This window comes from Saccopteryx bilineata, chromosome 5 (genome assembly GCF_036850765.1).
Source record: "Saccopteryx bilineata isolate mSacBil1 chromosome 5, mSacBil1_pri_phased_curated, whole genome shotgun sequence".
NCBI classification, from domain to species: Eukaryota; Metazoa; Chordata; class Mammalia; order Chiroptera; family Emballonuridae; genus Saccopteryx; species Saccopteryx bilineata.
In genome coordinates this window covers 222,876,587-222,948,675 of record NC_089494.1, presented here as the reverse complement: position 1 = coordinate 222,948,675, position 72,089 = coordinate 222,876,587, and positions in this window count along the sequence as shown.

Genomic DNA, 72,089 nt, shown 5'->3' with positions numbered 1-72,089 from the left:
AGACAGACTCCCATATGCGCCCGACTGGGATACACCCGGCATGCCCACCAGGGGCGACGCTCTGCCCACCAGGGGGCGATGCTCTTCCCCTCCAGGGCGTCGCTCCGCCGTGACCAGAGCCACTCTAGTGCCTGGGGAAGAGGCCAAGGAGCCATCCCCAGGGCCCGAGCCATCTTTGCTCCAATGGAGCCTTGGCTGTGGGAAGGGAAGAGAGAGACAGAGAGGAAGGGGGGGGGAGTGGAGAACCAAATGGGTGCTTTTCCTATGTGCCCTGGCTGGGAATCGAACCCAGGTCCCCCGCAAGCCAGGCCGACGCTCTACCGGTGAGCCAACCGGCCAGGTCCCATATATGGCCTTTATCATGTTGAGATATTTTCCTTCTATACCCATTTTGTTGAGAGTCTTAAACATAAAATTGTGTTGTATTTTATCAAAAGCCTTTTCTGCGTATATTGAGAAGATCATGTGTTTTTTGTTCTTTGTTGTGTTGATATGGTGTATTACGTTAACCGTTTTGCGTATGTTGAACCATCCTTGAGATTCTGGGATGAATCCCACTTGATTATGATGTACTATTTTTTTAATATGTTGTTGTATTTGAATTGCTAGTATTTTGTTTAGTATTTTAGCATCTGTATTCATTAGAGATATTGGTCTGTAGTTTTCTTTTTTTGTGCCATCCTTGCATGGTTTTGATATGAGGGTTATGTTGGCCTCATAAAATGTGTTTGGAAGTATTGCTTCTTCTTCAATGTTTTGGAAGACTTTCAGTAGAATAGGAACCAAGTCTACTTTGAATGTTGGATAAAATTCGCTGGTATAGCCGTCAGGGCCTGGACTTTTATTTTTGGGGAGGTTTTTAATGGTTTTGTCTATTTCTTCTCTACTAATAGGTCTGTTTAGGCTTTCTGCTTCTTCTTGACTCAGTCTAGGAAGGTTGTATTGTTCTAGGAATTTATCCATTTCTTCTAGGTTGTTGAATTAAGTGGCATAAAGTTTTTCATAGTATTCTACAATAATTCTTTGTATATCTATGGTGTCCGTGGTGATTTCTCCTCTTTCATTTTGAATTTTGCTTATATGAGTTCTTTCTCTTTTTTCCTTGGTAAGTCTTGCCAAGGGTTTGTCAATTTTGTTGATCTTTTCAAAGAACCAGCTCCTTGTTCTATTAATTTTTTCTATAGTTTTTCTGTTCTCTATTTCATTTATTTCTGCTCTGATTTTTATTATCTCCTTTCTTCGGCTGGTTTTGGGTTTTCTTTGTTCTTCTTTTTCTAGTTCCTTAAGGTGTGAAGTTAAGTGGTTCACTTGGGCTCTCTCTTGATTGTTCATATATGCCTGAAGCGATATGAACTTCCCTCTTATCACTGCTTTTGCTGCATCCCATAGATTCTGATATGTCATATTGTCATTTTCATTAGTCTGTATATATCTTTTGATCTCTGCACTTATTTCTTCTTTGACCCATTCATTTTTTAAAAGTATGTTGTTTAGTTTCCGCATTTTTGTGGGATTTTTTTCCTCTTTTTTGCAGTTGAATTCTAGTTTCAAGGCTTTATGATCAGAAAATATGCTTGGTACAACTTCAATTTTTCTGAATTTGCTGATGTTGTTTTTGTGGCCCAACATATGGTCAATTCTTGAGAATGATCCATGTACACTGGAGAAAAATGTATACTCAGTCACTTTGGGATGAAATGTCCTGTAGATGTCTATCATATCCAGGTGCTCTAGTGTTTTGTTTAAGGCCACTATGTCTTTGTTGATTCTCCGTTTGGATGACCGATCTAGAGCCGTCAGCGGTGTATTGAGGTCTCCAATTATGATTGTATTTTTGTCAGTTTTTGTTTTAAGGTCAATAAGTAGCTGTCATATATTTTGGTGCTCTTTGGTTTGGTGCATATATATTAAGAATTGTTATGTCTTCTTGATTCAGTGTCCCCTTAGCCATTATGAAATGGCCATTTTTGTCTCTGAGTACTTTTGCTGTCTTGTAGTCAGCATTATCAGATATGAGTATTGCTACGCCTGCTTTTTTTTTTGGATGTTATTTGCTTGGAGTATTGTTTTCCAGCCTTTCACTTTGAATTTGTTTTTATCCTTGTTACTTAGATGAGTTTCCTGTAGGCAGCATACAGTTGGATTTTCTTTTTTAATCCATTCTGCTTCTCTGTGCCTTTTTATTGGTGAGTTTAATCTGTTTACATTTAGTGTAATTATTGACAATTGTGAGTGCCCTATTGCCATTTTATATATTGCTTTCTGTTAATTTTGTGTCTTGTTTGATCCTTCTCTTTCGTATTTCTATCTTTTGTTTTTATTTGGTTGTATTCCATACATCTTTCCTCTGTTGCTATCTTTTTTATCTCATGTGCTTCTGTGGTGGTTTTTTCAATGGTGGTTACCTTTACGTAATGAAAAGGGTTCCTACCCTATTCATTGTAGTGCACTATTTTGTGAGTACTTTTGCACTCCATCGTCCTTTGCTACTGTTAATCTCCAACCTCTCCCCCCCCCATTCTTTTTGTTGTTGTCACAGTTTAAATTTGGTTTTATTGTGTTCTTCTTGGAGCTTTTACTTGTGGCTTTGTTTTTTTTGTTGTTGTTGTTGTTGTTGTTCTTTGTATCTGATTGGAGAACCCCCTTCAGTAATTCCTGGAGTGGGGGTTTTCTGATGATAAATTCCCTCATCTTTTCTGTATATGTGAATGTTTTTATTTCTCCTTCATATTTAAAGGATAGCTTTGATGGGTATAGTATTTGTGGATGAAATTTTCTCTCTTTCAGGACTTTAAATATTGGGGTCCACTCTCTTCTAGCTTGTAGAGTTTCTGCTGAGTAATCTGATGATAATCTAATGGGCCTTCCTTTATATGTTGTATTCTTCCTTTCCCTGGCTGCCTTGAGAATTTTTTCTTTGCTGTTGGTTTGTGCCAATTACATTATGATGTGCCTTGGAGTAGATTTGTTGGGGTTAAGAACACTCAGAGTTCTGTTTGCTTCTTGAATTTGAGGCTTTAGTTCTTTCCACAGGCTTGTTAAGTTCTCATCTATTATTTATTTGAGTATGTTCTCTATTCCATTTTCTCTCTCTTCTCCCTCTGATATACCTATTATTGTTATGTTATTCTTTTTGATTGAGTTCGATAATTCTTGTAGGGTTATCTCATTTCTTTTAATTTTTGAGTCTCTTTCTTCTTTTCTCTGTTTTGCCTCAAGTTGCTTGTGTTCTATTCCACTAATTCTCTCTTCTTTCTGGCCTGTTCTATTAGCTAAGCTTGTTACCTCATTTTTCAGCTCGTGAATTGAGTTTTTCGTCTCTGTTTGATTTGTTTTTATAGTTTCAATTTCCTTGGAAATATATTCTTTGTGTTGGTTCAGTTGTTTTCTGAGCTCCCTAAATTGCCTTTCTGTGTTTTCTTGTATATCTCCGAGGATTTTTAGGATTTCTATCTTAAATTCTGTCATTTAACTCCAAGGTTTCCAATATATTAAATTTTTTTTCCATAGATTTTTCCTCATCTAGCTGTATTACCTCTCTTTCTTTTGTATCCATGATATTTGATTTTATCTTCCTTAATGGCATCTGAGGGTGGTTTTGTTGATAGTATTAATGAGATTTAATAATGAATAAAAAGTTAAAAAAATAAAAAATCGAAAAGAGTTGTTTTTTTAAAATTAATAATGATATAAAGAAAAATAAAATAAAATTAAAATTAAAAAAAGGAAATTATTTCCCCTCCTCCTTTTTTCCTCTCCTCTCCTCTCCCCTCTTTCTTGAGAAAATCTTGTGGTGAACTGTGAATTATATTGTACTAAATAGAACAAACAATGCCTGTACTGGAGGGCCTGAATTGGGGAGAAGTAATAAAGGGGCAAAAAAAAAAGAAAAAGAAAAAAAAAGGGGGGGTATGGACCCACGAAAAGCAAATAAGAAATAAATTTGGGTCAAGAATAAAATGATTTGCTTTTAGGTGTTGGTTGACTAAGAGTTATGATGAGAGGAATAAGAGGGAAACAGGAAAATGGGGGTACAAATTAAAAAATTACTATTGTATTTAGTGGAACAAGAACCAGATAAAATGAAGAGCCAGGGATGGGAGCACTGCTAGTGTGTTAAAAAGGTGAAGTAAAAACCCCCCAAAATGCCACAAACATAAGTTTGAGTCCCAGATAAGATATTGTTCATTATTGAGGATTGAATGAGAGGAGACATAAAGGAGAGAGGAAAAAACTAATAAAGAGGTGGAAAAGACAGAGAGAGAAAGAGAGAAAAAAAAGAGGGAACCACTAAAAGAAGAAAAAGAAAAAAGAGGAGAGAGAGAGAGAGTTAAGGGTTTTGGAGTGCAACCCTCATAGAGAGAAAGGAAGAGGAAAGAAAAGATAATGGGAGATGTAACACTTATGGGTAGTGTAGTTCAAGGAGAGGAGAGAGTAAGAACGGCAGAGAGTTAAATGACCAAATTAGAGGAGGAAAAAAAATATATCAAGAATGAAGATAAGAGAAACAAACGAACAAATATAATAAAATGGGATAGGTTATAAAGTCTGCGTATTATTCTTGATTGTGAGAGGTTATCTTCTTGCTTTTTCTTTTCTCTCTCTCTTCCTGGTCGGTGACTCTGTACCCCGGGTTCTGCCCCTTTGGCACGCTCAGGTAGAGGTTTGCAGTTGATAAGTCTCTATGGCGATGTCATGTATTGTGCTTTAGTCTCGGCAGACGAGGATCATTAACATTTATAGGCTCCGCCAGTGAGAGAGTCTGTGTTCCTGGAGCCTTTCTCCTAGTCTTTCCTTCCTCAATTAGTAGCCTGATAATCCAGCTATAGGGTTGCTGCTGCCTCTGCCTGGATAGTAAGAGGCTCAAAGAGCTGGCCACTCCCCACTCTATTCCCACTCAGCACAGGGCTCTGGGTAAGGCTCAGTCAGTCAGAGCTGCTAGCATAATCAGGCGGGGCTTCTGCCCACTCAAAGACCTCTGGCTCTGCCACTCTGTGGGATAACACGGGCGTGCATTGTCGAGGCACTCGGAGAAATCTCTCGCCCCCTATCTGCTGCGTGCAGACCAGGATATCAGGCCAGCAGTCTCACACTCTGAGTGAAACCCCCACCCGCACAGAAAAGTTCCAGAGTTGGAATTGGCTCTCGCTCCGTCCCCGTGCGCATCTTTTTCAAGGTGCTGGGGTGGCCCGAGATTCTGCTTTTTGCCCACATAAAGGCCCCTGACTCTGATCCTCTGTGGGATAACATGGGCGCACACTGCCGAGGCATTCAGAGGAATCTCTCGCCCACTATCTGTGCACGCAGACCAGGATATCAGGCCAGCCACCTCACTCTCTGAGTGAAACCCCCACCTGCACGGAAAAGTTTCAGCATTGGAATTAGTTCTCGCTCCCTCCCCATGTGCGGCTTTCCCAGGGCGCTGGGGTGGTCTGTAGATTCCACCTTCGGCCCACACAAAGGCCTCTGGCTCTGCCCCTCTGTGGGACAACACAGGTGCCCACTCCTGGGGCTTTAGAAGGAATCTCTAGCCTACTATCTGCACGCATCGACCAGAGGATCAGGGAAAATGGCTGCCCCACTTGTCTTTCTCCGTCTGGGTTTGGCGCGAGTGTTAGTTTGTATTGCCCGGGTTGTCACAGGAACAGTTTTTCCTCAACTTGGATCTCCGTGCCACAGCCTGGTTCGGCCATTTGTGCCACGGCCTGGATCTATTCACCCCCTTTGCCCGCCTCAGTTTCTATATTCTCAGTTTCCATTGAAAGCCGCCCTGTTTAGGTTAGTGAAGAAGGTAGAGCATTTCTTACTCCCTATTTCCTTCGGGGTTTGATTATATATTTAGCCAATTTTTCGCTCCACCATACCTTCGGGTGTATTGCGAAACATCTGGAGGCTCCTAGGATAGGTTTTTCTGTTTCTGGTTGAAGATCTTGTTGAGTTTTGGGGGAGATTTATTGGTATCGCTTCCTATAGTGTCATTACTCTTATGTCATCTCCACTGAGTTTTCTAAAGTTATCTAATGTTATCTATGTGATTTGAACTTTGGAGTTAGAGAAAAAGAAAGACCAACACTGTGTTCTACAACCATGATTTGCACAGTTAAATCAGTGAACAACTAAAATGTCACAACTTCAGGTTGATGCTTCGCATCTCTCTCCCTTCTTGTCTGTCTGTCCATGTCTGTTTTTTTCTCTCTCTCTCTCTCTCAAAATAAAAAATACATAAATAAATAGGCCTGACCTGTGGTGGTGCAGTGGAAAAAGCATCGACCTGGAATGCTGAGGTCGCTCGTTCAAAATCCTGGGCTTGCCAGGTCAAAGCACATATGGGAATTAATGCTTCTTGTCCTCCCCTTTCTCTCTCTCTCTCTCTCTCTCTACTTTTTCTCTAAAAATGAATAAGTAAAATCTAAAATAAAATAAATAAATGTTTTAAAAAAGACTAGAAAAAATAAATAATTTATTGATTGATTTTAGTTAGAGAGGAAAGGACAGAGAGACAAGAACATTGAGCTGTTCCTGTATGTGCCCTGACCAGGGATAGAACGAGCAACTTCTGCACTTCGAGATGATGCTCTAACCAGCTGCACTATCCAGTCAGGGCTGCACAGTTTAATATTAATGCCAAGAAACCTTGAGAACTTGCTTCTAATTTTTGGAATTAACAGTCTTAGCATTAAACTTCAACCAAAACTGCTCTTGTATGGTCAACAAAAGTGTTATTTCAAATAGAATTACCTTTTCATTTCTTGGCAAAAATAATATTCTAAAGCGACCACATGGTTTCTGAACATGTCCAATGGAGAACTGATCTTATGCTATTGATAGCTTTCAGGATCTAACACATATAACTGAACCACTGACATTGAGATTTTACTTCTTTTTTCTGTTTTGGTTTTATTATTTAGGTCTTTCTATTTACCTTTTTATTTACTATCTATGTTTATGTTTTGATTTTTGTAGTTGCAACATTTTTTTAAAAAAAATTAATATTTTTACATTGAATTCTTGTTCAGATGCAGGCACATAATTTCTTTATTTTTTCTGTAGTTTTGAATATATTGGATGATTAGTAATATTTAATGGTGTTCACATAATATGAAAACATCATTAAATTTCTGAATCACTAATGCAGTACTGCCTATGTTTACTAAACAAATATTACAAGGAAGAATTACATGGTAAATCTACTGAAAAATGAAACATATTATATATTTACACCAAAGAGAAGAACAATTCATATAGAGGACTGAAAAAAGGTACAAAGAAAAATAATTTTTATTGAAAGGTGAGAGAGAGACAGGAAGGGAGAGGGGGTGAGAAGCATCAACTCATAGTTGCTTTAACTTACTTGTACAGTGATTGCTTCTCACATGTGCCTTGACCGGGTGAACCAGTGTTCCTTTGCTCAGGACAGTGACTTTGGGCTTTTCATGATAGTGAGCATTTGGTTCAAGCTGGCAAACTTTTGGGAATGTATGAATGATTTCCCAACTCATACTGGTAACTCTGTGATGGTCAGCCCACACTCAGAGGCAGCAATCTTGGGGCTTCGAACCGTTGACTTCAGAGTTCTGGGTCGATACTTTATCCACTGAACCATCATGTTAAAACAAGAAAGAATTTTTTGTAAGTCAGTCTTTTTTGAAAAAATAAGGTGAGAAACATGCAAACATTTTGAAACACACAAAGAAAGATGTTGACATATTAGATAATATAGCTCTTTCACTCTCCTTGGCTCTTTAAATTTGATTTCTACTCTGACTCTATATTTATTTTGAAATTTGTTTTTTAATATTGAAATTTACAGGTTTTTTCTTAGTATGCTTTATAACTAAAATCAAACTTTATTGACATGTATTCAAATAATGTGGTCTGAATATTACCAATTTTTTTGATTACCTCATTTTCTGCCCTATGATGTGGTCAATTTTTCTAAATATTCAATTAGGCTAGGAAAATGTTAATTCCATATTTATTTGGTATTATATTCTATATGTTCCCCATTAGATCAAGCTTATTTATACCCTTTTATTTTCTTCTGTCTTTGAGTTTTGTGAATTTATTTTATCTGCTTAATCTATCAGTTACCAAAAAAATGTAGTTTTAAAATCTCACAAAACGGTAGTTAGTTTTTAAAAAATATTTTTTTGTTAACCAAGTAATATTTACTTTTGTTTTTTGAGACCATATGTTATAGTGTATGTGGTAATTATTATAGCTTCAGAGAAAATTAAACATTTTGTCTTTAACAAGAATGAATTTTCTTCATACAACTTAGGTGTTAAGAGTTATCTTTTGGAATATTGAGAATATTATTACCATCATTTCTATATACTGTATTGTCATCAACTTGTAGGTGATCTATTGTTTTGTTTTGGGTTTCCTTGGTTTGGCTATTATGTTCTTTCTGTGATTGGTCATATATATTCCTTCTAGATAAATTTGTATGTAAAACTTTTTAAAGTCATTCTTGTTTGGGAGATTTTAGAATTCTTGGACCTCAAGTGTGGTGACTTGAACAATCATCAGTTATAATCTCTTTGATTATTGACACTCTCTTCTCTCTCATCCCCTTCTAGATCCCTGATTTGAGCAGTTGATATTCTCATTTCACCTTTCACATCTGCTGTCCAGCTTGTTTTGTCTTGTTTTTGCCTCTGTCTAGGCTCCATTTTGAATGTGGAAGATAATAACACCCAATGGATAACTGAAACCAGGTAACTAAATTCATTTCCTTAAGTTGGGGAGAACTACACTAGATAAGAAAAGTATCAGTGAGAAAAGCAAAGTTTTCAGGTTTTGGAAAGTGTTTGGAGAAAGTTATGTTGACTATAGAGACAGAAAGAGTAGGTTGCCATCTGTTTTGAAGCATGCTCACTAGATTGAATCCCTTATAGATTTGTTGATCCTTAAAGTGTGTGACTGTCATTGGTTAATTATTGGAAGCATAATCATTAAAGCAATTCAACATAGATTGATCTGAGAGGTTTAAAATTAATTCTGAAGTTTACCTGATGCCATGACTATAAGCAATCAGTCCTTTCCTACATAAAAAAGGATATTATAGTAATCATGGATAATTCCTTCTGACTTATCTCCTGTGGTTCACTGATCTCTTCAACCATGTCTAATCTGCTGAGTAATACATACACTGAGTTTGTAATTAACACAATTATATTTTCCATATTCACAAGTTATACTTGCTTTTTTTATAGTTATTTTTTATGGGCTCATAATCTACATTTTTATTTTTTACTTCATATGTATATTATATACAGATATTTTTATTCTATATGAAATAATTTTATTATCTGTTTCTTTTACTAATCTGTTTACTTTCTGATTTTTGACTTATTTATTATTTTGGGGGGGGAATTTTTATCTGAGCTAATACCTTGAAATATGTTTGGAAGTTAAATTTCTGTCAGGGGTTGAGGGGTAACATAATTTTGGAAAGAGGCCTAAAAATGGCCCTGACTCAGATCATTTTAAATTTTTATCAGATTTATCTTTTAATTGCATGAGAAACATTAGAATGAACATATGACAATGAAAGTTTGCAGTTGTAAATTTTCAGACTTCCTTTGCCTTAACGCTATTCCAGGTTTTAGATAGATAATTTGTTATCCTCTTGGGAATAGTAGAGATTTATTTTTTAGACCCCTGTAGTAGATATGTGAACTTCTAAAGTCTCACCATTATGTGGGGGCCCTAAAGCTTTCCCCAGTTTAGAAGACCTTGACTTTATTATAACCCAAGAGTTAAAATTTGAGCTTTAGTAATAGTAGCTTGTAGTTTTAATTAATAAGCTTAATGATTAATGCAAATAAAAAGCTTTGTTCCAGGAGCTGGGGCACATGAATGGGTTTACATGTCTTCACAAAGGCTGCAAGTAATCTATCTTTTGTGCCCCAAGGTTCTGCCTGCCTTCGTGCCCCAGGGACTGAATGCCCACTGACCATGATGCAGATAAAAACTTACTACCAATACTAGAATAATCTGTAGAATAAAACTTTTATCTAATTAACTTTTCCCTGAGTTCTAAACCCCTTACCTATTTTTTTCCCTTTATAAAAAAAAAAGGTTGGTTTGAGATGAGATGTTAAGACAGTTATAGAAATACATAAATTATTGTCTCCTCAGATCCCCAACCATCTGAATAAAGTGCCTAATCCTTATCTCTACTCATTTGGCTTCATGGTGACAAGCCGACAAGGCCGACTTTTCCAATTACATTTCTATAGTGCTTCAGTAGGCTATAGCAGTTGCTCAGAGTTCAGCAGAAATGCTGTGGTTGGTTTTGACATTTTCTACCAGTAAGGAATCATGAGGTTGCTAGTTCAATCCCTGGTCAGGGCACATTCAGGAACAGATCCATATTCCTGTCTCTTATTGGGAAATTATTTATATTTGTAACAGCTTAAGTAATCGGTGTAACGATATCTAAACCTTTTTCTAGATCTATGTCAACTGCTTTGTATTTGGACATATCAATATGGACATAGATCAATGTATGTGGACAAAAAAGAGGGGATTCTATAGAAGGTAACCTGATGGGGTGATATGATTATAACTTTCTAACTAGGCAAGTCATGGCATATAACTTCTTTAGTAAAAGGCTTATCTTTGCCTTAAGCAAGCCCTGTCCATTATTTCTATGTATTTACATACCTTTGAAATACCCCCTTTCAGACTCCTCTTTCTAAAGCATGCACACCTTCAAGAGAACACATAATGTTAACTACCCTGTAATCTGATTTCATCTTTGCTTTCTCCCACCTTCATGTTATCTTCCTTATGTTCCCTCCTTAATCTAAGAAACTGCAGTGTTTTTCTCCTAATCATTTTTCTCAGTGTGTATAGATCTGCTGCTTCATTTTCAGCAGTTATATCTCATTATTGTCTTTTAATAAGTATAGAAATAACATCTAATATTTAGTGACTACCTAATATATTCTAGCTTGGTGCTAATTAATTGCTTTATCTCATTCAATACTCAAAACAAATTTTTGAAGAAGATACTATTCTCAGCATTTTCAACTACTGGTTTGTGGAATGGGGATGGTCCCCCAGAAATGTCATGCCAGTCTGCAAAACAGTTAATCACCGTGATGTTGTATGAAGATTATAAAGTCTATAATCATTGCGTCTATAATCTTTATACAACATTGGGGTGGTTAACTCTTTCACAGACCAGCACAAAATTTCTGGGGGACCAGCACTACTATTATGATTTCTATTTTAATATGAAGAAACTGGAGTTTTAGGGTGTTGAAAACCCTGAAAAATAGTATTCAGAGCTGAAAGTTGAACTAAGTGTTCATCCATTCAATTTCTAATAATTCAGCATAGTAAATTTTTGATTTTTTAAGTGATGATATGCTATTTTAATAGTTAGATCAATAAGGCATCTCCATACACTGACATCAGACTCAAGGACCTGTGTTCTGTATGTTTCAGGATATGATTTACAATGAATCTTTTTGTACCATAGTGGCTCTAACTATAAATAAGGAAGCAAATTTGTGTACATTCTTTCATAGGAAAATTGGGGATTTATTTGTTAATTGGTTTTGAGATGTCAGGATTAAAATTTTAAGTACTATCTTTATTAAGGATAAAAACTAATTAAATTTTTAATCTCAAATAATCTTAGAATCAAAAGCTGTATTTTAAATTTATGTAATGATTAGTTGAAATAAACTGCTTTTTTTTATGGTCACACTCCCCTCTCCTTTCACCTTTCCCCTCCTACGACTTTTTTTCTAATTTCTGTCATATGTCAGTGACAGAAATATTTTGTTATTCTTTTAGTGAAATATCACAAATAAAGTTTCTTATATTTGAATAAATAATGACTCTAGTTTTACCCTCATTGGGGATAGTTGCCTTTGTCATTAAGATGCTTCAGTCAATACTCATAAATTTCTAGCTGCATGAGTGGTCTAAGTTCGAAGGACAAAGCATTTGTATAACATTGTTAAAATAATTTCTAAGCACATTTAAGAAATTACTGTTGATAAAGGGAACTCAAAACAATCTATGTGGTACCAGATAATCCCTGGTCTCTCATTACACTGCTGTTTATTTCACATGGGATTGGATTATGATACTTATTTGGTACTGGCCTTTATCTGCATGAAGAAATTAAAATATATATACTAGGATTTTCCCTTCTCTCAAAGAAATAAACTCATCATGGGAAAACACCCATTCTATAGACTGGAATTATTTTACTTCAGGTATTACGTAGTTACAGAAGTCTAAAAAAATGATGTATTTTTAATGCTCATTTGTAAAATAAGATAATTAATAAAGAATGTATTATAGATTTTACCAAAAAGGAGTACACACTATATATGCATATATGCACATGTATCTGTTTCATTGTAGCAAAAAAGGAGCTATTAAACAATAGTTTTATTTCTATGCTTCTGATAAAAATGTAGTTCCAAAATCAAAACATATAAACAAACATTTATGAAAGACTATGACAGGTTATCTATATTTGGTAATATAGAAACAAACCAAAAACATCCCAAAAACTCTGCTTCCAGTGTTATCTAATTTGGGAAAGTGTGAAATAAATATATAAATTCTTATATATTGAGCTTGAGATTTTAAGAATCTGTAGGAGTTTACATACTACTCTGTACTAGTCCTGACTTAAAGTCTCTCCCTTAAAAATTTGTTCCTCCAGTAGACTCCTAGAAATTATATCTGGGTGTCCTTCTATATTGTAGGCTACCTCAGCTCTAGAAGGTGTGTCTCTTCCTATGTTGCTTACTTAACATGTTTTCTCAATGCTTTATATTCACCAATATTTCAAAAATTTATTTACAGGATTTGTATGAATGAGCTTTGGTTGTGTTTATGTCCTATTCCTGGAAGCCAATTGCTCTCAGATTCTCATTTATACTCAGAATATAGATGTATAAGTAGTACTGGCTATGAATCTGCCCACCTGATTATTTTACAAATATCCATTTCAACATATTTAAAGAAAAAGACCCAAATATATTTATTGTTAGAAGTAAAATGTTTCAGTCAACTCTTAGCCTTATTTTTTTCATTGGCATTTACTATCATCTACCTTCCTCACTATGGAAGAAAACTGAGATCTGCTGTTTTCATCACTCCTATTCTCCATGTCCAGTTGATCATCATTTGATTGATTAAATACCTTTCATATTTCTGAATATATATCCTCTTCTTCATTCCCACATCCACTGATATATCTCAGAACTTTGGCATTTCCACCTTATACCATTGCAACTCATTGTCTTTATCTCTTTTGTTGGAGTCTCTTTTCTTACCCAACATATAACTCTCTCAGTGTTTTTGCTGATGTGATGTTTCTAATATACAGATCTGTTTATGTTATCCCCCTGTGTAAAATTTTTCAGTGATACTTCATCACCTAAGAACTTTTCATGATTTTTTTCCGGTAGCCTATAGTTTACACCATGGTTTCTACTTTATGGCAACACTTTAGTGTTTCTTGATTGCATCTATTTGCACCATTGTGCTATGTGTGCTTTCCTTTGTGATTCTTACTTGTGACTTATATATATTCCCAGAACCCCTGAAAATTATCACTTATTTTTTATTTCTCAGATCAAGCTTATATTTCCCTGTTAGTTTATCTCAATATTTTTGGTTAGACTTTAGTTTCCAATTGAACTTTAGATATGATGGGATTATAGAATTTATCTGTTTGCATGTCTTTCACTACTATACAGGGAGCACTGAAAATATGCTCTTTCTTCTTTCTCTTTTTTATGCTAAATGTATGGTAAAAGTATCTGGCACAATCTATTTGATATTTATTCAGTGAATTAACTTATTAAGCAATTGATGATACAACAGGTGACTATATTACATAGTATATAGAATACAGGATAATACCAGCAAATGTTACAGGTAAATGACAAACTTGAATGGGAACTGACACAAACCCCAGATACTGCAGAAACTGAATCTACTGCTAAGTGTGCCCTGAAAATTCTTCAGATATTATGCAAGGTTACCATTAGAAATGATAAAACAGTTTTCTGGAAGTTATACCTAGTAGCGTAGTGGAGGCTAGAGTGAGGTCCACCTGAGAATTTGGATCCTTCCATCCATGATTCACATGACTAACCTCCATCAGGCTTTAAATAGTTTAGCTAGGACTGATTAGGACAAGATATTATGATATGTCCATACAAGTAGATGAAATTGAGGGAAGCGGTCTTGGCACTGTACTGGGAAAACTAAAGGCATGTATATGGTTGATGGTTGTGGGACCTGCAGCAAGGCAGTGTTAGAAGTTCAGGTTTTTGAACTGTTGCTGAAAAGGGCAAAGATTACTTCCAATCAGGGAGTTCTCACACATAGTTTTCATTCCTGAATGTTACCATTAGTAAAAAACTTTGAGGCACTGGATATTAGTTAGGAAAAAAGATAGGTACATTCCTTTACCCATACACTTTCTGTCAAGTTGAAAGAGATAGTCAATAGTACTGTAATACATATTGTTATAGTTTTGACTCTGAATAATTGTAATTAAAGATTTAATAAAATACCACCATATAATAAAATGCAATGATAGTGGATGTCTAATTAAAATGGGAATAAAGGAAAGTCTCTTCAAGAGAGGAATATTCATGCTAAAATCTAAGGATAAATTACCCAGTGGAAAGATTCATGATTGAGAGACAGGGGTGACACTGCAATGAACGGATGGTGTTCAGGTAGGAAAAACCTTGGAACTTCGGAGGCATTGCCAGAAATTCAATGCAGGGGGAATGTTGAAAGATAGAGCAGCATTAGATATGTCAAGAATGATAGCATATGCATGACCTCAGGTCATAAGCCCTGCCACAGCTATATAATTCTATACCTTATGTTTTTCTAAGAACTTTAAATCAATAAAGGATTCTCTTCTATTTAGAAAAATATTTCACTGAATAATGCTACACAAAAGATATGTGTATGAACCACTAGTACTTCTGGCCAACATGGTAGCTTATGGAGGTGGGGCAGTATTAGGGAGTAGAATAAATAAATATGAACTACTTTTTTTTTATAATGGATAAGGCTATGGTAACACACAAAATCCATAGGAAAAAGTGGTAGGAAAATCTTATTTCCTAATCAGATATTTAGACAAATGCATATGTAAATTTTCCATATATGTTAATAATCTTTATTTCTTTGAACTTAATTAACAATTGAAGTCCTCTTATCAAACATAATGATTAAACTTAGGGTTTGCCTGACCTGTGGTGGCGCAGTGGATAACGCGTTGACCTGGAAATGCTGAGGTCGCTGGTTTGAAACCCTGGGCTTGCCTGGTCAAGGCACATATGGGAGTTGATGCTTCCAGCTCCTCCCCTCTTCTCTCTCTCTGTCTCTCTCTCTCCTCTCTAAAAATGAATAAAGAAAAAAAGAAAAAAAAAGATTAAAAGAAAAACAAAAAAACAAAAACTTAGGGTTGTTTTTCAGCCCATATTTTTCTAAATTGGGGACAGCTGCCAGTCAGTTGGTATAGTGTATAGGTCTTGTTCACACCACTAATACAAAGGAATTGAATCAAAACTCTTACAGGGCAACTTGTCTAATTCCTATTATTTACTTTTTTATACCTCTTTGTTGATGAATTTTTGCATGCAGTTATAACTATTTACACTCAAATGCTGATGATCTCGAATGGTTCCTTTCATTACAGAAAGTAATTTAATGAGTAAATGTTAACTGTGTTCCTGACACAAAAGACTTCACAAGAAAGAATGATTCTTTTGCTTTTCTTAACCACTGAAGTCATTTTTAGCCCAAGTAATTAACATAACCCTATTGAAATTATGGTCGCTACTTGAAAAATTTTTATTTGGCCAATGAGTCTAAATCACATTATTTAATGTGTAAAACTTCACACATGCATTATAATATAGATAGATTTAGTAGCATTTTCTTTCTTTCATTTATCAAGATCAGAGGCGATTTAACAGTGGGCCCACCGAGCGTGGGCTTTGGGCCCTGGCTTCTAAAGGGCCCTGCAAAACCCCAGCTTTACACTTATTTTTAATGAGAAGGGGCCCAATATTTTCTTCTGTGCCCAGAACCAAACCGACCTTAATCCACCTCTGTCAGGATGTGTTCATTGAAGTGGCTTTAAATAGATATGCAAGGCATTTTAAATATGGCATGCCAAAGCAAGAGTAGTCATTATTTAAAGAGCTATGACCATGAACATTATAATTCTAAAAATTTGGAATAGTTTTAAAGTGTAATAGAAGTACAGACACACATACACATAAGTAACTTTCTTAAGTTATCTGCAACGAAGAATCATTAGGAGTTAAACAACATGGTAGAGTGAGAAAGTATGTATGTAAACACAGCTTCGATGTATATATTCTTTTTTTTTTTTTTTTTTTTTTTAGTGAGAATAGGGGAAATAGTGAGATAAACTTCCACATGCACACTGACCAGAATTCACTTGGCAACCCCTGGACTGATGCTTGAATCAACCAAGCTATTTTAGCACCTGAAGCCTATGTGCTCTAACCAGCTGAGCTATCTTCAGTACCAGGGCCAATGCTTGAACCAATCAAGCCATTGGTTGTGAGAGGGGAGAGGGGAGGAAGAGAAGTGGATGGTTACTTCTCATGAGTTCCCTGAATGGTGATCATACCTGGGATGTCCACATGCTGGTCCAGTGCTCTACCATTGAGCCAACTAGCCAGTGCCTATGTTTGTACTCTTGACTATATTTGAGTGTTCAAACACATAGAGTTGTATGTTTTTAGAAATCACTGTAACTATATCTTAGCTAAAATTATTAATAAAATATAATATATAGACCATGATTAGAATTAAATATGCTTTGAAAAAAAAGCACTAATATTTTTGGTTACATAGCAAAATAAAAAGTAAATAGATGGATTTGACATAAGCTTAATAACTTCTAAGAGCTTGCTTCATTCAGTATTTTATTAGTTAAAAGAAAATGGTCTTCCAGTTCCATAATTGAGTCTTTACTTAATATGGTATTTGTCTGTTACCTGCTGATTCTTATGAGAGAATCACACTGTTCCATATTCCTTGTCCACCTGAGTTGGAAGGGAACATTTTATTAAGCCAGGTTTTATGTTATAGAAAATCTTACAGCTGTCATGGTTCAGAGTTCAGGATTTAGGTAAAATTTAATTATCTATCTATATTATACTTACAATTTTTTTTTGAAGTACTAAGAGTCAGCTTCAGACTATGATTCTAAGAAGTTTATCTCTCTTTATTAAAGTTCTTTGTGTTCATTTTACCAGAAAAGGTTTGTTTTTTTTTCTTCCTCCTCTTGGGGTGAAATCTGTAGTGTGGTATTAATAGAGATATTTTCATAATGGGACAATTGTAAGATTTAATATCTATAATATGGAATATATTTCCTGACTGGCAGAAGTGACATTTGGTTTTACATTATCTAATAATCTTTTTAAGATTACAAAATGAGATTTTTTATTTACTATTATAGATGGAAATGAACTGAAAAATGTCATGAAACATTTGCATCTTTACTAGATTAAGACAGACCCCTCAGAGTACAAATTTGTAATCTGGTACCCTTTTCTCCTATTCTAGTTAAGCATAGAAAGAAACATTAAGCCCTCTCTTTTTTTCTCTCCAACAGATTTATTTTTTTTATAAATATAATTCAATGAATGCTTCTTATTTAATATTAAAGCTTCAACATTCAAGAATCTTGATCGTCTAGGATAGTTAACAACATCTTCTCTAGAAGATGTAAACAAATAGGTTTTGTATTCTATACCTATACTATAGTAAAAGAAATTATAAGAGAAGAGAAGTCAGGAAAAAAAATTAGCTAAAAAATTAAGACAAAGTCCAGGGACTATAGCTCAAAATTAGGTTGACCTGAAGTTTTATGGGAAAGAACAATTCATAAAAAGAAGATGATGTGGTTAGAAGGACTATTCAGAAGCTGATGATTTCAACGTATCAGTTCCTAAAGATGACTAATTACAGGGTACAGCTATGTGAGTGGCTCAATAGAAATGGAGTTAAAGCTATTTGAGTTTAAACTATCAAGGCACTGTGAGGTGAAGATAATGTAATGATCCTCAAACAAAATATTTATATAAATACTATTAATGTAGAAAGATATGTTTAAAATTCAGTTTGTTAAATGGGGGCAATGAAAATAAAAACCTAGTTGGTAAGTTCATAGAAAAAATGGGGTAGAAGGGAGAAATAATAGTTCTGTGCAATCTAATTTTGATTTCTCATCTGAACACCTGGTTTTGTTGATCTGAGGTCACATTTCAATCAACTCTTAAGTGGTACTTAATCAAATATGAAAACATTAGAAATCATAAACCTTCATTATTCATCCTTTTACAAAAAGCAAATTGTAGTCAGCTTTTTATTTCTCACTGGCTCCTTTTTGAAAGAAATCACTATAGTTATGACTGTTTTCTGGAAAATTACTGAATATACACTAACCTTCAGGTTCCTATCTGAAAAGTAAGATGAGTGTCTATAATTCTTGAGCTTAAGAAGACAACAACAAATGTGTTGTGTACATATATGTATTCCTTAGAAGAATAAACAACAGGGTTGAATTTAAGTGGAACACTAGAGTGATAAAATATTAATTAGTAACCTGCTCTATGTATTCATACATAATTTATAAATTAATTACTGAAAAAAACTATATTTATGAATTCCACAATAGGAATAATATATAGTATTAATGCTAAAAAATGAATGATTATAAATGAATATCCCTCAATTTTATCCACAAAAAATAAACTTACATAAAGAAATAAAATAAATTTATAAATCAAGTATTGATTTTTACAGTATTTCTTTAGGCAATGTATTGTGGCCTAACAATTCAGATAAAGGAAGCTTGACAAGACTGACCATTACTTCTTACCAAGTTTCTAGGTCATTTGTTTAGCAGAGAGTTTTTTTTTTCTATAGTCCTTGAATACCCCTGGATGTTATTTAGCATATCTTTGAAATTGAATAAGGAAAATACATCTATATTTTTACTGTTCTTGTACTAAAATTTAACACTTCTTTAAGTTATGTATGTATGTAGTAGTATAATATACCTAGAATATAATAGCATTATCTGGAAATTTGCCAACCATATGATTTATAGGTTTGTTTGTTTTTTTCTGAGATGTTCAAGATATTTTGAAATAAATTTAGTCTCATCATTACTTAAAAATTGTTATTAGGTACTTTCTACATTATTTTTTGATGCATTAGTAATGTGATTTATTAATAAGTTAATGATAAGTTAATTAATGCTTTAGATTGGGTTACCCGAGGCAGATATTAATAGAGAATTAAAAATGAAGAAAGATACCAGAAGGAATGCCTCTGAAGGGTAAAGAGCACAAGGAGCAAGAGTAGGGAGTGTTAGCTTGTAAGAATGATCTATCAGTATGACCTATGAAAGGAGTCAGGGAAGAAAGGAAGGAAGTTATGAGGGGCCTCAGACTGCAATGCACTGTTAAGAAAGTCTTAGCCAGAGCCATGAGAAGCCATAGTGCAGGGACAGTTTGTTAGAAGAATCCTATTTGGTTGGGGTTGTCAATGCCTTCCATAGTACTTATAGCAATGATATATTTTCCTCTTATTTTGATAGCTGAACATTATTTTTTTTCCTTCATACTCCTTTGTATTGCTTTATGCTTTAAAAAATATTCTTCTTAGATTTCCATATGTTTTCCCAGACAACTACCAAGAGTTCCATGGTTGAAAAATATGCCATGAACCCTTGACCTAGAGAACACATTAGTAGGTAGGATTTCAAGATAAATTTCATATTGGAATATCAAGTTTCCCTAAACATTTACTCATTTATGAATCTGAAAAATAATTCATTAGGTTAAATAATTTGCCTGAATTGTTTGGCTTGAAGAACTTTTGTGAAATTCTCTGTTGTTGTCTGCTTGCATCTGTGGCCTGGTTGTCTTACAAGAATGCTCTCTGTGAGATTTCAGGAAAATCTATATTAGACCCCAGAGAAAGCTATTTCAAATATGAGCTTTTGGCCTGACCTGTGGTGGCGCAGTGGATAAAGCGTCGACCTGGAAATGCTGAGGTCGCCGGTTCGAAACCCTGGGCTTGCCTGGTCAAGGCACATATGGGAGTTGATGCTTCCAGCTCCTCCCCCTTCTCTCTCTCTGTCTCTCTCTCCTCTCTCTCCTTCTCTGTTTCTCTCCTCTCTAAAAATGAATAAATAAATAAAAAATAATAAAGAGAAATATGAGCTTTTAAAAACCTATTTCCACGCATTTAAGTTTTCTCTCAGACCCAGTCAGCTAGCAGAAAGCAAGGGGCATAACGTGTTTCAAACCTTAGGAAGAAAAATCTATTTCAATTTGTAATTAAATCAAATTATTGATTGTATGAGGGAAATATAAATTTTTGTTTGTTTTCTGAAGTCTCAATTAATTTAGCATTCAACTCAATGAATACCTTAACTGAGGAGATTCAGATTTTAGTTTCTAAACAGAAGAAAACTATTAAATCTGAGACAATAAACTTTCTTCCTATGGCTACTCAAAAATAAAAATCTTTCCAGAGTCAGACATGATCTTTTGTTATCTGAAATTCTTTATCATTTTTCCTCCTATGTTTGTCAATTTTAATCCCAATATCCTTATATTTCTATTCCAGATACTTAGTTCACAACAGGATATGCTTTTCTAGAGCCCCATATCTGTTGTTTATCTCTATAAATTATCTATTAATATAGACTATGGTTTATCACATACAATAGGTCACTCTGCACAAATGCATTTTCCACATGAGCGTCGGCATTGGGAGCCTTAAGCCAGCATTCAGTTTATCCTGCAGCGCCAGTTCTGCGTACCAAAAGTGGCCCACTAGGCACTCGCATTCCAACAAATACATTTTCAAATGCCTTTTCTTATTGTTAGTTTTATGTATTATCTTGACTGGGCCACAGGATACCCAGATATTTGGTTGAACATTATTATGTGTGTGTGTCTGGATGAGATTAACATTTGCATTGGTAGACTGAGTAAAGAAGACTGCCCTTTCCAATATCTAGGTCTCATTCAATCTGTTGTAGGTCTAAACAGAGCAAAAAGGTGGAGAAAGAAAGTGGTTGCTCTCTGCCTGTCTTTGAGCTAAGACATCAGTCTTCTGCAGCCATTGGATGTGGCTTTGGCCTGGAGCTTATACCATCAGTTTTCCTGCTTCTCTGACTTTCAGACTCAGATGAGAATCATACCATTGGCTCTAATGAGTTTTCCCGTGCTTGCTGAGTGCAGATCTTAGGCCTTCTCATCATTCATAATTATGTGATCCAATTATAATACATTTCTTCCTCTTTATTTGGAGAGAGAGAGAGAAGGAAAGAGAGATGAATCCTACTAGTTTTGTTTGTCTAGTCAACTTGGTCCCTTCTGCCCACTAATGGGCAGTAGTGGAGCAACCAAAGTATAAATAAAAAGATAGATTTAACTTGTAAGTTGTTTTATAAAGATTTATTCTGCCGAACAGCGAAAATCTGACATAAAGTATTGGGTAAATAATTATTATTATGTGCTTTAACTTGCTATAACTCTGCTTTATAAATTTTATAAGTAAAGTTGCTTCCCAACTTTATAAATCACCATTACTGGGGAACTGGTGGGAAGTTAGAAAATTTTACTACTAACAGAGATACAAAAGTAGGCAGTAGGTATAAAAAGATTGACTACTCCTGATCTAGACTGTCTTGACCGATACACTTTTTTTTTCAGTCAGTGAGTAATAATATTTGGTGGAAAGTTCTTATGGACTTAGAAAACAGTGCATTACATGATAGATTTGGTAAAAGACTAGGAAAGGCATAATGGTATCAATGTGAGGAAAGAACTCAGATTTCTCATCAACTATAATTCATACATTTTGACCTGAGGAGTTAAAAAGACTAAAAGAACTCAAAACTTGATCTTTGTTTGAAACAGATGAGTGTTTCCTGATTTACTGACCCAATTTTCCATAGATTCCGGCAACATCTATTTTGTCAGTGTGGAAGAAAAAAGCTCAAGTGCTGAGAAGTTTTGTGCTAAGGAACTGATGAATGGAATACTCAAAGGCTAGAACTGTCACCAGTAAAATAGATTTCTCTACAAATTCTGATATTTGGGATTTGGGTTTTCTTTCAGAGAAATTTGTTTGGTTAGTAGAAATTCTCATTTTCAACATCTATTTCTCAGCTGGATTTTCAGGGAGAATATACAAAGGCATTCCATGGATGTAGGACAGAAATAATTTGACATGCTATGAGGTTAAAAACAGAACTGTAGAAACCACAGAGATAAAAATGTAACCTCAAAGTTCTGCTTGCATAACTATCTTTGGGATGTTTCTTTTCTTATGATGTTTACAATATGAAAGACGGAAAGATATTGAATACTTAAGGTTGTGCAAATAATGCTTGGACATGTCTGGGCAGCTGATATTCATTAGAATAAATACCTAGACCCTTGACTTTGAGCACATGGCTCTGGAAGTCGGCATACTCGTTCTAAATCTTAACTTTGAAATGCATTGGATGATTATCTGTATTAAGTTTGGAATAGTCGCTATGTAGGCATATCTGAGAGATTTTTTGAGAAAAAAGAATATTGTATACATATATAATCTATCCTTTCATTATCTATTTTGTTGTTAATTTATTCATTACTGTTCTAGTCTCTAGAGATATAGAGAAACAACTATCCTGTCACTGCAGAACTATTCTGTTCATTGCAGTGTTATTTATAGTAGCCACGATTTAGAAACAGCCCAAGTACCCATCAGTAGATGAGTAAATAAAAAAGCTGTTATACCTTTATGCAATAGAATGTTAATCAGCCATAAAAAAATGGAAATCTTACCTTTTGTGACAGCATGGATGAAATAAGTCAGTCAGAGAAAGACAAGTAACATATGATTTCACTTATCTGTGGAATTTAATGAACAAAATAAACTAACAAACTAAATAGAAACAGCCTCATGGATATGGAGACAGTCTGACAACTGTCAGAAGGGATTAGGGTTGGGGGCTGGGTGAAAAAGGTGATGAGATTAAGCAAAAAACAAACAAACTCATAGACAACAATGTGGAGATTATAAGAGGGTATGGGGGAATCAGTGATGGTAGAAGGAGATTTTACTTGAGGTGGTGAACACACAATATAACTTACAAATAACGTATTATAGAATTGTAAACCTGAAACCTAAAAAATTTTTATTAACAAATTTCATCCCAAAAAATTCAATAAAAAAAGAGAACATTATTGCTAGGGCACACTGAGTGAAGGGGAAAATGGTAAGTGAACACATTGTAGAGATTTGCTGAAATCTGTACACTGAGAGCATTATATAAGATTGTAAATATGTTGGATTTTTTTCTAAAAACAATGAAGCTATTGAAAGATTTTAAGTAGTGGAATAACTAGAGCAAGTTAATTTTAAAAGATTACTTTGATTCTGTATGGAATCACAGAGATTAGCATCCATTATGGTATTTAACACTGACAAATTTAATATACATATTTTTGAATGAATAAATGTTTTATAAATAAATGAGTTATATAATAGTGGATGGAGATAGAATACTGAGCTTCCCCAGAAAAATGTTCTAACTACATTTTGATTGTTTTGTTATTTTGTCAATATGCCTCAAGAATTTTCTATACATGTTACATTGAGAATTTTACAGTAACTTGAAGATAGATACAGGGAAAGAAGAGAAACAACTGGCCAGGAAATACTTCCAATGAATTTTATTGTTCTGCTGCATTGCTATTGAAAACTATTCCAAAAGCAGTCAGATGACAATACCTCTTAACTTTTGAAGCAACGTAGAGAAACAGCCTCCATAAATCTGCCCAACCTGATGTCCATTCTTACCTCATGTTCTAATCTGTTAGTGTTTGGATACAAGAAACCATGTGCATACAGAGACATCAAAAATAAGTTGGCGCAAACACAGAGAAGCAGTAGGATTAGAAAACTAAAGGCAGAATAAAAATGTAAACTGAAAAGAATAGAATCAATTTTCTTTGCAGAAGCTAACTAAGGATTTTCATTATTTTCCCTGTAAAAAGGCATTTTAAAATATTCATATCAGAATTCTCCCCTGATAGTTTAGTCAATATCAACTACATAATAATACAAATATTTTTTACTCATAATATAATTTTAATTTGGAAATATCAAATATTTTTATTTCTATAATTTCCAACTTAAGGAATCCCAACCATTCATTCTCTCATGGCTCTATTTGTCGATAAAACAAATATTTTGGCTAATATATGCCAAATATTGTTAGAGAATGGGGTAAACTATTGAATAGTTGTATGTACTGCCTCTGTCATTAATAGACTTAACAGACTACAGGTTTGTACACTGTAAATTACAATTTTAATATGGTGCAATCAGCACCAAGATGGAATTGATATAGAAAATTAGGACTTCATAAGAAAGTGTTTTATTCCAAACATGTAGAATCAATTTTTCTTCCTAGTAGAAGTGACATTTAGCTAAACCCTAAACATTGAAGATGTAACCAACTGAGAAAAAAGGGATGAGGACATTTCAATATGAATAACTTGCAGAAAACTACACTATAAAAAAATAACTTGACAAAAGTAGAAAAAGCAGTGTCTCACAAGAATGGATAATTCTGGATAGAAAAATAGTATGTATTCTGTGGTGTGTAATGCTGATAGAGTGAGCTGTGTGGAGTAAAGAATAATCCAAGTAAAAAGAAGTATCCTGATTTCCAGGGCTTGTAAACCATATTAACATACTTGTCCTTTGCCTATGTGCTTTATAAAGTTACAGAAAGGTTTAGTCAGAAGTGGCACATAAATAAATTTGTATAAGATTTCTCTGACAGCAATATGGCAAATTTCTTGAAGAATGATAAAGTGAGGAAGTCTAGATGTTTGGATTAAGTGATTTAAAAAATTTTTTTTTATTATTCTAGTTGATTGTATCCTACCAAGAAAGGCTACATAAAAATAAAATGCTGCAGCACCTGGTTAAAAAAAAATAGTTTAATATATATATATATATATATATATATATATATATATATATATATGGGCTTCTTTTTAGTTATATACAAAAAGTTTGCATCAATTTTAAACCTTTGAATTCTATTCAAGTCTGGATGGAAGAAATACTAATATGAAATGAAGGGAAATAGAATTTTCAGAAAGCACCTTTTCATACTGAGTTAGTAAGTTTACCATATGTAATTGTTGTACACAGATAACTCCTTTGCAAAATGAAGATTCATTTAGAATTCTTTCCTGTAGTGAACTTATTTTTCTATACTATTCAGAAAGGCATTCACATTGCAACAGCATTTACCAAGAAGCAATAAAAAAATTCATAATATTACATAGGGAAACAAAAGAAAAATTACATATACTATAATCACCATAGGGAGCCAAAATATGATGCAATGAATATTTGTAATGGTGTGTGTGTAAATGTTAAGGAAAGTTTTATGATGAAAGCTTAAGACCTCAAAATTGTGTAAAATGTGTAAAGATATATACTCTTGTTCGTACTAGCCAAATGACAGGTTTTATGATTCTTCTCCTCTTATGCAAATGTAAATGAAATGCAAAGCACCACTGGCTCTCCAACATAACATACCATTTCTAGACCCTGAATCTACTATTTTAGAAAATATTGTACTATGTTTTTTCTTTGGCTCTCATATCATTTTGGTTTCAATGTACCATTCCATAAATAGTGATACATTTTGAAAGCAACTTTTCATTATATGTGATATGACTTTACAGTATTTTTATGCTTGACCTAATTTTTTCATTTCTAAGTTTTTCTGAAGAAAGAAAAAATTTTTTCATCAAGGTGTGCAGTGATGTTTACTACAGAGTTATTAATAAAAGACAAGGGATATTAGTAAATATTCAAAAGTAAAGAAATATTACATATATTAGCATACATCTATATGATGGAGTATAAAAATGTTTTGAAACCTGAAAATTTAAAATAATTATAATGAAATAAAATATTATAGTATGATTTGAAAAAGTGAAACAAAAGCTCTGTATCGGTATAATAATTTAGAAATGTACATGCTATTTTTAAAATCCAATAACTATTTAAGCACACATTTATAAATAAGAATAAAACACACACACACACATTCACACTCATTAAATTTGAATTTCACTGAGCATCCTAATAATTTGTGAGCTCTACAGTCAAAGCCAAAACTATCCTCAGCCTGCTTTGATACTGTTTTCACACCACAGTGACTTTAGGTGGTGAACACAATGCAATATACAGAAACTGTATTACAGAATTGTATACTGGAAACCTATATAATTTTATTAACAGTGTAATCCTGGTTAACTTAATACATTTTTCAAAAATACAGTACTTAGAAAATTATTATAGACTTTCAGGTTTTACTCATGTATTGATATTATTTTGAAAAAGCATAAAGACATCTTCAATCCACTTTCCATGCCTACATAAGTCGATATTTATTAAAACTTTTCATCACCCCATTCTTTATTCTTTGCTACTCCATGTATGACTCTCTTCTCCCCTTTGGATACTTACCTGTCCCTTCTTCAATTATTTTAAACCACTTTTTTCTATATCTACTATCACTTACACTCATTTAGTATTTCAATATTTAAGTTTTTTCTATTAAGTTATATTTAACAGCATTATATTAATTGCTGATATACAACATAATTATTCAACACTTGTATGTATTGTGAAATTATTGCCATATTTCTAGTCAATATTCATCACTATGCATATTTTCAATAGTTTCCTGTGATTAGAACCTTTAATATTTACTTTTAACAACTTCTGAATATGTAACTTAGCAAATTATAAACTTTAGTTACCCTGTTGTGAATTGCATTCTTAAAGTAAATTTCATTATGATTTAAACTTATAGAGTCAGATCCAAAAATCTTATCTATTCAAGCAATATAAAATCAAAATATAATAAGGAAGTACTACATTACATTCTTGTTAGTTGTATTTAAGTTGGTAACATTTGGAACAAAATTATTCTCATACTATAGAAAGTTTATATGACTCCATGACTATGTTGCTTTTTTGAATTCTGAGTTTTATTGAAATAATAGACACAGAAACATTACTTGCGGAGGGAAATTTTTGTTTGAAGCAGATTACCAACATCTAATAAAATTTTGTCTGTGTCACCAAATTCTAATCATGTAAAACAATTCAGGCACAATATGACATCATATTTACACTTAAAATTTATTTGTACATTTATAAATCAGATAAATAACTTGAGTCTGACCTGTGGTGGCATAGTGGATAAAGTATCGACCTGGAATGCTGAGATTCCTAAAATATTACATATTCTAATTTTAATATGAACTGTATTTGTTGAGTTTTTAAATTGTAAAATACCATAATTAGTGTTGAGAGTGATATGTGTGAGAACATGTAAGAGGAAGCCTACATTTGTTTTTAAAAAGAAAAAAAGAACACTGTTCATGTTGAAGTTAATTTCATATATGCAAACACACATTTAAGTAGCCATACCCAATTATCTGTATGTCTCTAGAGGTAAAGGCAGTAGTGCTACCTTCCTGCCTTTTTATACATTATTTCTAAACTACAAGAACCTTGTGGGCAATTTGTTTCTGTTTCATCATTAAAGACTCAATGCATTCTGTTCATTCATTTACTCTTTCATATATTTCTTTTTTTTCTTCTCCTTATATTCTGATTATGCCACTTTGATCATTACTGCTTTTGTTTTTGTTCCAAATTTTTTGAATATACTGTTCTATATTTAATTTTTTTTCCTCTTTGTGTTTCAATTTGGGACATTGCTATGGACCTATCTTAAAGTTTGCTGCTTTTTCCCCCCCTAGTTTGTGTCAGATCTACTAATAAGCCTGTTAAAGATATTTTTCATTTTTATTACTTTGTTTTTTTTTAATTCTTTCTGATTCTTTCTTGTAGTTTTCATCTCCATGCTGACATGACTTTCTGATTTGTATGTTATCTACTTTTTAATGTTTTCAGATTCCTAAGGCCACTTCAGATTTTATATTCAACTAAAAGGACTCCCAGAACCTAGAAACACTCACTTATGTATGGTTACTCTTTGTCACAGTGAAAGTATATAGATTGAATTTAGCAAAGGAAAAAGCCACATGGGGAGAAGTGCAGGACGAGCAAGGCATAATCTTCCTACTGCAGTGTTGGGTAGAACACATACAGAGTATGGTTAACCAGGGAGCTCACCTAAGACTCGGTGTCCAGAGTTGTACTTTGGGATAAAACAGGCACGTAATAGTACCTCAGTGATTGATCTCAGCTACTCAGACTCTACCCTTCACAAACAAAAGCAAGCATTCTTCATGTTAACCATCTAAACAAACTAATCAGACGAAGCCAGGCCTCAGACCTACAAAAACACTTTTATCAGGCAGTATAGTACAAAGGCTCAGAACTATGTCCCAAGAAACAGTCAAAGGACAGTTCTAAAGCAGTTTTTCTTGGAAATCTGCAGAATTTGAGCAACCTGATGGATTTTTTGTTTGTTTGTTTTGTTTTTTTGTCAGAGACAGAGAGAGGGACAGACAGACAGGAAGGGAGAGAGATGAGAAACATCAATTCTTCGTTGTGGCTCCTTAGTTGTTTATTGATTGATTTCTCATATGTGCCTTGACTGTGGGGCTATAACAGACTGAGTGACTCCTTGTTCAAGCCAGCAACCTTGAGTCCAAGCTGGTGAGCGTTGCTCAAACCAGATGAGCCCACACTCAAGCTGGTGACCTCAGGGTCTCGAACCTGGGTCCTCCGCATCCCAGGCCAGTGCTCTATCCACTGCATCACCACCTGGTCAGGCGCAACCTGATGGATTTTTATTCCTATAAAGAGTATTTAAAATATTATTTATAATTATTTTAAATTGCTTGCCTAATAATAATTCTAAGATCTTGGTCATTTGAAGTCAGTCTACAGACTACTTTGCCTGTTTAATCTGTATTTCTTTCTTGTCTTTTGCCATGCCTTGTGACTTCTGTATCTTTTTGGATATGCCTCTCCTGGTTTGGGGGGTATCAATTTGCCCTCAGATTACAGTTATCTGATGGATTAAAAATGTGATTGATATTCAATTATTATATTTTTTCTTGTTTTAAGGATAAAAATAACAGCCTCCAAGATTTTTACATGTAATAAACTATACCAGAAGTTTCTTCATTCTCTTCTTATAGAATAATTTACAATGTCAGTTCCAGAAACAGAGAAGAAAGCTTTTCATTCACTTCTTATAGAATAAATTATAATTTCAGTTCCAGAAACAGAGAAAGTAGCTTACTTAAAATTGTAAATATAAGATAGTAGTGAAAGGAGAATTATAAATGTTGATGAACTAGAATAGAGATAAATATGCTACTTTGAAAATGAAATAATTCTATATACTTTTATAGTAATTTTTAAAGATTTACTGATTTAGTTTAAAGACAGCTTAATAATCAGCAAATTAAAATGAGAAAATAACATCCTATACAATTTCATTGTTTTAAGCAGATTAAGTCCCTCAGGAACAAACCAACTCAAAGAATATTTGTGTAAATGTGTGGAAGTATATATTTAATAGTTATATTTTGACCCATTTTTTTTACTTATACACCCATTAAATTTTACTGTCATTGTGTTAATGCTACTTAAAAGTGACTTAAGGAGGAAGGGAAGATTCACTTATGCACCTGAATCTACCAGTGTTAAGTAAAAGAGGTAACAGTATTATGATGTGTATCTAAAAGTCTCCATCAATTTTTCTAACACTTCATTGGATTAGACAGCTGTATTTCTTTTCATTTTTTTTTTTGTTTGTTTGTTTGTGGAACTTGAAACAGCCATGTTTGTACTGGGAAGTGCATTGAGTTTTCTTGCACCTGTGGCTTCCTAGCCAAGGTTAAGAACCACTACAAAGCTCTCTCCTTAAGCAAATCTGTTTTGAGCACTTCTGAGAATGGGTTAGGACTGGGTCCTCCATAAAAGAACAATACCTATTCACATGAAATAAAACATTAGTACTGAAATTGAGAGATTACAAATGTATCTTCCTTTGCCTCTTTGGTTGAACAATCGAGTGATTTCTGAGAAGGTCTCTGTGCCCCTTACTAAAGGGTAAGACAAGAGCTTAATGAGGAATTGTTCAATGACCATAATCCAATTGGGAAATGTTATTTATTTATTTTTAAAGTTTTGTTCCCCATCCCTTTCTACATAGGCCAATATGTATCCTTGAAGTATCTGGGCAGTATCGGGATAAAACTTCAGCTGATAAATTATGCATCGAACCCAGAGTTTTCACACCCTCTTTTCTTTTAAGTATAATTTATATTCTATTAATATACAGAATTGACATTTTTAAAATGTCAAATAATTGAGAACTTTTATTTCCATAATCTGCAACAGTCACTATTAAAATGTATAAAAAGGTAATGTGAAGGGTATTAGCTTTAAAAATAAAATTATATATATAAGTGCAATTATAAACAGATGTACCTCAAAGAACTAATTAATACAACATTATTAGAAAATGGACATAGGGAGAACAAGCCAATCAACAGCATGCCCTTCTTATAGATATGGAAAGCACTAGAAATAAGTTGCCATTTTGCATATATGAATTTGTAGTCAGAACTAAGGGTAAAGCATTAGCTCCTAAACACTGCTAGAATTTTAAAATCTGACATTTTCATGTCAGAATCTGTAAGCTTATTATCATAAAAATTCTCTGTAACTATAATTTTGAGCATGTTTATTTTTCAAATACATTCTTTTTTAAGTTTTTCATGTTGTTAAACACACAAGGAAATTATTTAAATTCCTCCAGAGGGCTTGTGTTCAAAAATTGCCAAATTGTTTCTATTCATAGGCCCAAATATTGTAAACCCTTTTTTTTTTTTTTTGTACTTTTCTGAAGCTGGAATCGGGGAGGCAGTCAGACAGACTCCCGCATGCGCCCAACCGGGATCCACCCGGCAGGCCCACTAGGGGGCGATGTTCTGCCCATCTGAGGCGTCGCTCTGTTGCGACCAGAGCCACTTTAGCACCTGGGGCAGAGGCCAAGGAGCCATCCCCAGTGCCCGGGCCATCTTTTGCTCCAATGGAGCTTCGGCTGCTGGAGGGGAAGAGAGAGACAGAGAGGAAGAAGAGGGGGAGGGGTGGAGAAGCAGATGGGCGCCTCTCCTGTGTGCCCTGGCCGGGAATCGAACCTGGGACTTCCTCACGCCAGGCCGACGCTCTACCACTGAGCCAACCAGCCAGGACCTGTAAACCCTTTTAATTATTTTTGTTTCGAAACAAACTGTGGTTGTTTCCAAACTGTAGTAGTTCCTTTTCTTCTTTTAATTTTTATTTCTTTGTTCATTAAGTTGAACTGCAGAATGATCCCTTTTAGATAACCATAAATGAGTAATATATGTCAAAACTTCATTGGATTCTGCAGTAAAGGCAAAGGAAAAAATCAGAGATAAGCTCCTAAAATCATTACCTTAGAAAATCAGTTATCTACGGTTACATAACAACAGCGAACAGCCTTCTGGAAAAAGAGAGGGAATTAGTGAAGGAGGATTAATAGAGTAGTTAGCACAGTATTGATTAGTCCTCAAACCAGAAAATTTAAGTCTGGATCATGATAAAAAGAACCAAAAGTCAATTTTCCCAAAAATAGTTTAATAACTGTTCAATGAGAAAAACTTTGAGACGTTGTATTATATTATGTGGTAGAGAACCACATAAGCTAAGTAAATTAGACACACAAGAACATAAGCATGTACACTGACGAGGAATATAAATGAAGATATTTCAGTGGCATCATTTAATTTTACTTTTCAGACTTTGTATTCTCTTGATAATATGCTGTTTATCAGCCAAAATATTAAGCAGTTATAATATTCACTTTTAGGAACTTATACAGTACAACTGGGACAAATAACTTTTCTATACAGACTTTAAGGTAATGGAACTCTGAGGCCTATTGTTGGGAGGTTATTTCTGGGGGAATAAAAGAAATCATAAACTTTTGAAAACAAAAGAATTACATTCAGCTGAACATTGTAGTCTACTTAAAAATCCTGCATTTCGGGGAGTTATATATATTTAAGATTTAAATTGATTATCTGCCATAGTCTTCATTAATCAAAGTATCAAGAATTATACTATTAACTAAATAAAATTTGTATGTCAGTAGTTTCTAAACTATTAAAACTAAAAGCAAATGATTAAAAAAATTGTGTCTGTTGGTGTATGTGTGTGGGGGTTATGCTACTTGTAATATGTGTGCTAGACATAAATCATAATGAACAGAAAATAATTTGAATAAATATAATATCTACATAGGCACAAATTCTCAGGAAGCTGTGATGGTCAAATTTATGTTTTGATATCCTTTTAGGCACAGCCCCAATTTTTTGTCTTATAATTTTATTTTAATTTAAAATGTTAATATGTTTAAAATAGGAATTATGATTTTAGTCTAATTTGGTTTTCTTATAAATAATCATTTTCAAAGTTTAAAAAGTTCAATTTAACCCCCAAATCAGCAATATTTTTGTTTTTTACCTGCCTGACACATTTTATGGTCCTTTTCGCCTACTATTTTGGGATGCATTTTCTCTGCTTTTCTGATGTCATCTTCTTAAGGAAATAGCATTAGCAAGATTTTGTAATCTTTTTCTTTTTTTTTTTTTTTTTTTAATGAGTGAGACAGGCAAACACACCAGGAAGGGAGAAATGCTTTCGCATATGTGCCTTGATGGCTGGGGTGGAGGGCTCCAGCAGAGCCAGTGACCCCTTGCTCAAGCCAGTGACCTTGAGCTCAAGCCAGCAGCCTTAGGCTTCAAACCAGTGACCAAGGGGTCATGTCTATTATCCCATGCTTAAGCCAGTGACCCCACGCATGAGCTGGTGAGCCCATGCTTAAGCTGGATGAGCCCAAGTTCAAGCCAGTGTCCTCGTGGTTTTGAATCTGAGTCCTCAGCATCCCAGGCCGATGCTCTATCAACAGCACCACCATCTGGTCAGGCAAGATATTTTGTAATCCTGAAGAAAGTCCAGCGTTTCCTCTTTCATAGTTGAAGGTTTGTTTTGTTTTATTTTGATAACTTAATAATGTTTCTTTTTCTTTTAGTTTTACAACATTTTTGTAAAGCCCTGCAAATCATGTTGATTTGTCAAATCTGGTAAACCTTTTGTCATATTTTATACATGATTTATAAGATTTCAGGACATTTCAAATTTTTTGAACAATGAATGATGCACTTTAATCTTAAATCTCAAAGTGTAAAGCTTAATATATTTTGATTTGATCATATGTAGTTAAAAGTTGTCCTCAATTTCCTCTAGTTAGTGGCAGATTATGAATTTGTGTTATTCTCATTGATGTCAGTGTGTTGGGGCAGAGGGCTACATACTTGTAACTTTCCTCAGTTCTGTTCATCATACTGCTATAGTTTGTGCCCTATAAGCACAGGGATCCTGATAAATTCTATCTCAAATTATTCATATAAAAAATCCTGGTCCATTTCTATTATATATATGCTGTATCATAGATTGCACACCTGACAGGCGAGAATTTCTATTTTGAATAGGTATCTGATTATACTTACACATGTCTGATGACCTGATCAACTGGTGGTTCTGCCGTGAGTCAGCTCCGCTGATTTCATTAATTCATGTGTGGTCAACTGGCCAGTTGATTGGCCAGTGGATGATGGGTGGTCTCACTGTGATGACTGGTTGCTGGCTGGCTGTCCATTGAGGCAACAGGGATAATTAGGCCACATGTCTTGCATCTGCCAAGGAGCTTGCTTGGGCTTCTTTGTGGGGCAGTCACAGGTTTAAGTGCCATGAACCAGGAGCACACCTTCATGCACAAGCACTTTTCAAGTCTCTGCTTGTTTCACGATGGGACCACAGGAGCCTCACAAACCCTTCCCAATACATGAACGTGTTCTGCCTCAGCCTGAAGCTGTTCTCCCTGATTCCTAATCCTGATCCAACAGGTTTATCACTAACTATGTTAGGGATAGGACTTTAAAAAATCACTAGTGATGAAGCTAAATTTTAAAATATACATCAGCTTTCATTATTCCTGTTTCACTCAGTATACATAATAATATACATATATAATTATTTTATAGTTAAAGCACTTTCTTATTAAAATAGAATGCTTTCCCCCAATAACCAAGTTTTAAATCTAACATTCTACATTATTATGGATTTTCCTTTTTTTTTTCCAACTGATAGACTATATGAAGGGAACTTAAATACAAGGCATGTCTTGGAGGTGGCAAGATGATGTAAATATTTTGCATTCTACGTGGCAGGTGCTAAAGGCTTATATAGAACATGACAGGATGGATGGGGTACTGGGGCATAACAGCTCAGAAAGAGAAGACACTTTACATGCTTGCCTGGAGAAGAGCATGGGCCTGATTCAGTGACCAGCACACCTGCCACACAGAAGAGGGGTGACCCTGACAGTTTCTGAGTGGATTGATGGAGAGCAGGCTCTGTTCTGGCCTGGACTGAGCACAAGGGTCCAGCATGGGTTGTGTCTTGAACAGTCTCTCCTCCACATCAAAAGTCTGCTATAGTAGAAATCCAGTGTCCAGTGAAGCACTTAAAGAATGAGGCTTTGAACCCCATGTTCATCGCAGCATTGTTCACGGTGGCCAGGACATAGAAACAACCAAAAAGCCCTTCAATAGAGGATTGGATAAAGAAGATATGGTACATATATATTATGGAATTTATTCAGCCATAAGAAATGATGACATAGTACCATTTACAACAACATGGATGGACCTTGATAACATTATACTGAGTGAAATAAGTAAATCAGAAAAAACTAAGAACTGTATGATTCTATATATAGGTAGGACACAAAATTGAGACTCATGGACATAGATAAGAGTGCAGTGGTTACGGGGAGGGGGAAGGGAGATAGGAAAAGAAGGGAAGTGGGGGTAGGGGAGGGGCATAAAGAACCAAGTAAAAGGTGACGGAGGACGGTTTGACTTTTGGTGATGGGTATATAACATAATCGAGTGTCAAAATGATTTGGAGATGTTTTTTCTAAATCTATGTACTCTAGTTAACCAATGTCACCCTGTTAAAATTAATTGTCTAAATAAAAATTTTAAAAAATGTTCAATTTACATATCCCTTTTTAAAAAATGTTAAATATTTTATTTATTGGTTTTATAGAGAGAGAAGAGAGAGACAGAGAGATAAAGGAGGTGGAGAGGAACAGGAATCATTGTAGTATTTGCTTATAGTATGGGCCTTGACTGGACAAGTCCAGGATCTCAAACTGGTGACCTCAGTATTCCAGTCAAACCCTTTACCCACTGTACCACCACAGGTTAAGCATGTCTCCGTTTCTTTTAACCTTAATGTTCCTTCATCAAGTTTTACTTTCAAAATCATACTCCTGTGACTTGAAAGTAGAAACAAACAAAAATAATTATCAAGTTTGATTGAATGCAGATAGTTGTGTTTCACATTATATAGTACTAATATAACGCTAGATAGATATGATATTTATTTTAAAGCAATATTCTACCCCTGCTAGTTACATGTCTGCTTGATATATGAGATTTATAAGACATCTCATGACTTACAGCATTCTACTTTGACTCTGTTTTATTTCAGATTTCTTTGCCAATCAGTAATTTTTACTTCAGCATTTTAATTAACATATTATTGAATTTAAAAACATTAAAGCTTTCTGGATAGATATATGGTAGGCAGTTGGTATTATACTCATATTTATGTAGAATTTATAAGCAAATTACTATTTAATACTTAACTATTACCTCTTTATTGACAAAGTGATATAGCCGTACATAATCCAGGGCTATGATAAATAGTCACACCACAAACATTAGCTGTTTTTAAATAAACCATCTTGTTACATGTTATTCCTGTCTCCTAAGCAAAGAATATAGTTAAGTAATAACAAATCAAGGAATGAATATAGAATTGTGTGTAGTATATTTCATCTGTTATTTGAAATACTTATTTGCATAACTTACTAAGTTTCAACTAGAGAATTTTTATTTTATCTCAGCATTAAATTATGATCAGCTTGACCTATGGTGGCACAGTAGAAAAAGCATCAACCTGGAATGCTAATATCGCTAGTTCAAAACCCAGGTTTAAGGCACATATAAAAGTTAATGCTTCCTGCTCCTCTCCCCTTCCCTCTCTCTTTCTCTCCTCACTAAAATAAAAAGATTGATATGATCAGAGACTTGCTATTTAAAAAATAATTTTGCCCTGGCCAGTTGGCTCAGCAGTAGAGCATTAGACCAGCGTATGGATGTCCTGGGTTTCATTATAGTCAGGGCACACAGGAGAAGTGACCATCTGCTTCTCTGCCCCTCACCCTCTTTATTCTCACTCTCTCTCTTGCTCTCCTGCAGCCAGAGCTGAAATGGTTGCAAGCAAGTTGCCTCTGGCACTGAGGATGGCTCCATGGCCTTGCCTCAGGCACTAAAATAGCTCAGTTGCCAAGCAACAGATCAACAGCCCCAGATGGGCAGAGGATCCCATCATAGAGGGCTTGCTGAGTGGATCCAGGTCAAGGTGCATGCGGAAGCCTGTCTCTCTGCCTCCCCACTTCTCACTTAAGAAATATTTTAAAAATTAAAAAATTAAAAAAATAAATAAGTAAAAAAGAATTTATTATTCATTAAGGCATAGTTGATGTACATTATTATGATAGTTTCAGGTGTACAACATAGTGATTTGAGATTTATATACTTTATGATGTGATCACCATAATAAGTTAAAATAAAAATCATGGCAAATTTATTGGCAATATTTACATTAAGTAACTATAAACGTTCAGATGAATACATAAATCAAGCTTGCTCCATGCTTAATATAGTTGTTTAATAAAAATTAATTAGTATTTGTCTTTTGTTACATTTGATCACTAATTACAGTAAATTTACTTTCCCATGATTAATTTATTTAACTAAAAATTTACCTAGCATCAAGAAGGATTGAGTAGATCACTGAAAAATAGAATGTAAGAAAAATTATAAAATGAATTTCAGTATAAGGTGATGGCAACTCTTAGTTATTTTAAAAGAATAAACTAAAAAATAAAATTTAAATGAAATTATAGAATGACTCAACAATTGGATCATACTATTGAAATAACACAATTCAGAATATTTTTAAATGTTCTTATTCCAAGATCATTACTCCTTTGGAGCATGATTGATAAAAACTTTCAAGATTTATTCTGTGTAAAGTTCAAGTATCAAGGACGAGCCATATTCTGTTTTGTTTTTTCTTATTTTCTTCTAGTATTTGTTTACTTATTCAACAACTATATGTTGAGCAGACTTTGCATGGAAATAGTGGTTTAGGATTTTATTATATTATTTTTAGGAAAAAAAATAATGCCAAACTGATCAACAAAATTTATAATCTCAATCTGAATTTTAGGAACCAGAAAGGTAGCAACATTCCTTTAGTTTGTTCCTTTAGAAGTCAACCAAAAAAGAATATCAAGCCTAATTTTGAAACATGTCTCCTGGTCTTAAAACAAATTAATGTATCAAATAGAAGAATGATATGAAAGTAGGTTTAGAGAAAGGGGAGTATGATATAAAATAAAATTTAAACATAAGTTTTTTTTAAAAACATTTATTTATTGATTTTAGTGAAAGAGGAAGGAAGAGAGAGAGACAGAGAGACAGAAAAAGAAACATCAATTTGTTCCTGTATGTGCCCTGACTGGGGATCAAACCATACAACCTTTGAGCTGCAGGATAATGCCCTAACCAACCAAACTACTGAGCCAGGAAAACATAACAGAAATATATTTAGGGTGATGATAAGGCAATTAAAAAGAGAAAAAAATAGCATAAAATAGTTAAATGAAACTTTTTATAATATGTTTCTGTAGTAGATTATTTTCTTTATGAAGATTGAATGCTGTATGCTATATAAGCAAATATTTGTGGGTTGTTTTTGTTGTTGTTTTTAGTGTTTGAAGTAGACTGGAAATTTACTAGTTAGAACACTTAAAAAATCTTTTTTCAGTTGAGCATATCTGTGTAATTATATCCCTCTCAAGCAGATAAAAAGCAAAATTGTTCTTGTTAATGAAAGATTAGGTCTGTGTTGCCTTGTACTTAGTTTCACCACTCATTCATGCAATTCCATCTGGATTTTTGTAAAATAGGGTTACAGGTATTCTAAGAAGACAGATGGCTGGGCACAATAGTCTAAGCAGTTGTCTGAATTTATAACTTTTTCTGCATGTCAGCAGTAAAATGAATGCATGGAAAATAGTTCTTTCTTGTCAGATCTTCACTAGTTTTTACCAAATGCAATGTTTAACAAAAGAGTAAGAGTAAAAAAATAACAGTGAAACCTGATTTATTTAAGTGGAAAATTATATCCTCTACTCAATTAAAACAATCTAGAGTAACAATCAAATTTGACAAATATTCATGTGTTAAATTATAATTGGACCCTCACAGATGCTCTATCAGTAGAACATCTCTTAACACCATCTTGTTTTGCATTTCAAGAGCATGAAATAAAATATACATATAATATAAAATTCAGTGTTTCATAAAGTGTCAAAACAAAGCTTTATATTTATATGTCTTCTGGGATACCTAGAACTGCTCACTTTCAGGGTTTTAATTAGAAATGCATAGCAAACAGTTCATCCCTTTCGTTATTTCATAGCATTCGAAAATATTCCAGAAAGGCTATAAATTAAATTGGATGAGATACAAAATATGTTTAAAAAATAAGAATAATACCAAATAATACATTTCTAAAACACATTTACAACTTATACCCCAACACATATATGAGTCTCAAGAATAAGCCTAGAAATTAAAAAAAAAAACTTACAATGTTAGCAAACAGATGCTGATTAGTGCTTTTTAAAATTATTGAGCAGTTCTGGCCAGTTGGCTCAGCCATACAGTGTCAGTCCGGAGTGTAGAAGTCCCGGGTTCAATTCCCAGTCAGGGCACACATGAGAAACGCCCATTTGCTTCTTACCCTTCCTTCTCCTTCTCCTTCCGCTCTATCTCTCTCTTCCCCTCCCACAGCCAAGGCTCTACTGGAGCAAAGTTGGCCCCGGGCACTGAGGATGGCTCCATGGCCTCTGCCTCAGGTGCTAGAATGACTCCAGTGGCAATGGAGCTACACCCCAGATGGGCAGAGCTTCGCCTCCTGGTGGGCATGGCAGGTGGATCATAGACAGGCACGTGCTGGAGTCTGGCTGACTGCCTCCTCACTTCTAACTTTGGAAAAATACAAAAAAAATTATATATATATATATATATATATATATATATATATATAGAGAGAGAGAGAGAGAGAGCGCAATGCTGATGAATATTGAGTTATTTCATATGAGATTTCTTTCTGAACATGTTAATCCTTTACATTCAAAAGTGTACAACTTACTACCTATTTTAAAATTGTTTTTTATTAAATACAGTATCTTTGATTTGATTTATTCAGCCAAAACAGAGAAAGGGTTAACCTTACTATTATAAACTAGCTAATCCTAATGATCATTCTTCACTTTGTTATGGAAGCTCAACTTGTCTTCTTAGAAGATGTCGGAAACTAGTCAAACTTTCAAATTTATGTTTTAAAAATTTATATTCAAATTTATTTGAATCTCAAAATTTTATAAACATTTGCTTAATCAGAATGTACAATTGATTTTAGTGATACTTTGCTGTATTGAGAAGGTAAATGTGTATTATTAAGTACTAAACAGATAATAAATAAAATAGCTTTCACTAATAATTTTTAAATTTGTAAAAATAAAATAAAAACATCTAGCATTTTTGAAGGAAGAAAGCATTTTCCCATAGGGTTTTTTTTTATTGATTTTTAATTGATTTTTAGAGAGAGGGAAGAGAGAGAGAAGGGGGAGGAGCAGGAAGCATCAACTCCCATATGTGCCTTGACCAGGCAAGCCCAGGGTTTCGAACCGGCAACCTCAGTGTTCCAGGTCGACGCTTTATCCCACTGCGCCACCACAGGTCAGGCCCCCATAGGGTTTTGACACAAATAAATTTCAACTTGGAATATTTAAGTATTTAGGACAAAAGGTCTATTTGGGAATAACATTCATAAAAGCTGTGTGATAATATTTTGCCAAGCTAAGAATTCAAAGTAGCATGCTTTTATATTCATATGAAGTGAGATGCCAAGAAAGGCAACTGAAGCATTGTCATAAGGGAATTGGAATTGCAAAGGGTGAAAAACATGAACCAATGAAAAAATCAAGCTGCCATCAGGAATGTGGTGAAATATGCATCGAAAAGAATGTATGAAGCCAATTATTTCAGGAGATAATAGCAAAAGCTACATTTCAGGAAAAGTGAATTAGTCCTGTGAACCACATCTTTTTTGTTAAAGTGTTTGTTTTATCTTCTGGTTTTGCCTCAGCAATCATTGGCACAATATTCTCTCATTTTTTGCTGTAAGATTCAATTAAAACTTCTCATTACTGTGCTTGTTATGTACATATTAATCATATGCCTCACCCATTTCATCTATGGTAGAATTGTGACTATCAAAGTCTAAGTGTTCTTTATGTAAGACCTCTAATTTGACCAGAGAGGCTTATCATTATGAAGTAGGAACATATTTGTTATATATTTTTAAGTGCTAATCACTCAAGTAAGAATGAAAGTATAATTTAATTTTCTTGGTGGAAAAAAAATCAGTGCTTTATGTAACAGTGACCACATAGAATTTTTAAGTCAATTTGGAATTTATAATTAGGTAAAATCCATTTATAGTGGGAAAATACTGGAGGATTTTGTTTAATTGTTTAAGTCCTTTGGAGAAACTTGTTTTCAAGAAAGAACTTAACCCTGCTTTTTTACAAGCCTAGCAGGCATCAATGACAATAGAATGAAAAAACCAAAGACTATTATATCTACATTTTCATAACTGTGTATGCTATTATAATTACTCTAGAAAGACAGATCTCTAAGTGAGTGAAATGGAATAAATTTTATTACAGGTGATAATTTGATCAATTTCTATCAGAAGAAATACAAAATAGATTTAAGCTCATGGGAACAAAACTTCCCAATACTATAATGATGCACATTGGATTTTATGTACCAGACATTAGGCTAGACTAAAAAATGAAGAAAATATGCCTTAGAAGGCTAGCTTGGTTGGTTAGAGCTTTGTCCTGAAGCACAGAAGCTGATGGTTTGATCCCCAGTCAACGCACATATGGGAAGAGATTGATGTTCCTGTCTCTCTGTCTCCTTTCCTCTCTGTCTAAAATTAATAATTTTTTTAAATGAAGAAAAAGGTCATATAGTTCTTGAATTTATATACTTTTTATCCCTGAGGGCAGAGCATGAGGAATGACTTTTATTTAATACTGTAAGAAAAAGAATCAGCTAGAACTATCAGAACTATAAGTTTTCATTTAAATAAATTTCTGAAATTTTTTAGGTTTAGTAAATACAATACTCTTAAATTTGAAATAATTTGACATATCTCAGAACATAAAAAAAATGTCATCAAAGTATCTCTGGCCAAATTTATATTTTTGGAGATTTAAACAAAGTTTTTATTGGTATGGAAAGAATGAGTTCATTAGGTTATATATGCTGATCCATGTTCTTTCATAGATTTAGCTATCTAGTATTATTTTAGTAGATTTTCAATCCTAAATTATATAGGTAATAATAATAATGATAATAAACATATCCCTATACCTTTACAACATAATGGGCTACTGTGAGTCTAAAAGAATATTAAAAATACAATTAATTTTTTTAAATAGGCTTTTAAAACAAGCAAATTTTCACTTACCTCAATAGCTGAAAAATCGACATGTGTCCATTAATCTCATAAAGTCAGAGTTGTTCACAGCAGACTCCTTGATAAAGGTACTATAAATATAAAAGAGTAGAGGACAAGAGGACAGTTGTCCCTGACTGTAATTAATTTGACAGGCCTGTTGGTCACTACAGACCTGGCATATTTCATTCATTCATTCATTCAGTGTGTAAATGAATATAAAAATACATGTATTTTATAGTACACACATATATTTAAAACAAATTTCTTTTTCAGTTTCCCCAAGTTCTCTTTTTCTTTGTTCATTTTTTTAAATTGAGGTATAACTGACATACAACATTTAAGTTTCAGGTGTACAACATAATGATTCACTGTTTTGTTTTTTGTTTTTTTTTTGTTTTTGTTTTTTTTTAAAATAAATTTTTATTAATGGTAATGGGATGACATTAATAAATCAGGGTACATATATTCAAAGAAAACATGTCTAGGTTATTTTGTCATTAAATTATGTTGCGTACCCCTCGCCCAAAGTCAGATTGTCCTCCGCCACCCTCTATCTAGTTCTCTGTGCCCCCCCCCTCCCCCTAACTCTCTCCTTCCCTCCCTCCCATGTCCTCCCTCCCCCCACCCCTGGTAACCACCACACTCTTGTCCATGTCTCTTAGTCTCATTTTTATGTTCCACCAATGTATGGAATCATGTAGTTCTTGTTTTTTTCTGATTTACTTATTTCACTCCTTATAATGTTATCAAGATCCCACCATTTTGCTGTAAATGATCTGATGTCATCATTTCTTATGGCTGAGTAGTATTCCATAGTGTATATGTGCCACATCTTCTCTATCCAGTCTTCTATTGAAGGGCTTTTTGGTTGTTTCCATGTCCTGGCCACTGTGAACAGTGCTGCAATGAACATGGGGCTACATGTGTCTTCACGTATCAATGTTTCTGAGGTTTTGGGGTATATACCCAGTAGAGGGATTGCTGGGTCATAAGGTAGTTCTATTTGCAGTTTTTTGAGGAACCACCATACTTTCCTCCATAATGGTTGTACTACTTTACAGTCCCACCAACAGTGAATGAGGGTTCCTTTTTCTCCACAGACTCTCCAACATTTGCTATTACCCGTCTTGTTGATAATAGCTAATCTAACAGGAGTGAGGTGGTATCTCATTGTAGTTTTGATTTGCATTTCTCTAATAACTAATGAAGCTGAGCATCTTTTCATATATCTGTTGGCCATTTGTATCTCTTCCTGGTAGAAGTGTCTGTTCATGTCCTCTTCCCATTTTTTTATGGGATTGTTTGTTTGTTTGTTGTTGAGTTTTATGAGTTCTCTGTAAATTTTGGATATTAGGCCCTTATCTGAGCTGTTGTTTGTAAATATCATTTCCCATTTAGTTGGCTGTCTGTTTATTTTTATATCAGTTTCTCTTGCTGAGCAAAAACTTTTAATTCTGATGTAGTCCCATTCATTTATCTTTGCCTTCACTTCTCTTGCCATTGGAGTCAAGTTCATAAAATGTTCTTTAAAACCCAGGTCCATGATTTTAGTACCTATGTCTTATTCTATGTACTTTATTGTTTCAGGTCTTATATTTAGGTCTTTGATCCATTTTGAATTAATTTTAGTACACGGGGACAGGCTATAGTCGAGTTTCATTCTTTTGCATGTGGCTTTCCAGTTTTCCCAACACCATTTGTTGAAGAGGCTTTCTTTTCTCCATTGTATGTTGTTGGCCCCTTTATCAAAGATTATTTGACCATATATATGTGGTTTTATTTCTGGGCTTTCTATTCTGTTCCATTGGTCTGAGTGTCTATTTTTCTGCCAATACCATGCTGTTTTGATTATCGTGGCCCTATAATATAGTTTAAAGTCAGGAATTGTAATGCCCCCAGCTTCATTCTTTTTCCTTAGGATTGTTTTGGCTATTCGGGGTTTTTTATAGTTCCATATAAATCTAATGATTTTTTGTTCCATTTCTTTAAAAAATCTCATAGGGATTTTGATGGGAATTGCATTAAATTTATATATTGCTTTGGGTAATATGGCCATTTTGATTATATTTATTCTTCCTATCCAAGAACAAGGAATATTTTTCCATCTCATTGTATCTTTTTCGATTTCCCTTAACAATGCTTTGTAATTTTCATTATATAGGTCCTTTATATTCTTTGTTATGTTTATTCCTAGGTATTTTATTTTTTTTGTTGCAATCGTGAAGGGGATTATTTTTTTGAGTTCGTTTTCTAATATTTCATTGTTGGCATATAGAAAGGCTATGGACTTTTGTATGTTAATTTTGTATCCTGCGACCTTACTGTATTGGTTTATTGTTTCTAATAATCTTTTTGTGGAGTCCTTTGGGTTTTCGATGTATAGGATCATATCATCAGCAAAAAGTGATACCTTTACTTCTTCTTTTCCGATATGGATGCCTTTTATTTCTTTGTCTTGTCTGATTGCTCTGGCCAGAACTTCTAGCACCACGTTAAATAAGAGTGGAGAGAGTGGACAACCCTGTCTTGTTCCTGATTTAAGGTAGAAAGTCCTCAGTTTTATGCCGTTTAATAGGATGTTGGCTGATAGTTTATCATATATGGCCTTTATCATGTTGAGATATTTTCCTTCTATACCCATTTTGTTGAGAGTCTTAAACATAAAATTGTGTTGTATTTTATCAAAAGCCTTTTCTGCATCTATTGATAAGATCATGTGGTTTTTGTTCTTTGTTTTGTTGATATGTTGTATTACATTAACCGTTTTGCGTATGTTGAACCATCCTTGAGATTCTGGGATGAATCCCACTTGATCATGATGTATTATTTTTTTAATATGTTGTTGTATTCGGTTTGCCAGTATTTTGTTTAGTATTTTAGCATCTGTATTCATTAGAGATATTGGTCTGTAGTTTTCTTTCTTTGTGCCATCCTTGCCAGGTTTTGGTATGAGGGTTATGTTGGCCTCATAAAATATGTTTGGAAGTATTGCTTCTTCTTCAATTTTTTGGAAGACTTTGAGTAGAATAGGAACCAAGTCTTCTTTGAATGTTTGATAGAATTCACTAGTATAACCGTCTGGGCCTGGACTTTTATTTTTGGGGAGGTTTTTAATAGTTTTTTCTATTTCCTCCCTGCTGATTGGTCTGTTTAGGCTTTCTGCTTCTTCATGACTCAGTCTAGGAAGGTTGTATTGTTCTAGGAATTTATCCATTTCTTCTAGATTGTTGTATTTGGTGGCATATAATTTTTCATAGTATTCTACAATAATTCTTTGTATATTTATGATGTCTGTGGTGATCTCTCCTCTTTCATTTTGGATTTTATTTATTTGAGTCCTGTGCCTTTTTTCCTTGGTGAGTCTTGCCAAGGGTTTGTCGAATTTGTTGATCTTTTCAAAGAACCAGCTCCTTGTTTTATTGATTTTTTCTATACTTTTTCTGTTCTCTATTTCATTTATTTCTGCTCTGATTTTTATTATCTCCTTTCTTCGGCTGGTTTTGGGTTGTCTTTGTTCTTCTTTTTCTAGTTCCTTAAGGTGTGAAGTTAAGTGGTTTACTTCGGCTCTCTCTTGTTTGTTCATATAGGCCTGAAGTGATATGAACTTTCCTCTTATTACTGCTTTTGCTGCATCCCATAGATTCTGATATGTTGTATTTTCATTTTCATTTGTCTGTATATATCTTTTGATCTCTGCGCTTATTTCTTCTTTGACCCATTCATTTTTTAGAGGTATGTTGTTTAGTTTCCACATTTTTGTGGGTTTTTCCCCCTCTTTTTTGCAGTTGAATTCTAGTTTCAAGGCTTTATGATCAGAAAATATGCTTGGTACAATTTCAATTTTTCTAAATTTGCTGATATTGTCTTTGTGGCCCAACATATGGTCAATTCTTGAGAATGTTCCATGTACACTAGAGAAAAATGTATACTCTGTCGCTTTGGGATGAAGTGTCCTGTAGATGTCTATCATATCCAGGTGTTGTAGTATTTCGTTTAAGGCCACTATATCTTTATTGATTCTCTGTTTGGATGACCGATCTAGAGCCGTCAGCGGTGTATTGAGGTCTCCAAGTATGATTGTATTTTTGTTAGTTTTTGTTTTAAGGTCAATAAGTAGCTGTCTTATATATTTTGGTGTTCCTTGGTTTGGTGCATATATATTAAGGATTGTTATGTCTTCTTGATTCAACTTCCCCTTAATCATTATGAAATGACCATGTTTGTCTCTGAGTACTTTTTCTGTCTTGTAGTCAGCATTATTAGATATGAGTATTGCTACGCCTGCTTTTTTTTGGGTGTTGTTTGCTTGGAGTATTGTTTTCCAGCCTTTCACTTTGAATTTGTTTTTATCCTTGTTGCTTAGATGTGTTTCTTGTAGGCAGCATATAGTTGGATTTTCTTTTTTAATCCATTCTGCTACTCTGTGTCTTTTTATTGGTAAGTTTAATCCATTTACATTTAGTGTAATTATTGACACTTGTGGGTTCCCTACTGCCATTTTATAAATTGCTTTCTGTTAGTTTTGTATCTAGTTTGATTCTTCTCTTTTGTTTTTCTATCATTTGTTTTTGTTTGTTTGTGTTCCATACTTCTTTCCTCTGTTGCTACCTTTTTTAAGTCAAGTCTTTTTGTGGTGGTTTTTTCAAGGGTGGTTACCATTAAGTAATGAAAAGGGTACCTACCATATTCATTGTAGTACCCTATCTTATAAGTATTTCTGCACTTCATCGTCCTTTGCTACTGTTAATCTCCATTCTCTCCCCCCTTTTTTTCCTTTGTTGTCACAGTTTAAGTTTGGTTTTATTGTGTTCTTGGTGGAGCTGTTACTTGTGGTTTAGTTTTCTTTTGTTCTTTGAATCTGGTTGGAAAACCCCCTTTAGTATTTCCTGGAGTGGGGGCTTTCTGTTGATAAATTCTCTCATCTTTTCTGTATTTGTGAATGTTTTTATATCTCCTTCATACTTGAAGGATAGCTTTGATGGGTATAGTATTCTTGGCTGAAAGTTCCTCTCTTTCAGGGCTTTAAATATTGGGGTCCACTCTCTTCTAGCTTGTAGAGTTTCTGCTGAGAAGTCTGATGATAATCTAATAGGCCTTCCTTTATATGTTGTACTCTTCTTTTCCCTGGCTGCCTTGAGAATTTTTTCTTTGTCATTGGTTTGTGTCATCTTTATTATGATGTGCCTTGGAGTGGGTTTGTTGGGGTTAAGAAAACTCGGTGTTCTGTTTGCTTCTTGAATTTGAGGCTTTAGTTCTTTCCACAGGCTTGGGAAGTTCTCGTCTATTATTTGTTTGAGTATATTCTCCATTCCATTTTCTTTCTCTTCTCCCTCTGATATACCTATTATTCTTATGTTATTCCTTCTGATGGAGTCAGACAATTCCTGTAGGGCTTTCTCGTTTTTTATTATTTTTGAGTCTCTTTCTTCTTCTCTCTGTTGTGCCTCAAGTTGTTTGTCTTCTATTTCACTAATCCTATCCTCAATCTGGGCTGTTCTGTTAGCTAAGCTTGTTACCTCGTTTTTCAGCTCGTGAATTGAGTTTTTCATTTCTGTTTGATTTGTTTTAATAGTTTCAATTTCCTTGGTAATATATTCTTTGTGTTCATTGAGTTGTTTTCTGATCTCCCTATATTGCCTTTCTGTGTTTTCTTGTATATCTCTGAGTATTTTTAAGATTTCTATTTTAAATTCTCTGTCATTTAGCTCCAAGGCTTCCAATATGTTAAGTCTTTTCTCCATAGATTTTTCCACATCTATTTGTGTTACCTCTCTTTCTTTTGTATCTATAATATTCGATTTCCTCTTTCTTATTGGCATCTGAGGGTGGTCTTGTTGATAGCACTAATTAGAATTAATAAAGAGTAAAAAGTAAAAAAAAAAAAGGTAAAACACCCCACAAAAAAAAACAGTAATAATTTATTATTTCCCCCTTTTTTTCTTTCTTCTCTTTCCCTCCTCTCCCCTCCTCAGGGAAATATCGTGCCTATAATGGAGGCCTGATTTGGGGTGAAGAGTTCAAGGGGCAAAAAAAGGGAGTAGGGACCTACTAAATGCAAAAAAAAAAAAAAAAAAGGAAGAAAATTTTAGACAAGCATAAGATGATTTGCTTGTAAGTGATGGTCAACTAAGAGATATAATGAGAGGGATAAGAGGGAACCAGAAAAAAGGACCAAAAAAAGAATAATAAAGAAGAAAAAAATAAAAATAATAAGTAAAAATCTGTTGTATTAAGTGGAGCGAAGACTAAATACAATGGAGACCTTGGGTTGGGAGGACCCAAAATGCCACAAAAATAAACAAGAAAAAAAACAAAAGCAAAAAAGAAAAATAAAGCCAAAAAAAGCCTTGAGTCCCAAATTAACTAATTTGTTCGTGATTGAGGATTAAATGGGAGGAAAGTAAAACGAGAAAAGAAAAAACGAATAGAAAGGAAAAAATAAGAAAAAGAGAAAAACGAAGGAAGAAATAAAAAAGGAAGAGAAAAAAACAAAATAAAGCAAATAAAAAAACAAAACAAAAGAGGAGAGAGTGAGAGTTAAGTGTTTTGGAGTATAACCTTAAAGGAGGGTGAGGATGAAGAAGAGAAATAAAATGTAACAGTTATGGGTAGTGTAGTTCAAGAAATGGGAAGCATAAGATGGGCAGAGAATAGAAGGACCGAGATGGAGGAAATAAAGGCAATAAGATAGAAGAAACAAATAACAACAACAAAAAAATTAGTGGAACAAGTTGTAAAGTCTGTGGATTTTTCTTGATTTTGAGAGGTTAACTTCTTCCTTTTTCTTTTCTCTCCCTCTTCCTGGTCGGTGACTCTGTACCCCAGGCTCTGCCCCTGTGTCACACTTAGGTAGGGATTTGCAGTTGATGGGATTCTATGGCAATGTCATATAATTGGCTTTAGTCTTGCTGGTAGTCAAGGCTTGTTGGCGTTTGCAGGGTCCAACGATGAGAGAGTTTGCTTTCCTGGATTCTCTCTCCTAGTCCCCCCTTCCTGAATTAGCAGCCTGGTGATCCAGCTATAAGGCTGCAACTGCTTCTGCCTGGGGAGTAAGAGGCTCAAAGAGCTGGGAAATCCCCACTCTATCCCCACTCAGTGCAAGGCTTTGGGAAAGGCTCTGGCAGTCAGGGCCTCCAGTGTAATCAGGCGGGGGTGGGAGTCAATTGTTGTCAAGGTGACTGTTCAGCGCCTAGCATTCAGTTGGACCTCTCAACCCAGGCTTTCCACACTTTGTAGCCTGTTTTGGCTGGGAAGAAGAGGCACTAGTCTCTGCTTGGACTAGTGTAGTATAGATCTTATTATCTGCCAAGTCCCTCTTGTTAGCGTTTATCCCTGAATATGGAGGCTCTATCAATCAGAAGTTGCCCCTGCCCCTTTAGCGAGAGGCACTAAAAAATATCACGCCTCTTGTCTTGGGTCGCTGAACTGAGAGAGATCTTATCAATTAGAACCGAGGGTGCGCAGATTTCATGGGTTAAGCTAATTTCAGTGATTGGGTTGCAGCTGTGCTCCCGAAGGTATTTTAGGCTGCCTGCGCGTGCCCCTCCCCCAACGCTTGATTGTTAGCTTGAATGGCTGGGTGAGGTGCCCCGTCCACGGAGAGAATCTCCCAAGTAGAAGACCACCCTGGTGCCTCTCCCGCTCGCCCTGCCGCTGGCGGCTGAATCCCACCAGGCGCAGGATAATGGGGCACCCTGGGTGTGCGGGCTAGTAAGGCGCTCTGGGCGTGTGGAATGCCCAGGGCACGCGCGCGAATGGGGTGCTCCGGGCACTGGTGGCTGGCGACTCTCACTCGCAGTGCGCCGGCCACTGGGAACGTTAGCGGTGCTCGCTCTGCAACCGGACCGGGTGCGCGCCGGCGGCTGCTCGCGCTCCGGAGTGTGGGCGGTGCTCTGCTCTGCAACCGTCCGGGGCGCGCGCCCGCGGCTGCTCGCGGCTCCCGAGTGTGGGCTGACTCACCACAGGCGCACTCCCTCGCGGCTTGAATGAATGTCGCTGCAGTAGCTTCCTCCACACCCTCGTCTCTCAGATTCAAGTGATAACAGTCCTTTCGCTTTCAGTTTGTGTGGAACTCCGGAATGCTCCGAGGATAAATTTTTCTGTTTCTAGTTGATAAATTTGTTGTGATTTAGGGGAGATCTGTCGGACGCGCTGCTCACGGCGCCATTTCCGTGACGTCACTCCACTGTTTTGTTGTTGTTGTAAAATGATCACTGCAATACCAGTTAACATCTGCCACCTTATACAGTTAACAAATATTTTTTCTTGTGATGAGAACTTTTAAGATCTACTCTCTTAATGACTTTCAAATGTGCAGTACAGTTTTATTAATTATAGATCCCCATGCTATACATCACCATAACATCTATTTTATAATGAGGATTTGGATCTTCATCTGCCCATTTCCCCCCACCACCACCTCACACCTCTGGCTTCTACCAATCTATTTACTGTAGCTATGAGCTTTTTTTAAATTTGTTGTTGTTTTTCAAGATTCCACATGTAAAATCAAGTGTTATTTGTCTTTCTCCGTCTGACTTATTTCACTTATCATAATACCCTCAAGGTTTATCCATGTTGTTGCAATTGGCAATATTTTTTTTTCCCAACGGCTGATTAATATTTCAATGCATATATTTACATGTTACCTTGTTTGTCTTAGTTATTGTGAATAATGCTGCAATAAACATAAGGGTGCATATATGTTTTCAAATGAGTAGTATCCTTTTCTTTGAATATATTCCCAGAAAGAGAATTGCTGGATTTTATTGCATTTTGGTTACTAATTTTTTCAGGAACCCCCATATTGTTTTCCACAGTGGCTGAACCAATTTACATTTCCACCACTAGTCACAGGGGTTCCCTTTTCCCTTTATCCCCTCCAACACTTGTTATTGCTTGACTTTTTTATAGGAACCGTTCTCACAGATATGAGGTGCCACCTCATGTCATTTTGCTTTGAATTTTTCTGATGACTGGTGGTGTTACAAATCATTTCATGTACTTGTTAGCCATGTGCATGCTGTTTTTGAGAACAGTATCTAATTAGATCCTCTGCCTGTTTTTTAACTATATATATTTTTTGCTAGTGAATTGTATCAGTTCATTATATTTTTGGATATTAACACATTATCAGACATATGATTTGCAAATATTTTTTTCCATTTTATTCTGTTGATGGATTCCTTTCCTCTAAATATGTATTTTTTATTTATTTGCTTTTGCTTTTGGTGTCAAATCCAAACTCATTACCAAAACCAATGCCAGGTAATTTACTACATGTGTTTTCTTCTAGAAGTTTTATGTATTCAGGTTCTACATTCAGATCTGTAATCAATTTTAGGTTACTTTTAGTGTATGGTATATAATATTGGCCCAGTTTCATTGTTTGGCATGTGGTTGTCCAGTTGTCCCAACACCATTTATTAAAGACATTATTTTTTTTATTGTATATTCTTGGTTCCTTCATTATAATTCTTTTGTGTGTGTGTGTGTGTGTGTGTGTGTGTGTGTGAGAGAGAGAGAGAGAGAGAGAGAGAGAGAGAGAGAAAGAGAGAGAGAGAGAAGAGGAGATAGTAAGGTAGAATCCTCCATATTATCCAACTGGGATCCAACTGGCAACCCCCATCTGGGACTGATGCTCAAACCAACAGAGCTACCCTTAGTGCCCAGGGCCACAATCAAACCAATCTAGCCAGTGGCTGTGAGAGAGGAAGAGAGAGAGAACGGGGACCTGGAGGGGGAAAGAAGCCGATGGTTACCAAACCTGATATCCATATGCTGGGGCAACGTTCTATTCACTGAGTCACTGACCCAGGGCCCTTCATCATAAATTAATTAACCTGATATGCATAGGTATTTCTGGGCTGTCTATTCTGCTTCATTAACCTGTGTATCTAGTTTTATGACAATATCATACTGTTTTGTTTACTGTAGAGTTGTAATATTGTTTGAAACCAGGGAATTTTTAGTTTTGTTCTTTTTTCTCAGTATCGCAATGATTATTTGAGGTCGTATGTGGCTTCATACAAATATTAGAATTGTTTGTTCTATTTCTATTTGGTTTAATTAAAATTGAATTATCTTCTTATTTTTTCTGATAGGATTGTAATTAGTGTATAGAAATGCAAAAGATATTTGTATATTGATTTTGTATCTTAAAATTTTATTGTATTTATTGATTAGGTCTAAGAGTTTATTTTTATTTATTTCTTTATTTTTTTGGTATAATCTTCAAGGTTTTCTATATATATAATGCCAAGCCATCTGAAAATAGAGAGCTTTACTTTTTCCTTTCCATTTTGGTCTACCTTTATTTATTTTTATTGTCTGATTACTCTGTTTAGGACTTCCACTACTATGTTAAATAAAAGTGGTAAGAGTAGACATCCTTATCTTATTACTGATCTTAGAGGTAAGCTTTCAGCTTTCCACCATTAAGTGTAATGTTAGCACTGGGCTTATTTTATATGGTCTTTGTTATGTTGATGTACATTCAATCTATAGTTACTTTGTTGATTTTTATCATAAATGAATGCTGAATTTTGTCAAATGCTTTCTCTGCATTTATTGATATTATATGATTTTATTCTTCATTTTGTTAATATAGTGCATCCCATTGTTGAACCATTTTTGCCTCCTATAATAAATCTCACCTGATCATGGTGTAGATCATTTTAATGTATTGCCAAATTCAGTTTTCTAATATTTTGTTGAGGATTTTTTCATCTATGTTTATCAAGGTGATTAGCATGTTATTTTATTGTCTTGTGATGTCCTTGACTAATTTTGATATCAGGATAACTCTGACCTTAAAAAAATGAGTGTATAAGTTTTGCTCCAGGAGATACTGGTGCTATAATACATGGCAGAGAGAGAAAATAAAGATGAAACCTGCTAAGAAAAAGAAAAGAGGTCTGACCTGTGATGATTCAGTGGATAAAGCATCAACCTAGAATGCTGAGGTTGCCAGTTCAAGATCCTGGGCTTGCCTGGTGAAGGCATATGTGGGAGTTAAAGCTTCCTTTCTCCTTCTCTCTCTCTGTCTCCTTCTCTCTAAAATGAATAAATAAAATAGAAAAAAGAAAAAGGGAAAGAAAATATGGCATCCACAGGCTTTAGCTAAGTAAATAGTGCAAAAAGGTACTCATTTAGAAATTCTGTCCCTGGAGAGTATCCCAATACCCTGTCTCTCCAACCTATGCTTAAAATAAAGTAAATAAATCTCTTAACTTATGTAAAGTCCAGTTACTTTTAAAATGGCTGCTATATCCTTGTCCTTGGGCAAGTATTACTGGATTTGAGCTTTTTAAGAGAAGTTTCTCTGCAAAAAGTGATAACTTTACTTCTTCTTTTCCAATATGGATGCCTTTTATTTCTTTGTCTTGTCTGATTGCTCTGGCTAAAACCTCTAGTACCACATTAAATAAAAGTGGAGAGAGTGGACAACCCTGTCTTGTTTCTGTTTTAAGGGGGAAAGCCTTCAGTTTTGTGCCATTTAATATGATGTTAGCTGATGGTTTATCATATATGACCTTTATCATGTTGAGATATTTTCCTTCTATACCCATTTTGTTGAGAGTCTTAAACATAAAATTGTGTTGTATTTTATTGAAAGCCTTTTCTGCATCTATTGATAAGATCATGTGGTTTTTGTTCTTTGTTTTGTTGATATGGTGTATTACGTTAACCGTTTTACATATGTTGAACCATCCTTGAGATTCTGGGATGAATCCCACTTGATCATGATGTATTATTTTTTTAATATGTTGTTGTATTCGATTTGCCAGTATTTTGTTTAGTATTTTAGCATCTGTATTCATTAGAGATATTGGTCTGTAGTTTTCTTTCTTTGTGCCATCCTTGCCAGGTTTTGGTATGAGGGTTATGTTGGCCTCATAAAATGTGTTTGGAAGTATTGCTTCTTCTTCAATTTTTTGGAAGACTTTGAGTAGAATAGGAACCAAGTCTTCTTTGAATGTTTGATAAAATTCGCTGGTATAGCCATCTGGGCCTGGACTTTTATTTTTGGGAAGGTTTTCAATGGTTTTTTCTATTTCTTCTCTACTAATAGGTCTGTTTAGGCTTTCTGCTTCTCTTGACTCAGTCTAGGAAGGTTGTATTCTAGGAATTTATCCATTTTTTCTGGGTTGTTGAAATTAGTGGCATAAAGTTTTTCATAGTATTCTACAATAATTCTTTGTATATCTACGGTGTCCGTGATGATTTCTCCTCTTTCATTTTGTATTTTGTTTATATGAGTTCTTTCTCTTTTTTCCTTGGTAAGTCTTGCCAAGGGTTTGTCAATTTTGTTGATCTTTTTGAAGAACCAGCTCCTTGTTCTATTAATTTTTTCTATAGTTTTTCTGTTCTCTATTTCATTTTTTTCTGCTCTGATTTTTATTATCTCCTTTCTTCGGCTGGTTTTGCGTTGTCTTCGTTCTTCTTTTTCTAGTTCCTTAAGGTGGGAAGTTAAGTGGTTCACTTGGGCTCTCTCTTGTTTGTTCATATATGCCTGAAGTGATATGAACTTCCCTCTTATCACTGCTTTTGCTGCATCCCATAGATTCTGATATGCCGTATTGTCATTTTCATTAGTCTGTATATATCTTTTGATCTCTGCACTTATTTCTTCTTTGACCCATTCATTTTTTAAAAGTATGTTGTTTAGTTTCCACATTTTTGTGAGATTTTTTTCCTCTTTTTTGCAGTTGAATTCTAGTTTCAAGTCTTTATGATTAGAAAATATGCTTGGTGATCTTATACATCGAAAACTGCAAGGAATCCACAAAAAGACTACTAGAAACAATAAGCCAATACTATAAGGTCGTAGGATACAAAATTAACATACAGAAGTCAATAGCCTTTCTATATGCCAACAATAAAACATTTGAGAACGAACTCAAAAAAATAATCCCCTTCACGATTGCAACAAAAAAAATAAAATACTTAGGAATAAACATAACAAAGAATGTAAAGGACTTATATAATGAAAACTATAAACCATTGTTAAGGAAAATCAAAAAAGATATAATGAGATGGAAGAATATTCCTTGTTCTTGGTAAGGATGAATAAATATAATCAAGATGGCCATATTACCTAAAGCAATATACAAATTTAATGCAATTCCCATCAAAATTCCAATGACATTTTTTAAAGAAATGGAGCAAAAAATCATTAGATTTATATGGAACTATAAAAAACCTCGAATAGCCAAAGCAATCCTAAAGAAAAAGAATGAAGCTGGGGGCATTACAATACCTGACTTCAAACTATAGTATAGGGCCACGACAATCAAAACAGCATGGTATTGGCAGAAAAATAGACACTCAAACCAATGGAACAGAATAGAAAACCCAGAAATAAAACCACATATATATAGTCAAATAATTTTTGATAAAGGGGCCAACAACACACAATGGAGAAAAGAAAGCCTCTTCAATAAATGGTGCTGGGAAAACTGGAAAGCCACATGCAAAAGAATGAAACTGGACTACAGTCTGTCCCCCTGTACTAAAATTAACTCAAAATGGATCAAAGATCTAAACATAACACCTGAAACAATTAAGTACATAGAAGAAGACATAGGTACTAAACTCATGGACCTGGGTTTTAAAGAGCATTTTATGAATTTGACTCCACAGGCAAGAGAAGTGAAGGCAAAAATTAATGAATGGGACTACATCAGACTAAGAAGTTTTTGCTCAGCAAGAGAAACTGATAACAAAATAAACAGACAGCCAACTAAATGGGAAATGATATTTTCAAACAGCAGCTCAGATAAGGGCCTAATATCCAAAATATACAAAGAACTCATAAAACTCAACAACAAACAAACAAACAATCCAATAAAAAAATGGGAAGAGGACATGAACAGATACTTCTCCCAGAAGAAATACAAATGGCCAACAGATATATGAAAAGATGCTCATCTTCTTTAGTTATTAGAGAAATGCAAATCAAAACTGCAATGAGATACCACTTCACACCTGTTCGATTAGCTATTATTAACAAGACAGGTAATAGCAAATGTTGGAGAGATGTGGAGAAAAAGGAACCCTCATATACTGTTGGTGGGAATGTAAAGTACTACAACCATTATGGAAGAAAGTATGGTGGTTCCTCAAAAAACTGAAAATAGAACTACCTTATGACCCAGCAATCCCTCTACTGGGAATATACCCCCCAAACTCAGAATCATTGATACATAAAGACACATGTAGCCCCATGTTCATTGCACATTGTTCACAGTGGCCAGGACATGGAAACAACCAAAAAGCCCATCAATAGATGACTGGATAAAGAAGATGTGGCACTATGGAATACTACTCAGCCTTAAGAAATGATGACATCGGATCATTTACAGCAAAATGATGGGATCTTGATAACATTATACGAAGTGAAATAAGTAAATCAGAAAAAAACAGGAACTGCATTATGCCATACGTATGTGGGACATAAAAGTGAGACTAAGAGACATTGATAAGAGTTTGGTGGTTATGGTGGGAGGAGGGAGAGGGAGAGGGAAAGGGGAGGAGGAGGGGCACAAAGAAAACTAGATAGAAGTTGACAGAGGACAATCTGACTTTGGGTGATGGGAATGCAAAATAATTGAATGACAAGATAACCTGGACATGTTATCTTTGAATATATGTATCCTGATTTATTGATGTTGCCCCATTAAAAAAAAAAAGAAAATTATTTAGAGTCAAAAAAAAAAAAGACGTTTCTCAGTTTAGTATGCACTTTGGGTCTTGTTGATACAATTCTTGTTGGTTTTCAAAGCCAAATATTTGGGGGCTCATCTCTCAAGTGCAGGTCTTAAAAATTAGGGTGTGTACTATGGGGTAGAAACCCTTCTCTCCTCAATCAAAGGTTTCTTCCCAATTGTGGGGGTGGGGTTTTTGGTGAGAGCGCATCTAGCCATTTCTACCTCTATAATGTGGTCCTTTTCCAATTGTTGATGTGAAGGAGTCCTTCAGGTAGTGTTCAGGGGAATTTTTCCATATGTAGCTGAAGATTTGTTATTTCCATGGGAGGAGGTGAGTGTAAGGTCTTTTTATATCTCTGTCTTAGACTATCTCTCCATTTATATTTATTACAGTTAAGACAACAACTCCATAGCAGAGTTTAAATGCCAAACAAAGCACTATCATAAGATTCTGTGCAGAAATTTCTTTAGAGTCTACATATTAGATTTGGAAAAGTAATAAACATTCTGCATAGAAATATGAAGCTTGCATACAAGAAAATGGCACTATCATGTAGGAAGATATATTTCTGCTATAGTCTGAGCTATATACCATGGTCTGGTTTACAAACAACATAGAATTTTTTTCCTCAGTATCCTACAGTTTGTGGGGCAGCCCTGTAGTCAGTTGTCCTGCTGTCTCACATGGGGAAATTAGATATGAATCTGGCTTTTATGTGCTTACATCAGAAATGTTTTAAATTACAGTACATTAATTGATTTATTGGCTAGGATTTTAAGTAAATGTTCTATTTTGTAATTTGACATTCTATTTTCCTTTAAAATTTGTCATTTATGAGCTACAGGGACCCAATCTTTGTCCAGCGTCTTGCATTTTCTTTTTCTTTTTTTTTTGTATTTTTCCAAAGTTGGAAACGGGGAGGCAGTCAGACAGACTTCCTCATGTGCCCTACCGGGATCCACCCAACCTGTCCACCAGGGGGCGATGCTCTGCCCATCTGGGGCGTTGTTCTTTTGCAACCAGAGCCATTCTAGCCCCTGAGGCAGAGGCCATAGAGCCATCCTCACCACCCGGGCCAACTTTGCTCCAACGGAGCATTGGCTGCAGGAGGGGAAGAGAGAGACAGAGAGGAAGGGAAGGGGAGGGATGGAGAAGCAGATGGGCACTTCTCCTGTATGCCCTGGCTGGGAATCGAACCTGGGACTCCTGCACGCCAGGCCGATGCTCTAACACTGAGCCAACCGGCCAGGGCCACATCTTGCATTTTCTACTTGTAGCTTGTATGAATGAATAAGCAACTGATGGGCCCCATTAGTTAGATTTGATTAGATAAAACTCTTATTCCTTGATGAATAACTATACAACAGGAGTTACCAATAGACACTAATCTGTTTACAGTCACATGTGTACATAAATGTTGAATGGTTTCAAAATCTTAGTTAATGTTCTTGAACCTTTAGGAAATAAAAATAAAAAGAGAGAGTTTAGAAATTATTGTGTTTTAAAAGTCCTGAGAGATTAATTTTTCTGGCAAATATTAGCATGACACAAGGTAGCAAATGTTATCTATCATGTTTATTATCTACTATGCTTAGAGTATTTAGGACACTCTTTTCTCATAACAAGGGCTTCAAAGTTAATTATTTAATAGTTGAATAAATAAGGAAAGTCCCATATATTGATTTGGGGAGAAACTTCATCCAGGAAATGAGAGCCATGGTATTCACAGTACAGGGCTAGGAAGATAAGAATTGGTAGTCCTGTCAAGCAATTGATAACAATGAGATCTTAATGGGTGAAAACACAACAATTTCCAGAGTGTAATGATGAGGTGCTGGGAATTGGCTATGTATAAAGATCTAGATAGATCTGCAGACATCATAAAGGTCTTACAAGATTTAGATCTTCCAGCAAGTGGTAATATATAAAAAGGTTTAGAATTAGAATTTTAATTTGCTAGGAGTTTTATGAGTATAATTTCTAGATTACAGAATGGCTGGTTTTATCCACAAGAGCTGATTCTAAACACAAAGTTTGTAACACATTGTCATTCAGAATATTGTGAGTGTAGTCTACTCTCCAAGGAAATTCCTTAAACTGTGTAGCATAGTCTTTGTGAGTGTTTATAATGCTCTGTAAAGTTTACCTTCAGTGGCAGATTTACAAATATATTTGTATTTGATATAGTACCATTCAACAAAATGCATAATATTTATTTAAAATTATCATAGGTTTTCTGTTCTTATGCTTGGTTTATTTAGATAAAACAAAATAAGTCTCCTCTGAAAGCTTCTGTTAGTTATACACACAGGGCTACTTGTAAGCATGTTAAATTAATCAGAACTGACAATACCTAAACAGAAGATCAGCCCATGTCTGTCATGTTAGATGCTATTTCTATTTAAGTAGGTTGATATTTTAGACACTCATGAAAAAGTAATAGCGTGTTTTAACCCATCTGCTTCTTCTATTTTCTCTTTATTAGTGATAAAAGTTTAGATCACTAATACAGATTATTTCTTTTGTGTATTTACAATATAAACATATATAACTACTCATATATTTATTCATTATATAAATTTTAGCATGCATTACAGAGTTAGAAATAATAGTAGGATATTGTAGTAATATCAATTTGTGTAACAATCCTGGCTTAGTTACTGATAAGTATAGCAATCAGCATGTAAATGAATATGTCAATTTTTTTTTTTGACTGAGAGGAGGGGAAGCAGAGACAGACTCCTGCATGGACCCTACCGGGACCCTCACAGAAAGCCCACTACAGGGATATGCTCTGGCTATCTGGGGCCCTTGCTCTGTTGCACTGGAGCTATTTTTTAGCTCCTGAGGTAGAGTCCATGGAACAATCCTCAGCACCCAGGGCCAACTCACACTAATTGAGCCATCACTATAGGAGGGGAGGAGAAGAAGAGAGAGAGAGAGAGAGAGAGAGAAAAGAGAGATGAAGGGATAGAAAAACAGATGGGTACTTTTCCTGTGTGCCCTGGCCAAGAATCAAACCTGAGACTTCCACAAGCCAGGCCGACACTCTACCACTGAGCAAACTGGCCAGGGCCCTATAATGTCAATTTTTAAAACTATTATGGAATGTGAATATAATACAGCACATGTAATTTCTAGTTCAGTGCTTAACCAATAATACGAAGTCAATATACAGTACATAATATATATATTTACATACTGTATAATTTGTAAGTATATACATTTATATGTTAAATAAATCCTAAATTTATATTTTATAAATATATATATATAACTTTATTAGAATTGGGATAGTAAGATGAACTTCTGACTTAAGCATCAGACATTTGCTCTAGAATTCAGTAAAATAAATTTTCACCCTGCTCTTGATTAGTTATTGGTACTTAATTATGCACATGTATACCAGAGTTGAGCTTTATCTTTGAAACTTAGATCTATCACACAGTATCAGATTAATTTTGTTCTTTGGAATTCTAAGTAGATATATGTGTTTGTTAATTATATTTATGGAACTATTGTTTGTGGTCATTCAGAAAGTGGTCACATAAGGTACATTCTATTTAATCAATATAATTTCAGAAGTTTGAAGAAGATGTTCTATTTGGATTATAGTGATTATTCTTATTAATTTTAAAACAATAATATTTCAATATAACTGTTTTTTTTAAAAACCTTATATTCTTTACATATACAACTTTCATTATCAGTTTGTATATACATGTACAATATACATATAACATATATATGTGTATATAATTGGTAAATGTTAATTGTAAATATCTTTTCATTTTATGCATAACAATATAGATATAAAATATTTTAAAATAACAACTAGATTAATAATGTTATTATAATACAACTTGAAATTTATATAATTATTTGAGATATTAGCATTCATACATCAAAATTACTGCTGAAAATGATTCACTCAATTACATATTTACATATAAGCTCTAAGTATTTCAAGAAAAATCTATTTGGAAACTCTTCACATCTTATAAGAATGTGATTTTTTAAATTTATTCATGAGTTAAAAAATTTCACTATCAATCACAAATACAAAAAAAAAAAAACCTTCACAGTAATATAGAGAAAAAGGAACAAGAAGGAAATGTTTTTTAAACCAAACTTTAGTCTCACTAATTGAATTTCAAATAACAGAGTTTAAAATATCTTTAAAAATATTTCTATTTGAGATTTACAAAGGTAAAAATTTAAATAGAAAATTTCAAGTAATTTGCCAGAAACTGCTGTCATTTTCAGCAGTTGAAGAAGAATTTCAATATTTACATAAGTTATGCCTAGGAAAGTTACTTTAAAAAATAAACAAACTAACAAATAATAAAACCTTTTACTAGAACATTTTCTATAACTACTTGTTGCTGTATCCAGAAGGAATATATTTTTACTAAAATTATTAAATGAGTCACTGCTTTATATTACTTGCTTGCTATAATATGATTGGATATAAAACAGAAAAGTCATGGTGAATCTAAATCCATATCTATAGGATGAAAAATCATTGAAGGTAATGTTTATGGAAATGCCAGTAGTGATGGAACAAAGATGGAGGTAGTTAAAGTTTAAGAAATTATAAGGATACATTTTTCTCCAATACACTTCAACTGAATGTTTAAAATGGAATTATAGCAGAAGACATATAATGGAGTTCTTGACTATATGCAAAAAATAGTGGGCCTCTTCTGTTATTCTTTTTTTTTTTCTTTTTTTCTTTGTTTGTATTTTTCCGAAGTTAGAAGCAGGGAGGCAGTCAATGTGCCCTACCAGGATCCACCTGGCATGCCTACCAGGGGACAATGCTCTGCCCATCTGGGGCATTGCTCCATTCCATCTGGAGCCATTCTAGCACCTGATGTGGAAGCCATTGAGCTGACTTTAGCACCCAGGCCAACTTTGCTCCAATGGAGCTTTGGCGGCAGGAGGGGAAGAGAGAGATAGAGAGAAGGAGAGGGGGAAGAGTGGAGAAGCAGATGGGCACTTCTCCTGTGTGCTCTGATCAGGAATCGAATCCAGCAATTCCACAGGCTGGGCTGGTGCCCTACCACTAAACCAACTGGCAAGGCTGTTTGTTATTCTTCTTAGAAAACAAAACAAAACAAACAAACAAAAAACTTTGAAGTTCCTTACCAAGTGCAAGTTATTTTAAGAAGGTGATTAAATAGCAAATAAATCTGTAAAAGGATGCTTCTATCAAAGACGTATGATGAAAGGCAAAGAAATCATCGATCATTTACAATAGCATGGATGGACCTTGATAACATTATATGGAGTGAAATAAGTAAATCAGAAAAAAAACTGAGATGAATCCATACATAGAAGGGACATAAAAATGAGACTCAGAGACATGAACAAGAATGTGATGGCAACAGGGGCGGGGGGGTTGGAGGAGGGGGGAGGGTGTGAAGAAGGAGAGAGGGGTTAGGGGAGGGGAGGGGCACAAGGAAAACCAGATAGAAGGTGACAGAAGACAATTTAACTTTGCGGGAGGGGTATACAGCACAATCAAATGTCAAAATAATCTAGAGATATTTTCTCTCAACATATGTACCCTGATTTATCAATGTCACTGCATTAAATTTAATAAAAAAATATTAATATTAAAAAAAAAGAAAAAAAACACAAAAAAAACAAAACAAAAAAAAAACAAAAAAAAAGAAATCATCAGTACAAAGTAGCAAACTTTTACCAATAACTAATTCTCTAAATTATTGATCATAACTACCAATATATTCAGTAAGTAAGGGGGAGTTTTTTTATTAAATCAAATCGTTTGCCAGAAACTCCTGAGGATATAGTTGCAGTTTTGGACTTTAAAAGTAAGAATTTTTTGTTGTTGTTATAAAAAAACTATTTTGCCTGTCCAGGTGGTAGTACAGTGGATAGTGTGTCAGCCTGGGATGCAAAGGACCCAGGTTTGAAATCCCGAGGTAGCTGGCTTAAGTGAAAGCTCATTTGGTTTGAGTGTGAGATTGCCAGCTTGAGCATGGGATCATAGAGGTTACCTCATAGTCATTGTCTTGAGCTCAAAGATAACTCGCTTGAAGCCCAACATCACTGGCTTGAGCCCAAGGTCAGTGGTTTAAGCAAGGGGTCACTGGCTTGGCCCCCTTGTCAAGGCACATAGGAGAAAGCAATCAGTGAATAACTAGAGTGCCGCAAAGAAGGATCGATGGTTCTCATCTCTCTCCCTTCCAGTCCGTATCTCTCTCTCTCTCTCTTTCTATAAATAAATATAAATAAATAACTTATTTCATTCTTATGCTGAAAATGATTCAGATAGAACTTCACAGATTCTTTTATTAGGTATTTGCTTTATTGCCACATTTCTAGATCCAAGGTTTAATAGTACATTTTTGGTAAGTGACTATGTAAAGAAATGGGTGTATGTAAAATATGATAAATATATGATTTAGGGTAAAAATCTTGGTATGCTTCAGAAATAGTCAAATTCATATTCTTTTTTTAATTTTTATTAATTTTAATGGGGTGACATCAATAAATCAGGGTACATATATTCAAAGAAAACATGTCCAGGTTATCTTGTCATTCAATTATGCTGCATACCCATCACCCAAAGTCAGATTGTCCTCCATCATCTTCTATCTAGATTTCTTTGTGCCCCTCCCCCTCCCCCTTCCCCTCTCTCTCCTTGCCTCCCCCTGCCTGTAACCACCACACTCTTGTCCACGTCTCTTAGTCTCTTTTTTATGTCCCACCAATGTATGGAATTATGCAGTTCTTGTTTTTTTCTGATTTACTTATTTCACTCTGTATAATGTTATCAAGATCCCACCATTTTGCTGTAAATGATCCGATGCCATCATTTCTTATGGCTGAGTAGTATATCATAGTGTATATGTGCTACATCTTCTTTATCCAGTCTTCTATTTTTTTTCACAGTGATTAAAGCCTTTAAGCAAACTCTTGGCTAATACAACGATAATCCATAAAAGAGTAGTGTCCTTAACATGTTCACCAAGTCCAAGTTGGCACCACCACCATTCCAAATCCCTGCAAATGAAACCCAACCCCAGTTCAGTCTGTTAGGAGCTGTCACAAGGAGCAGAAGTCCAGGAAAAGTCCACATCCAGGAAAAGTCCGCATGGCACCAGAATTGTTGTCACAATTCTATACTTTGCAGCTCACGTCCAAGTCCCAATGACCGCTGCTTCTAGCCGGTAATGATTCAGGTAGACTTGAAAAGCCATCTGCAGCATGTGTGGAGATGGAGTCAAATTCATATTCTTTTAGCATTGCATAACTCTTTATTTGTGCTTCAGTGAACTTGAGTATCATCCTCATCAAATATTCAAGTGTAAGAATTGAAGAGAAAATTACTTTTTCTTTATTACTATTAGAGAAGAAAATAAATGTAATAACTTGTTACCAGTGCCTTTTAGCTAAATCTTTTACATGATAATGTCAGCCAAACTACAATTGTTCTTTTTCCAAAAGCAAATAAACCTGAAGAACTGCTGTTAATAACATAAATGTGCAGCATAATGTCTAATAAAAGAAGCTAGCAGACTTCCAGGCTGAAAAAAATATTATTCTTGTCTAGTAAGTTCATTTTTTAAAAATCTGTCTAAAAAAATGTTTTAATGACAATTGTAATAATTATTATAATAAACTATTATCAGATTTCTTCTTATAGCCTACTATTTTAATCTATACTCTCTATATGCAACAATTACAGATTATTGACTTTATCCCTCAAACACTTAACATTTGGTCAATATATGTATTTGTCACTCTTCTACATATAAGTATGACATCTTATTAAAATCTCCAGACCAGTTGTCCAAAAATATTATACATGTCTTCTACTGAAATGTTAGATTTATATAACATTGGTTATCAGGAGGATTTACTCATAGTGAGAAAGACTATACATGAAAATATCTAGAAAAACTCAGTTCCTTTTGTTCATAATAGAAAAAGATTACAACTTACCCAGAACTTCCCAAAGAAATATATAGTTAGTTGTTTTTTCAAATCTTAAACCAGTTGTGAAGTGAAGCAAAGCATGCACTGGCAACTTCACTGTTTTCAAAGCTACCAGAGGCTTAAAAGAATATGTATAATTGTTTTACTATTTAGCTAGAAATTATGAAATTATACAGGTAACCTTGAAAAGCATCTTGAATTGTTTTGATCCAAGATGTTCATAAATAAAAAGTGAACAATTGAAGTTGGGTTTGTCTTATGTCTTATGTTTCTCACTAATATTCAGGAAGAATAATTGTAAAATTCATTAATAATTAACATCAATGAGCTCTTCTAAATACTAATGTATGTATTTACCATTCATTTGCAAGTTGCCTCAAATTTGATAAGCCCATAGTATATATAATAAGAGGAATTGTTCACACGTTTTATTCATCAGTAATCTGAATGACACTTATTAGATGTTCTAGCATTAAAAAAAATAAACTACATGGCTTATTTTATACTCCACAACAATAAATTAAACTATAATGTCTCAATATATTTGAAAAAATAAAGGATGTTTTTCTGGGAAATAAAAAAGCCAACATTGAGCCCTGGCTAGCTAGCTCAGCTGTAGAGTGTTGGCCCGGGGTGTGCAAGTCCCTGGTTCGATTCCTGGCCAAGGCACTCAGGAGAAGTACCCATTTGCTTCTCCAACCTTCCCCGTCTACTTTCTGTCTGTCTCTGTACCCTCCTGCAGCCAAGGCTCCATTGGAGCAAAGTTGGCCTGGCCACTGAAGATGGCTCCATGGCCTCTGCGTCAGGTGCTAGAATGGCTCCGGTTGCAGTGGGAGTAATGCCTCAGATGGGCAGAACATCACCCCCTGGTGGGCATGCTGGGTGGATCCTGGTCGGGTGCATGTGGGAGTCTGTCTCTCTGCCTCCTTGTTTTTCACTTCAGAAAAATACAAAAAAAAGAAAAGCCAAAATTGAAATACTTTTATTATTTAACAAAAAAATGCCGATAAAACAAAATTACTAAATATTTTATTTAAAAACAGATACTGTTCATAGTCATTTCATGTTACAGATGTTGATTGATTTACAACCTATGCAATTTATGACCATTCGACTTTATGACCAAAATCGCTAGCCCCGACTGCTCTGCATCTGGCAGTGCAAGCGTTGCCCAGCTGGGCATATGACAGTGCGGACCAGCTTCCAGCAGCACTACCATCTCCGCATGCACCATTTCAACTGTTATCCCAGAGTCGGTACAGCAATTTGTATTCTGTGTCTTGGGTATTTTTCATCAAACCCCTCCCAAAATGTCTACCAAGAGGAAATTGTCTTTGTCTACACTTCAGCCTGCCAAGAAGGAAAGAAAGGCCATCGATCTCGACACAAAAGTGTGTGCGGGCTCATCCGACTTAAGCATGGGTTCACCAGCTTGAGTGCAGGGGTGCTGGCTTGAGCATGGGATCATAGACATGACCCCATGGTCGCTGGCTTGAGCCCAAGGTCACTGGCTTGAGCAAGGGGCCACTTGCTCTTCTGTAACCCCCTGGTCAAGCCACATATGAGAAAGCAATCAATGAATAAGTACGAAGGAGGAAAGAAAGTGATTGTGATCGCACATGTTTATGAAAAAACCAACTCCGGTAACCCCAACTGCTGCCTCAGATGATGACCTCAACGATCTGCAGCCAAGTACCAGTGGCCAATAAAATGTTTGTACATGTTTATATTTTAATGTTTTGCAATTGTGAAAATGTTTCCTATGGTATTTTTTACACCTGTATTTTGTATTTTTGTATGCACCTATATTTTGTAATTTTGTATGTTTTGCAAATATTAAACCAGTTGTACTGGTAATGCAGTGTTTTACTTAAACCTGACGAATGTAAAAATAAACAAAATAGTATAGAGATGATATAAATGGCATAAAAAGAACAAAGAAAATTATGATATATAATAATAATGAAAGAAAATTATGATAAAATATGACTTGAAGATTTTTATAACATCATTTCACAGTACTGTACATATAGCTTACTCAACTTACAACAAATTGTGTTATGACAGGTCTGCCAGAACCAATAGTGGTCATATGTCGAGCACTAGCTGTATATGAGTTGATCAAGTCCTTTACTGACCTGTCATCTGTTTTGATGTTTCCTTCCTTTCCATGTTTTGTTTGCACTTCCTTTAGTGATTAGATACACACTCGAGCACACAAATACACATGATAGCTCAAAATTCTTAGTAGGCCCTCCCTGTCTGTGCTCTGCATCCTTGTGTTCAACCAACTGCATATTTAAAATACTCTCATCCGTAGTTATAGAATCCATGAGTGTGGAAGCCTGACTCCAGATTATAAAATACTTACTTTATAAAGTTATTTTAGTGCCAGAATGATATGAATTTTGTATTTGGCATATTGTCAATAAATACAAGCAATTATAAGAATAGTAATCATAATTATTGCTACTTAAGTTTTAACTTTGATGGATATTCTTAGCTTAATTTTTATATTATCTGGGATCTGTTCATTCATCTGCTTTATGCAACAGTTGGATGTTTTGATTTCTGATTTTAGAGCTAGTAAACCTCCACAATTCTGAATATGAATACTTTCTTTAGTGTATCTTTCAAATGAACTAAAATTGTACTAAATATGAACATAGACTATGTTCCCCATTTAATATCTTTGATCAGCATTTTAGAAAATTAATATTTCTTTACCTCTTCAGTTTAAAATGACTCAAGGAATCACAATATTGAAGATTTAAAATTATCATACTGCATATATTCACTTTGCTGAGTTTAAATTGTAGACTATTGGCATTATCCAGTTTTCCTTAAGATTTCATCATATTTTGGTGTGGAAACCTTTTGTCTCCTTGAAAGATTTAACTTAGAAAAAAAAAGCAGAAAGACATCATGGTATCTGAGTTCAATCTATATGTTACTTTCTTGTTATTTATTTTTTTAAACTGGCATATTTATATGCAGCACAACACCACCAATAGATCAAAATAAAAATGACCTGAAATTCTGATGCACAATATGTGTTACATTTAGAAAGCAATAAAAGGAAAGTAAATTGGAGGGAAAAGATAGTGACTTTGCCTTGGACTGAGCAGTAAAAACCTGAACTGCTGCACATGTCCATTAATCATCAAATTACAGTAGCAGGATCTGGCAGTTCGGAAGACTGGACTATTTGCATTAAAAATCTGTCAATTTAAAATGCAATAAAAACAAAAAAATCAATAATAATGCATTTAAATTCAAACAGTCATCACAGCAATGCAATAGCAATCAGTCATATTTACCAAGGCTACGTATCTAATAATCCTCCTGATCCCTATATAATTACTAGCTTTGCCTCTTGAATTATCAAGAGCTCTCATGGCTTATTGCCTCATACTTGCTTAATAAGCATCTGCAATCAATAATCTTGCCACAGAGTAAGAGGCAACCGGCCAGCCTGGCTCAGGGTGTAAAGGCTGCAGAAGTGATCATTACATCAGTGTGAATGACAAGGAAGTGGCTGTGCTAATGGGAGAGGCATGCGGTAAAGAGGTAATTTTGAAAAGTTGCTTCCTGGAATGTGTGGGTCTTACCATGGTTGGTGGTGTCTAGTTATGGTGAACAGTCAGTCACCTTAAAAGCACTTCAAATCCTTCTCAGAGGTGCTGTTAACTGCAATCATCATCTCTAAGAGCTGTATTCTATCTATATCTTGCTATCAATATAATACATTCAGGTTGCCTGAAATGCTTTTCATCCAAATGGAAAGGCAAACAGATTTTTTCTTTATTTACATGGTATATGATGGAGAATAGGAATATATAAGCAAATTTAAGTATTAGTGGCATTTTGATGATAAGAGTATAAGGACCAATTGTAGTTGTCAAAAGTGTTTGAAAACTCCAATTAATGCCATTCACATGGAAAATAAAATTGAAAATCCCAATGGAGAAAATGTGCTCTGTGGATAGCAACATCATATTTTTTATTTTATTCAGTCTATTGACTTTCAAAGATTCCCATGTTTTTGAAAAAGGGGAAATTAAAAATACCATCATTGGTACAATGTTATTTAATTTTAAATCTTGTAACTATTAACTATGCTCATTGTTGCTATTATTTAACATTCATCATTTATCCATAACTTAGGAGACTACAGAATGTAAGAAAAAGAAAGTCTGCTTTTGTTCCCACAGTATTTGTATTAAACACATAACACAGGGAAGTAATCACTTGAAAACTAAGCTTCAGGAATGCTTATTTATATTAATTCTTATTTGGGAGTGAAATTACAGTGAACTACATTTTAAGTGAATTTTAGCATATTGTAATACAATAAAATGTGTCTCCTGTATACTATTAAAATGTGCCCACAGGTTTTGAGTGGGTTTTTTTTCAGGTATAATTACCCATCAGAAAGGAGCAGTCTCTTACTGGCTTATACTAAAGATCTCCTCAGGCCCTTACTCAAGCCTTCACCAAGGAAGGGACTAAGTGTGATAACCTTCCCATTTGGCTGGGAATTAAAGGGTGGAAGAGTGTTTCCAAGTCCAACCACTAGGTATAAAACTAATGATACAAGTAAATTAGGGCAAATGTTTATCATTCATAGGACTATAAAGTTTATTAAGTGATCAAGATTTACAGTAGTTTATAGAATGGTCATTTTTTTTTCTTTGCTATCCTTATACCTTTTCATAATTCTTTTTAATGCTCACTAGTGTTCTATTTTAGGAACCTTAGAAAAGCAAAAAAAAATAATAATAAGATGCTACGTAAATCTCAGGCTTGTGGGGAAGAAGAGACAGGTATAGGGTAGGTAGAATTAGAGAAAAGAACAATGATTCTCTGGAGTCAGACATTTGGAAATAAGGAGAGCATAAGGAATTATGCTGGGCTGACACCTGCTTGTTAGATTAAAAAGGAGACATCATATGTGATTTCAAAGTAGAGTAGACCCAGCATAGAAAAAAATATTTCCATTGCTTGCAACAATTAGCTCTTTATATTTTCTGTACAAAAGAAATCTATATTTTAATAATTTTACTAACATCTCACTCTCAAAATCTCTAGTACTAGAGTTATCAACTTTCCTTTTTCTGTTTTTTCTTAATCTCAAAAATTAAGACACAGCCTTCTACTGTCAGGAAAATATTATAGTATGCTCATGTTCATTTTATTGTCCAACTAATTAATTCAAATATATCCATGAGCTCATAACTACAAAGCTTTATTTGTTCAAGCTCAGGTTCATGAGACATTTTAAAGTCTATTGGATACATAATTATTTTTAAGTGAGAGGAGAAGAGAGATAGTGAGACAGATTCCCACATGCATCCTGACAGCAATCCATAGGCAACCCCCGTCTGGGGTCGATGGATACTTGAATTGACTGAGCTGTCTTCAGTGCCTGAGGCCAATACTTGGACCAACTGAGGTATCCTCAGCACCTGGGCCAATGCTCTAACCAATCAAACAATCAGCCAGATAACTCAGTTGATTAGAGTATTGTCCCGAAGAGGAGAGGTTGTGGCTTTGATTCTGGGTCAGGACACATACAGGAACAGCTCAATACTCCTCTCTTTCTCTGTCTCTCTCCCTTTTCTCTCGTGAAAATCATAAATAAAATTTAAAAGACAAAAAAAATTAATTTAAACATAGTTAAGATTATTTGTGTTTTCAACTTCTGAAAAATACTGGGGAAAATATTTTCACTTACCATGTATTCTGTTTATCTGTGGCCAATAATATTGACAGGAAGTTATGCTACTTTAATTTTCTTTAACTAATAATAAAAGCAAAAGCATTGAGTTAAATATTATAGCCATGTGATACATTCAGTCACAATGAAGAAAAAATATGTCTTGTACAAAATAATGTATGAAGAATGCTTTTGTAAAAGTTCAGGAATAGAAAACAATTGGGAGGATTGAGATGTGACATATCACACAGCCATAAAAGCTTCCAGAATTAAAACAGCCTATGATGTCCTGTCAGCAGCAGTGAGTGATTTTTAAATGTCATTTACCATATGAAATTCATGATGTTAATTTGAATATTTTATTATTTTATGTAATTTAACAACTACATTTAATTTGATATACCATAAAAGCTTTAAGTACTAAATATCAATTTGTACATATTAAAGTAATATAAGAAAATAACCAGCATTAGAAATTCACATATTACTCATGGTTGTAAAATACTACTATAATACTACTGAGTATATAAAGAATGTATGAGTATTAATCCTTAATAAAATCCCAAATTCCAAATTTCTTTGAGAATTGGAACTAATCTACCATTTTTAAAAAATTTTTTTTTTAACTAATCTATCTTTACAAATTTTTCTCCCACCAGGACATTTCATGAGAACTTTGATTCATCCAGACTCATTGCTTTTATAACACATCAGGTTTATTTACTGCTTTTGCATTTATATTTACTGCTCAATCCCTTGACTGCAATTTTCCTCTGTTTCCTTCACTGACTCAACTATACATCTAAACTAAAAGAGCTTCTCTCTACTCTTCACTTATTCTAATATGCAGTATTTTGAAAAAAATATTTTCGGAGATGACATTAGAGTTATGATGGTGAGAGAGATATGCTTGATTGCCCCTTGAAATGTCAACAAATTGAATACTTATAACTCAGTGAAGGAACCCCAGCTGGGCTCTCAATCTTGCCTAAAAGATCCACACATTGAATTATATAAAAGTGGGAAGGTTAGAGACTGGGGGTGAAAGATAAGAAGCACTTGTGGTAGAGTCCTAGAAAGGGAAGAAACTCGATCTGTCTGAATTTTTATCTGCAGGGACTCCATAGAGGGGAGAAACCCAAAATGTCTGAGTTTTCCTCTGCTGGGAAGAGTGGAGAGACTGGGAGAGCATTTAGAGAAGTGCTAAACCAAGGAAATGGCTGAGTGTGAGGACAGGACAGAAGATGAAACTCTGGTAAATTGACAGTGCTTTCTGGGTCTACAGGCAGCCTTCACTCAGGACAGAGACAGAGAAATACAAAGTGTAGTCCCACACCCTCCTAAATCCCATCTCCCACCCCTTGAAGAGTGCTGAGAATAACAGTGGCATGCCCCAAAGTAAACTCCACAGAACCACTGCTTTCCCCTGAAAAACAGGGATATTCTATATCTAGCCCCTGGTCTGTTGGGATACAGGAAAAAACACATAAAGGCCCTGGATCACCATAACCAAGAGAAAGAACAATAAATGCTATAAAGCCATCACAGCATACCCCACCCCATCATCACTGCTATAGCACTGCATTCATTGTTGAGGCAGCAGCATCTCAGCAGAGGTCAGCCTGGGGATTTAAGAGAGCTAACACTTGTAAACTAGCACCATTTACTGGAAGATAATAGAAAGACCACTTGCAAGTACAATAACACTCTCAAGTGCCATCTAGGCAGAGAAAAACTATCATGAATA